The sequence below is a fragment of the Macaca fascicularis genome, chromosome X, assembly GCF_037993035.2.
Source record: "Macaca fascicularis isolate 582-1 chromosome X, T2T-MFA8v1.1".
NCBI lineage: Eukaryota > Metazoa > Chordata > Mammalia > Primates > Cercopithecidae > Macaca > Macaca fascicularis.
The window spans coordinates 83,005,443-83,077,531 of record NC_088395.1 but is presented as its reverse complement, the minus strand read 5'-3'; the positions used below and the strand labels follow the sequence as shown (position 1 = coordinate 83,077,531).

Sequence of the window (72,089 nt, the reverse complement as noted above, 5' to 3'; positions counted from 1 at the left end):
GACACAGAACTCACCTGGTTCACTGATGGCAGCAGCTACGTCCACCAAGGCCAGCGGTATGCAGGAGCGGCTGTAACGTCAGAGACTGAGGTAATCTGGGCGGAACCCTTGCCTCCAGGGACATCGGCCCAAAGAGCCGAACTGATAGCCCTTACACAGGCCCTCACCCTAGGGGCAGAGAAAAAACTAACAGTATACACGGATAGCCACTATGCTTTCGCTACTGCGCACATACATGGGGCCATCTACAGAGAAAGGGGACTATTAACAGCTGAAGGCAAAGAAATAAAAAACAAGCAAGAGATCCTAGCTCTATTAACTGCTTTGTGGAAACCAAAGAAATTGGCTATCGTACATTGCCCTGGGCATCAGAAACCAACTACGCCAATTGCTCGAGGCAACTTCTTAGCCGACCAAACCGCAAGGAGCATAGCAAAAGCTCCCAGTCAGCTCCTTGCGCTCCAGCTCCCCGATCCTGGCCCGCGAAATTTGCCATGTTTTCCCGACTATACCGAACAGGATCGCGAATGGATGAACACGCTTCCCCTAAAACAGGTTAAAAATGGGTGGTGGACTGATATAAATGACCAAACCATCCTACCAGAAAAATTAGGACGGCAGGTATTGGAACATATCCACCGGACAACCCACCTGGGTGCCCGGCGAATGATGGACTTAATCAGGCACGCCAAGTTTAGAATCAGGCGCATAGCTGAACTGGCCAGCAATGTCACAACAAATTGCAAAGCCTGCCAACTAAACAACGCTTGCCCCCAAACCCAGACCACCGCAGGAATTAGGTGTAGAGGAACTAGGCCTGGTATCTATTGGGAAATAGACTTTACTGAGATAAAGCCTGGAAAATATGGGTATCAGTACTTACTTGTCTTTGTAGATACTTTTTCAGGATGGACAGAAGCGTTCCCAACTAAGAGAGAAACTGCTCAGGTTGTAGCAAAGAAAATTTTGGAAGAAATCCTCCCCAGGTATGGCTTTCCCGTCCAAATAGGGTCAGACAATGGACCAGCCTTCGTTGCTAAGGTAAGTCAGGATTTGGCTTCCATTCTGGGGGCAAATTGGAAATTACATTGTGCTTATAGGCCCCAAAGCTCAGGACAGGTAGAAAGGATGAATCGGACTCTGAAGGAGACCTTAACTAAATTGACCATGGAGACTGGCGCTAATTGGGTAGTACTTCTCCCCTATGCTCTGTTCCGGGCCTGAAATACCCCTTACAGACTAGGCCTCACACCATATGAAATCATGTATGGCAGACCCCCACCCCTGGTCCCCAGTCTAAAAGATGACTTACTCAAACCTGAAACTGAAAATGTCTCTGAGCTCCTGTTCTCCTTACAAGCCTTACAGAAAATTCACCAGGAAATTTGGCCCAGACTACGAGAACTGTACGAGGCAGGACCTCCGCCGACGCCTCATCCGTTCCAGCCGGGAGACTGGGTCCTAGTCAAGGGCCACCGGCAAGAAACTCTTCAACCCAGGTGGAAAGGACCACTGCAAGTACTCCTGACTACTCCCACCGCTCTCAAAGTAGAAGGCATCGCTTCGTGGATCCACTACACACACGTCAAACCAGTGGACCCAACATCCGACCTTCTCGAGCCGTCTGGAGCACCGGTTACATGGACTATAGACAAAGCTAAGAACAATCCCTTAAAGCTAACCCTGCGCCGTCCTCCCCATAGCCGTAACCATGTCTAGCTTACCTATGCTTTTATGCCTTATGCATCTGACTCTCCTCACTGCTGCGCCGTCTAATCCCTATGTCTGGAGGTTCTGGCTCTATGAGAACAAAACTCACCCCGGGGAAACCCCCCAAGCGGGTAAACTGCTAGCTAGCGCAGACTGCCCCCCCTCAGGGTGTAATACTATAGTTTACCTCAATTTCACTAGGTTCCAGATTGCCCAACCAGCAATACCCATGATCTGTTTTGAATATGATCAAACTGAATATAATTGTAAAAATTATTGGTGGCACCAGAGTGCAGGTTGCCCATATAGCTACTGTAAGACGCACTCTGTCCGATACTGGAGAGAACGACAAGGGTGGTATTTTTACAAAACTGAGTCTCCCGTCACTTACACTTGGATAATTAGAGACCCATGGGACTCTCGGTGGACAACCCCACAACATGGGGGAGTATATTACTCATCAACTAGTACCTGGCCCAGTAGCCATTTATATCTGTGGAGAAGTCTAGTCCAGATTCAACCCTTAATCCACACACAAATCCACAGGCAAGAAACCAAGCTATCACAAGACTTGCAGCCCTTCTCCTGGCTAACTCTATTACGGGAAGGGCTAGCATTCGCCAACCTCACTGGTTTAGGCGACCTGTCCTCTTGCTTTATGTGTGCAACCCTAGGAAGACCACCATTAATGGCTGTTCCTCTATCCTCCCCTCCCACAAACTATACAGGTTTTAACTCATCGATAGTCACGATACCCGATGTGGCCCTGTACCGTGACCCATACCAAGAGAAATACCCCTATTGTTATTCGGCATTTAGCAACAGCCTCTGTAACCAATCGGCTACATACCCTAATAGTCCCATATATGCTCCCCCTGGTGTGTTCTTCTGGTGTAATATGACTCTGTTAAAAACTCTGTCCAAAAGCATCTCTGACGGACAGTTGTGTATCCCTGTTACCCTAGTTCCCCGACTGACACTGCTAACCCCGGCAGAGTTCATAGGCTGGGCAGGGACCACCCCAACTAAAACTGCGCGACATAGACGAGCAGTTTTTCTACCACTAATTGCCGGAATATCCTTAACCACCTCTGTCGTCGCAGCGGGGTTAGCAGGAGGGGCCCTACAACACTCCATGATAGAAAACGACAAGCTGTTACAACAATTCTCTGTTGCTATGGAAGACTCCGCCTATTCCCTAGCCTCCCTTCAGCGGCAGCTCACCTCCCTAGCACAGGTCACCCTTCAAAACCGCAGAGCCTTAGACTTACTCACGGCTGAGAAAGGAGGTACCTGTATGTTCCTCAAAGAAGAATGCTGTTTCTATATAAATGAGTCAGGGTTAGTTGAGGAAAGAGTCCAACGCCTACACGAACTAAGCTTAGAAATGAAAAAGCAACAATTCACTACAGCCGCTAACAATTGGTGGAGCTCTTCAATGTTTTCCCTTCTGGCACCCCTTTTAGGCCCCCTAATGTCTTTACTACTTCTATTCACTATAGGCCCCTGTGTGGTAAATAAAATTTTACAATTTGTCAGAGAAAGGTTTGATACCATCCAACTAATGGTCCTCCGTAGCCATCACCAGCCTCTCCTGCAGCCAGAAAGTGAGGCTATATTATAAGACTCTGGAAATCCAAGATTGGACATCCAGTTACTTATGAGAAGGGGGGAATGAAAGGACACAAAGATAGATGTATACCCGCCCCCCACCCGCTACACCCTTGTTCTGCTCTCTAATCTTTGCACATACCAGAGATTTCGTAAGTTCTGTGAGTACCTGGTTTTCTGCACGTACCAGAGATTTTGTTTTGCACATACCAGAGATTTTGTAAGTTCTGAGGCAAGGTCACAAGACGTGTTTAAGTAAGATAAACTCTTGCTGCCATAAACCTGCTCTCCCGCCTCAAAGTTTGAACCAAAATATCAGAAATGGCAGGAACCAATCATAGTTAGCCAAATCGCCTTGTTCAAACACTAGCCAATCATATATCTGATTTGTATAATAACTCTATGCCCACTTTTCTTAGACTATATAACATTGTTCGGAGCTGAGTGGGGGAGCTCTCCTGCCCGTCTCGTTTCACGAGCGAGGGAGAGTTCCAGGTTCGAACCTGTAATAAAGATCCTTGCTGCTTAGCTTTGACTCTGGACTCTGGTGGTCTTCTTCGGGGAATAAACGGTCTGGGCATAACAATGACAACATAAAAAAACTCAAGTATAGAGCCCCAAAACTTGCCAAACAAGCAAGTAATTATGCTGAACCCCCTTGGGCATTCTCTAATTGGATGTCCTGGGTCCTCCCAATTCTTAGTCCTTTAATACCTATTTTTATCCTTCTTTTATTCAGACCTTGCACCTTCTGTTTAGTTTCTCAATTCATCCAAAACCATAACCAGGCCATCACCAATCATTCTATATGACAAATGTTTCTTCTAACAACCCCACAATATCACCCCTTACCACAAAATCTTCCTTCAGCTTAATCTCTCCAACTCTAGGTTTCCATTCGACCCCTAATCCTGCTCAAAGCAGCCCTGAGAAACATCGCCCATTATCTCTCCACACCACCTCCCCGCAAAAAAAATTTCACTGCCCCAACACTTCAATACTATTTTATGTTATTTTTCTTATTAACATAAGAAGGCAGGAATGTCAGGCCTCTGAGCCCAAGCCAAGCCATGGCATCCCCTGTGACTTGCACTTATATACACCCAGATGGCCTGAAGTAACTGAAGAATCACAAAAGAAGTGAAAATGCCCTGTCCCTGCCTTAACTGATGACATTCCACCACAAAAGAAGTGAAAATGGCCGATCCTTGCCTTAAGTGATGACATTATCTTGTGAAATTCCTTTTCCTGGCTCATCCTGGCTCAAAAAAGCTCCCCCACTGAGCACCTTGTGACCCCCACTCCTGCCGGCCAGAGAACAACCCCCCTTTGACTGTAATTTTCCTTTACCTATCCACATCCTATAAAACGGCCCCACCCTTATCTCCCTTTGCTGACTCTCTTTTTGGACTCAGCCCACCTGCACCCAGGTGATTAAAAAGCTTTATTGCTCACACAAAGCCTGTTTGGTGGTCTCTTCACACGAATGCACATGACAGTACAGAAATAAAAAAAAAAAAAAAGCATAAGAAACCATTATGAGTAATCACATACTGCCAAAGTGGATAATCTAGAAGAAATGAATAAATTCATACAATAATATAACCTATGATAACTGAATCATGAAGAAATAAAGAATCTTATACCAATAATAAAAAAGATCTAATTAGTATTCAAAGCCCCCCAAAAGGAAAACCCCAGAATCAGATGGCTTTTTGACTATATTTTATCAAATATTTAAGAAAGAGCTAATAGAAATCCTGCTAAAGTTCTTTTCTATAAATTAAAAATGAGGGAATACTTTTTTTTTTTTTTTTTTGAGACGGAGTCTCGCTTTGTCGCCCAGGCTGGAGTGCAGTGGCCGGATCTCAGCTCACTGCAAGCTCCGCCTCCCGGGTTTACGCCATTCTCCTGCCTCAGCCTCCCAAGTAGCTGGGACTACAGGCGCCCACCACCTCGCCCGGCTAGTTTTTTGTATTTTTAGTAGAGACGGGGTTTCACCATATTAGCCAGGATGGTCTCCATCTCCTGACCTCGTGATCCACCCGTCTCGGCCTCCCAAAGTGCTGGGATTACAGGCTTGAGCCACTGCGTCCGGCCGAGGGAATACTTTTAAAAACATGTACTAGGCAAGCAATGCCCTAACCCCAGAGCCAGACACAAATAGTCTGAGAAAAATAATTACAGACCAATATCTCTGATGAACATAAATACAAAAAAACTTCAAAAAAATACTAACACAACAAATTTAATACCAAATAAAAAGGACCATTCATAATGACTAAGTAGGATTTTCCCTAAGATGCATAATTCAATATACACTAATCAGTATATGTGAAGCAACACTTTAACAGAATGAAGAATAAAAATTATATGATTATTTAAATAGATGCACAAAGAGCATAAAAATTTTTCAACATTCTTTCATGATAAAAACTGTTGGCCAATTAGATATAAAAGCAATGTACCTCAACAGAAAAAAGGCCATGTATCACATGCCCACAGCTAACATCAAACTTAAGAGTGAAAAAGTAACACCTTTTTCTCTATGGTAAGAAACAACACAAAGATATTTAGTCTTATTACTTCTACTCAACATATTACTAGAAGTTATTAGGCAGAGCAATTAGACAAGAAAAACAAATAAAAGGCATTCAAATTGGAAAGTAAGAAGTTAAATGGTCTCTGTTCTCAGATGACATTATTTGAAATATGAAAAACCATGAAGAGTCCACCAAAAAACTGTTAGAACAAATAAATTCATTAAAGCTGCAGGATACAAAATCAATGTATAAAAGTTAGTTGCATGTGTACATGTTAAAAACAAACTATATGAAAAATATCAAGAAAGCAATCCTATTTAAAATCGTTACAAAAATACTTTGGAATACGTTTAACCAAAAAGTTAAAGAATCTGTACACTGATAACTATAAAACATTGATAAAGAAAATTAAAGAATATGCAAATAAACAGAAAGGTTATTCTATGTTCATAGATTGAAAGAAATAATATTGTTAAAGTTTCATACTACTAAAGCCAATCTGGATTCAGTGTAATCTTTATCAAAATTCCAACAACCTTTTTCACAGAAATGAATAAAACAATCCTAAAACTCATATGGAGCCACAAAATACCATAAATAACCAAAGCAATCTTGAGCAGAAAGAAAAAAGCTGAAAGAATCACACTACATGGTCACAAAATCGACTACAAAGCCGATTTGATAATAATCAAAACAGCATGGTATGGCACAAAAACAGACATATAGATCAACAGAACTGAAAGAAGAGCCTAGAAATAAATCTACTCATCTCTGATTAATCAGTCTTTGACAAAGATGCCAAGTACCTACAATGGGGAGAGGACAGTCTTCAGTAAATAGTGCTGAAAATACTAGATATCCACAGGTAGAATGAAACTGAACACTTGTCTCATTCCATATACAAAAATCAATTCAAAATAGACAAAAGACTTAAACGTAAGACCAAAAACTATAAAACTATTAGAAAAAAAGACAGGAGAAAACCTTCATGAAATTGATCTTGACAAAGATTTATTGGATTTTACCCCAAAAGCATAGGCAACAAAAGCAAAAACAGACAAATGAGATTACCTCAAACTAAAAAGCTTCTGCAGAGTAAAGGAAAGAATTTGTAGAGCAAAGAGAGAGCTTTTGGGATGAGAGAAAATGTTTACAAATCATACAACTGATAAGGGGTTAATTTCCAAGATATATATATATACACAACTTAAACAACTCAATAGTAAGCAACAACAACAACAAATAAACCAATTTAAAAATGGCCGTAGAGTCTCAACACATATTACTCAAAAGAGAACATAAATGGACAGGATACGAAAAAATGTTCAACATCAGGGAGGGGAACAACACTCACTGGGGTCTGTCAAGGGGTTGGGGGGAAGGAGAGCATCAGGATAAATAGCTAATGCTTGCTGGGCTTAACACCTAGGTGATGGGTTGATTGGTGCAGCAAACCACCATGGCACACATTTACCTATGTAATAAACCTGCATGTCTGCACATATATCCCAGAAAGTAAAACAAAATAGAATTAAATTTGCAAAAAAAAAAAAAAAAAAAAAAAAAAAGCAAAAGTTCTATAACAAGCCCACAGGTAACATCATACTCAATGGTAAAAAGTTAAAAGCTTTCCTCTAAGATCAATATATGCCAGACACAGAAAGACAAACTTCACATGTTCTCACTCATTTGTGGAAGCTAAAAAATAAAACAACTGAACTAATGGACATAAAGAATAGACTAATGGTTACAAGAGGCTGAGAATTGTAGTGTATGTGGGGGGAGTGGGGGTGGTTAATGGGTTCAAAAATACAGTTAGATATAATTAATAACATCTAGTATTTGATAGTACAAGAGAATGACTGCAGTCAATGATAATTGTACATTTTTAAACAACTAAAAAAGTATGATTGGAATGTTTGTAATATAAAGGAGTTATAAATTCTTGAGGTGAGGGGTACTCCATTTACCCTGATATGATTATTACACATTGTATTCTTGTATCAAAATATCTTGTACACCTGATAATTATACACACCTACTATATACTCATAAAAATTTTTTTTAAAAATTAAAAAACACGATGAGGATGCCACCTCTTGCCACTTCTAGTCAACACAACATTGGAAGTCATAGCCAGAGGAATTAGGCAAGGAGACCAAATTTAAGAAATCCAAATAAGAAAAACAAGTGTCTATTTTTGCAGATGACATGATCTTATATACAGTCAACCCTAAGGACTCAACCAAGTAACTGTTAGAATTAATAAACAAATTCTGTAGATTTGTCAGTTACAAAATCAATACACAAAAAACTGTTGGGTTGTAAACAATAATAATAAACTATCTGAAAAGAAATCAAGAGAATTCCATTTTTAATAGCTACAAAAATATTCAGAAATAATTTTTATGATTTCCTGAAGGATCTGTACACTGAAAACTATATAACATTAATCAAATAAAGGCAAAATAAATGAAAATGCAGCCCACATTTAAGAATTTAAAAATGTTATTTTCCATGCTATCCAAAGCTGCCTAAATATTTAATGCAATTTTATCAAAATTTTAATGTAATTTATCACAGAATTTTTTTTAAAACTCCTAGAAATTATGGAACCACAAAGACCCAGACTAGCCAAAGAAATCTTTTGTAAATGCAAAAAAGGCAGAAAGCATCACATACTCTGATTTCAAAATATACCATAAGGTGATTGTAATCAAAATAGCATAGTACTAATATAAAGACAGACACATCAATAAATAAAATAGGATAGAGAGCCAAGAAATAAACCCATGTTTTTATATTCAATTGATTTTTGACACAGATGCCTAAACACACAATGAAGAATGGACAGTCTCTTGAATAAATGGTGCTGGGAAAACTAGATATCCATATAAAGAGAATGAAATTAGATGTTCATCTCACTCCACATACAAAAATCAACTTAAATTAGATTAAGGGATTAATATGGAATCTGAAATTGTATAATTAATAGCCGAAAACATAAGTGAAAAACTCTTTCACATTGGTCTAGGCAACGATTTCCTGGACATGAACCCAAAAACACAGGCAAAAGAAAAACAAAAAACAAAGTGGAATTGCATCAAACTGAAAAACTTCTGTAGAGAAGAGAAACCAATCAATGTGGTGAAGAGGCAACCCACAGACTGGAAGAATATATGTACAAACCATACATTTGATATGGAACTAGTATTCAAAATACATAAGGAACCAAACTCAATAGCAAAAAAAACCAGTAACCCAATTTAAAAATGGGCAAAGGACCTGAATAATCATTTCTCAAAAGTAGACATACAAATGGTCATTAAATATATAAATAAATGCTCAACATCACTTAATACTAGGAAAATGCAAATTAAAACTACAATAAGATATGACTTCACATCTGTTAGAATAACTATTATTTTAAAAAGATAAATTTTGGCAAGAATGTAGAGAAAAATAGCCCTTGTGCACTATTGGTGGGAATATAAATTAATATACCCCCTTTGGAAAGTAGTATAGATGTTCTTTGGAAAACTAGAACTAGAACGATCATATTATCTAGCAATCCCACTTCTGGTCATGTGTCCTAAGATTTGAAATCAGTATGTTAAGGAGATATCTGCACTCTAATGTTTATTGTAGCATTATTGCCAATAGCTAAGAAATGGAAGCAACTTAAGTTTCCATCAACAGAGGAATGATTTTAAAAATGTAATCTATAGACATGTATGTGTATATAAATATGTGCGAGTATATATATATATATATATATATATATATGCACATACATATAATGGAATACTATTAAGCCTTAAAAAAGAAGGAAATTCCACCATTTGCTACAATATAGGTAAACCTGGAGGATATTATGCCGAGTGAAATAAACCAGGCACAGAAATAAAAATACTGCATAATTTCATGTATATGTGGAATCTAAAACAGCAGAACTCATAGAAGTAGAGAGCAGAATAGTGGTTATCAGAGGCTTGAGAGGGTGAAAATGGAGAAAAGGGGAGAAGTTGATCAAAGAGTATAAAATTTCAGGTAGACAGGAAAAATAAGCTTTAGTAATGTAGTGTACAAATTGATGACTATAATTGATAATAAAGCATTGTATATTTAAAAGTTGCTTAAAGATTTTATTTCAGATGTTCTCACCACAAAGAAGTAGATGAGTATGTGAGGTGATGCATGTGTTAAAAAGATTGATTTCATCATTTCATAATGTAAACACATATTAAAACCACATCATACCACATAAATATAATCATTACTTTTCAATAAAAATACAATAAAATTTCAACTTTCTCCTCCAAAAAAGTATTTTCAAACACCCCATTACATACGTTACAGTTGAATAATCACTTATATTCCCTAAATTAACTCCATTAATACCACAAATTATAAGTAACTTTAAGACATCTATGAAGCATATGTCTACAAATGCATCACTACATATATTACATCCATTCACTAAAATATTCTTATGACTCAGTACATTTTCTCTTTCTATAACTGAAAGCTTGAAATTTAATCCATAAAGAAAATAAATTTATTTCTTACATTTCTGGAGGCTGGAAAGTCCAAGGTGGAGGAGCCATGTCTGGTGAGAGTTTCCTTGCTGATGGGAACTCTGCACGTTTCTGAGGTGGTGCAGGACATCACATGGTGAGAGGACACACTGAGAACCAAACTGGCTTTTATGACAGATCCAATCTTGTGATAAGTTACTCACTCCTGTTATATCCTATTAACCCATCAATTCAGAGCAAAGGCCTCATAACCCATTCACCTCTTAAAGGCCCCACCTGAAATGAATTAAAGACTTAAACGTAAGATCAGAAACTGTAAAACCAATGAAAATACCTAGGGAAAAAGCTCATGACATTAGTCTGTGCACAATTTTTTAGATATGACACTAAAAGCACAGGCAAAAAAGAAGAAAACAAATAAGTTGAATTTCATTAAGCTAAAAGGTTTCTGCAGAGCATAGAAACCAATAAACAGAGTAATGACACAACCTACACAATGAGAGAAAACGTTTGCAATCCATACATCTGATGAGGTGTTAATATCAAAATACCTGGAAAACTCAAATAACTCATTAGAAAAAAGAAAAAAGAAAGAAATAACCTAATTCTAAAATGGGCAAAGACCTTGACTTAGTCCATCTTGTTCTACTATAAGAGCATATCACAGACTGGTAATTCATAAAGAATTGAAATGTACTTCTCACATTTCTGGAAGCTGGGAGTCTAAGGCTAAGACACCACGATTTGGGGTTTGGTGAGGCCTTCATTCTTCAGAGGAAAAAAAACTGTGTCCTCATGTGGAGAAAGATGGAAGAGCAAGCAAGAAAAAATCCCTCGTATTTATAAGGGCACCTATATCCATTCACAAAAGAAAAGTCCTCTTGGTCTAATAAACACCTAAGGCTTCTACTTAATACTATCATACTGGCAACAGCTAAATTTTGTGGGGAATATATTCGAACTATAATAAATCTGAACAGAAATTTCTTAAAAACAGACATGCATTTGGCCAACAGGTATATTAATAAATACGTAATATCAAATATCAATAATAATATTTAAAGTAAATGGACTAAGCTTTCCAATCAGAAAACATAGAGTGGTTCAATGCATAAAAAAAGACTCAATAATCTGTTGCCTATAAGAAACATGCTTCACCTATAAAGACACACATAGAATGAAAAGTAAAGGATGGAAAAAGATACTCCATGCTAATGGAAAATTTTTTTAAAAAGCAGGAGTAGCTATACTTCTATCAGAAAAAATGGATAATCAAGGCAAAAACTATAAAAAGACAAAAAGAAAGGTGACTATATAAAGATAAAGGGCTCAATTCAGCAAGAAGATATAATGAATTTAAATACATATGCACCCAACAGTAGAGCACCCTGACATATAAAGCTAATTTTTTTTTTTTTTTTTGAGGCAGAGTCTCGCTCTGTCCCCCTGGCTGGAGTGCAGTGGTGTGATCTCGGCTCACTGCAAGCTCCACCTCCCAGGTTCCCGCCATTCTCCTGCCTCAGCCTCCCGAGTAGCTGGGACTACAGGCACCCACCACCACGCCTGGCTAATTTTTTGTATTTTTAGTAAAGACAGGGTTTCACCGTGGTCTCGATCTCCTGACCTTGTGATCCACCCACCTCGGCCTCCCAAAGTGCTGGGATTACAGGTGTGAGCCACCGCGCCCGGCAAAGCTAATATTATTAAAGAAAAAAGTACAGATAGGCCCCGATACAAAAATAGCTGGAGACTTCAACTTCCCACTTTCAGCATTAGACAGATGGTAAATCAATAAAGAAACATCAGACTTAATCTTCACTATAGAACAAATGAATCTACTAAATATTTAAATAAATTTGCATCTAACAGCTGCAGAATAAACATATTTTCCTCAGCATATGGAACATTATCAAGGATAGACAATATGTTAAATCACAAGTCTTTAAACATTCAAAAATACTGAAATAATATCAACCATCTTTTCTAATTACAATGTAATAAAACTAGAAATCACTAATGAGGAACTTTGAAAACTATGCAGGAGGGGGCGGAGTAAGATGGCAGAATAGGAACAGCTCCAGTCTCCAACTCCCAGCGCCAGCGACACAGAAGACCGGGGATTTCTGCATTTTCAACTGAGGTACTGGGTTCATCTCACCAGGGAGTGTCGGACAATCGGTGCGGGTCAGCTGCTGCCGCCTGACCGGCGAGAGCTGAAGCAGAGCGAGGCATCGCCTCACCTGGGAAGTGAAAGGGGGAAGGGAATCCCTTTTCCTAGCCAGGGGAACTGAGACACACAACACCTGGAAAATCCGGTAACTCCCACACCAATACTGCGCTTTAAGCAAACGGGCACACAAGGAGATTGTATCCCACATCTGGCCGGGAGGGTCCCACACCCACGGAGCCTCCATCATTGCTAGCACAGCAGTCTGTGATCTACCGGCAAGGCAGCAGCGAGGCTGGGGGAGGGGCGCCCGCCATTGCTGAGGCTTAAGTAGGTAAACAAAGCCGCTGGGAAGCTCGAACTGGGCGGAGCTCACAGCAGCTCAAGGAAACCTGCCTGTCTCTGTAGACTCCACCTCAGGGGACAGGGCAATAACAAACACAGCCGAAACCTCTGCAGACGCAAATGACTCTGTCTGACAGCTTTGAAGAGAGCAGTGGATCTCCCAGCACGGAGGTTGAGATCTGAGAAGGGACAGACTCCCTGCTCAAGTGGGTCCCTGAACCCTGAGTAGCCTAACTGGGAGACATCCCCCACTAGGGGCAGTCTGACACCCCACACCTCACAGGGTGGAGTACACCTCTGAGAGGAAGCTTCCAAAGCAAGAATCAGACAGGTACACTCGCTGTTCAGCAATATTCTATCTTCTGCAGCCTCTGCTGCTGATACCCAGGCAAACAGGGTCTGGAGTGGACCTCAAGCAATCTCCAACAGACCTACAGCTGAGGGTCCGGACTGTTAGCAGGAAAACTATCAAACAGGAAGGACACCTACACCAAAACCCCATCAGTACGTCACCATCATCAAAGACCAGAGGCAGATAAAACCACAAAGACAGAGAAAAAGCAGGGCAGAAACGCTAGAAATTCAAAAAATAAGAGCACATCTCCCCCGGCAAAGGAGTGCAGCTCATTGCCAGCAACGGATCAAAGCTGGACGGAGAATGACTTTGATGACATGAGAGAAGACGGCTTCAGTCCATCAAACTTCTCAGAGCTAAAGGAGGAATTACGTACCAAGCGTAAAGAAACTAAAAATCTTGAAAAAAAAAGTTGAAGAATTGAGAGCTGGAGTAATTAATGCAGAGAAGGTCATAAAGGAAATGAATGAGATGAAAACCATGACACGAGAAATACGTGACAAATGCACAAGCTTCAGTAACCGACTCGATCAACTGGAAGAAAGAGTATCAGTGATTGAGGATCAAATGAATGAAATGAAGCGAGAAGAGAAACCAAAAGAACAAAGAAGAAAAAGAAATGAACAAAGCCTGCAAGAAGTATGGGATTATGTAAAAAGACCAAATCTACGTCTGATTGGGGTGCCTGAAAGTGAGGGGGAAAATGGAACCAAGTTGGAAAACACTCTTCAGGATATCATCCAGGAGAACTTCCCCAACCTAGTAGGGCAGGCCAACATTCAAATCCAGGAAATACAGAGAACGCCACAAAGATACTCCTCGAGAAGAGCAACTCCAAGACACATAATTGCCAGATTCACCAAAGTTGAAATGAAGGAAAAAATCTTAAGGGCAGCCAGAGAGAAAGGTCGGGTTACCCACAAAGGGAAGCCCATCAGACTAACAGCAGATCTCTCGGCAGAAACTCTGCAAGCCAGAAGAGAGTGGGGGCCAATATTCAACATTCTTCAAGAAAAGAATTTTAAACCCAGAATTTCATATCCAGCCAAACTAAGTTTCATAAGTGAAGGAGAAATAAAATCCTTTACAGATAAGCAAATGCTTAGAGATTTTGTCACCACCAGGCCTGCCTTACAAGAGACCCTGAAGGAAGCACTAAACATGGAAAGGAACAACCGGTACCAGCCATTGCAAAAACATGCCAAGATGTAAAGACCATCGAGGCTAGGAAGAAACTGCATCAACTAACGAGCAAAATAACCAGTTAATATCATAATGGCAGGATCAAGTTCACACATAACAATCTTAACCTTAAATGTAAATGGCCTAAATGCTCCAATTAAAAGACACAGACTGGCAAACTGGATAAAGAGTCAAGACCCATCAGTCTGCTGTATTCAGGCGACCCATCTCACACGCAGAGACATACATAGGCTCAAAATAAAGGGATGGAGGAAGATTTACCAAGCAAATGGAGAACAAAAAAAAAGCAGGGGTTGCAATACTAGTCTCTGATAAAATAGACTTTAAACCATCAAAGATCAAAAGAGACAAAGAAGGCCATTACATAACGGTAAAGGGATCAATTCAGCAGGAAGAGATAACTATCCTAAATATATATGCACCCAATACAGGAGCACCCAGATTCATAAACTAAATCCTTAGAGACTTACAAAGAGATTTAGACTCCCATACAATAATAATGGGAGACTTCAACACTCCACTGTCAACATTAGACAGATCAACGAGACAGAAAGTTAACAAGGATATCCAGGAATTGAACTCATCTCTGCAGCAAGCAGACCTAATAGACATCTATAGGACTCTCCACCCCAAATCAACAGAATATACATTCTTCTCAGCACCACATTGCACTTACTCCAAAATTGACCACATAATTGGAAGTAAAGCACTCTTCAGCAAATGGAAAAGAACAGAAATTATAACAAACTGTCTCTCAGACCACAGTGCAATCAAACTAGAACTCAGGACTAAGAAACTCAATCAAAACCACTCAACTACATGGAAACTGAACAACCTGCTCCTGAATGACTACTGGGTACATAACGAAATGAAGGCAGAAATAAAGATGTTCTTTGAAACCAATGAGAACAAAGATACAACATACCAGAATCTCTGGGACACATCTAAAGCAGTGTGTAGAGGGAAATTTATAGTACTAAATGCCCACAAGAGAAAGCAGGAAAGATCTAAAATTGACACTCTAACATCAAAATTAAAAGAACTGGAGAAGCAAGACCAAACACATTCAGAAGCTAGCAGGAGGCAAGAAATAACTAAGATCCGAGCAGAACTGAAGGAGATAGAGACACAAAAATCCCTCCAAAAAATCAATGAATCCAGGAGTTGGTTTTTTGAAAAGATCAAAAACATTGACAGACCGCTAGCAAGACTAATAAAGAAGAAAAGAGAGAAGAATCAAATAGACGCAATAAAAAATAATAAAGATGATATCACCACCGACCCCATAGAAATACAAACTACCATCAGAGAATACTATAAACACCTCTACACAAATAAACTAGAAAATCTAGAAGAAATGGATAATATCCTGGACACTTACACTCTTCCAAGACTAAACCAGGAAGAAGTTGAATCCCTGAATAGACCAATAGCAGGCTCTGAAATTGAGGCAATAATTAATAGCCTACCAATCAAAATAAGTCCAGGTCCAGATGGATTCACAGCTGAATTCTACCAGAAGTACAAGGAGGAGCTGGTACCATTCCTTCTGAAACTATTCCAATCAATAGAAAAAGAGGGAATCCTCCCTAACTCATTTTATGAGGCCAACATCATCCTGATACCAAAGCCTGGGGAAGACACAACAAAAAAAGAGAATTTTAGACCAATATCCCTGATGAACATCGATGCAAAAATCCTCAATAAAATACTGGAAAACCGGATTCAGCAGCACATCAAAAAGCTTATCCACCATGATCAAGTGGGCTTCATCCCTGGGATGCAAGGCTGGTTCAACATTCGCAAATCAATAAACGTAATCTAGCATATAAACAGAACCTAAGACAAGAACCACATGATTATCTCAATAGATGCAGAAAAGACTTTTGACAAAATTCAACAGCCCTTCATGCTAAGACGCTCCATATATTCGGTATTGATGGAACGTATCTCAAAATAATAAGAGCTATTTATGACAAACCCACAGCCAATATCATACTGAATGGGCTAAAACTGGAAAAATTCCCTTTGAAAACTGGCACAGCACAGGGATGCCCTCTCTCACCACTCCTATTCAACTTACTGTTGGAAGTTCTGGCAAGGGCAATCAGGCGAGAGAAAGAAATCAAGGGTATTCAGTTAGGAAAAGAAGTCAAAATGTCCCTGTTTGCAGATGACATGATTGTATATTTAGAAAACCCCATTGTCTCAGCCCAAAATCTCCTTAAGCTGATTAGCAACTTCAGCAAAGTCTCAGGATACAAAATTAATGTGCAAAAATCACAAGCATTCTTATACACCAGTAACAGACAAACAGAGAGCCAAATCATGAATGAACTTCCATTCACAATTGCTTCAAAGACAATCAAATATCTAGGAATCCAACTTACAAGGGATGTAAAGGACCTCTTCAAGGAGAACTACAAACCACTGATCAGTGAAATCAAAGAGGACACAAACAAATGGAAGAACATACCATGCTCATAGATAGGAAGAATCAATATCGTGAAAATGGCCATACTGTCCAAGGTAATTTATAGATTCAATGCCATCCCCATCAAGCTACCAATGAGTTTCTTCACAGAATTGGAAAAAACTGCTTTAAAGTTCACATGGAACCAAAAAAGAGCCTGCATCTCCAAGACAATCCTAAGTCAAAAGAACAAAGCTGGAGGCATCACGCTACCTGACTTCAAACTATACTACAAGGCTACAGTAACCAAAACAGCATGGTACTGGTACCAAAACAGAGATATAGACCAATGGAACAGAACAGAGTCCTCAGAAATAATACCACACATCTACAGCCATCTGATCTTTGACAAACCTGAGAGAAACAAGAAATGGGGAAAGGATTCCCTATTTAATAAATGGTGCTGGGAAAATTGGCTAGCCATAAGTAGAAAGCTGAAACTGGATCCTTTCCTTACTCCTTATACAAAAATTAATTCAAGATGGATTAGAGACTTAAATGTTAGACCTAATACCATAAAAATCCTAGAAGAAAACCTCGGTAGTACCATTCAGGACATAGGCATGGGCAAAGACTTCACGTCTAAAACACCAAAAGCAACGGCAGCAAAAGCCAAAATTGACAAATGGGATCTCATTAAACTAAAGAGCTTCTGCACAGCAAAAGAAACTACCATCAGAGTGAACAGGCAACCTACAGAATGGGAGAACATTTTTGCAATCTACTCATCTGACAAAGGGCTAATATCCAGAACCTACAAAGAACTCAAACAAATTTACAAGAAAAAAAAAACAACCCCATCAAAAAGTGGGCAAAGGATATGAACAGACATTTCTCAAAAGAAGACATTCATACAGCCAACAGACACATGAAAAAATGCTCATCATCACTGGCCATCAGAGAAATGCAAATCAAAACCACAATGAGATACCATCTCACACCAGTTAGAATGGTGATCATTCAAAAGTCAGGAAACAACAGGTGCTGGAGAGGATGTGGAGAAATAGGAACACTTTTACACTGTTGGTGGGATTGTAAACTAGTTCAACCATTATGGAAAACAGTATAGCGATTCCTCAAGGAACTAGAACTAGATGTACCATATGACCCAGCCATCCCGTTACTGGGTATATACCCAAAGGATTATAAATCATGCTGCTATAAAGACACATGCACACGTATGTTTATTGCGGCACTATTCACAATAGCAAAGACTTGGAATCAACCCAAATGTCCATCAGTGACAGACTGGATTAAGAAAATGTGGCACATATACACCATGGAATACTATGCAGCCATAAAAAAAGGATGAGTTTGTGTCCTTTGTAGGGACATGGATGCAGCTGAAACCATCATTCTTAGCAAACTGTCAGAAGAACAGAAAACCAAACACCGCATGTTCTCACTCATAGGTGGGAACTGAACAATGAGATCACTTGAACTCGGGAAGGGGTACATCACACACTGGGGCCTATCATGGGGAGGGGGTGGGGGGAGGGATTGCACTGGGAGTTATACCTGATGTAAATGACGAGTTGATGGGTGCTGACGAGTTGATGGGTGCAGCACAGCAACATGGCACAAGTATACATATGTAACAAACCTGCACGTTATGCACATGTACCCTAGAACTTAAAGTATAATAATAATAATAAAGAAATAAATAAAAAGAAAAAAGAGAACTATGCAAATACATGGAAATTAAACAATATATTCTAAGTGACTAGTGGATCAATAAAGAAACCAAGAAAAAAATTGAAAAAAAAATTTGAAACAAATAATAATGGAAACACAACATATCAAAGACTGTGGGATACAGCCAAAGCAGTCCTAAGAGGGAAATTTATAGCTGTAAGTGCCTACATATAAAAAAAGAAACAACTTCAAATAAACTAACAATTCATCTTTAAAAACTAGAAAAGCTAGAGCCAACCAAACTCAAAATTAGCAGAAGAAAATAAATAATAAAGATCAAAGCAGAAATAACTGAAATTGAAATGAAAATGAAACAATACAAAACTCCAATGGAAAAAAAAAATGGTTTTAAAGGTGAAACACAAAGGGCAAGTCTTTATCGAATCTCATAAAAAGAAGAGAGAAGATCCAAGTAAATGAAATAGAGATGAAAAAAGAGTCATTGCAACTGATACTGCAGAAATTTGAGGGATCATTAGGGGCTACTATGAGCAACTATATGCCAATAAATTGGAAAATCTGGAGGTAATGAATAAATTCCTAGACATATACAACATACCAGGATTAAACCAGGAAGAAACGGGAAATCTTAAAAGAGCAATAACAGGTAATGAGATTGAAACCACAGTATAAAGTCTGGCAGGAAAAAAAAAAAAAAAAAAAAAAAAAGCCTGGGGCACAAAGGTGCCACTGCTGAATTCTGTCAAGCATTTAAGGAAGAACTAATACCAATTCTACTCAAACTATTCTGAAAAATAGAGGAGGAGGGACCACTTTCCAACTCAATCCATAAGTCCAGGATTATTTCGGTACCAAAACCAGACAAAGACACATTAAGAAAAAACATAGACCAATATATCTGATAAATATTGATGCAAAAATCCTCAACAACATACTAGCAAACCAAATTCAACAATACATTAGAAAGATTATTCATCATGACCATAGAGGATTTACCCTGGGATGCAAGGATGGTTCCATATAGGAAAAACAATCAAGGTGACACATCGTATCAGCAGAATAAAGGACAAAATTATGCAATCGTTTCAATTGGCGCTAAAAGGAATTTGATAAATTTTAGCATCCCTTCATAATAAAATCCTCAAAAAACTGGGTATAGAAGAAACACCTCAACATAATAAAAGTCATATATGACAGGATCACTGTTAATATACTGAATTGGGGAAAAACTTAAAACTTCTCCTCCTAAACCTGTAATATGACAAGGATGCCCACTTTGACCACTGTTATTAAACATAGAACTGGAAGTCCTAGCTAGAGCAATCAGACAAGTGAAAGAAATAAAATGCATCCAAATTGGAAAGAAATAAGTCAATATGTTTTGTTTACAGATGATATAATCTTATATTTAGAATACTCCAAAGACTCTACCAAAAAAAAATTAGAACTTATAAACAAATTCAGTAAAGTCAGAACATACAAAATTAACATACAAAAATCAGTAGCATTTCTGTATGCCAAAAGTAAAAAATATTTAAAAAATTAAAAAGTAATCCCATTTACAACAGCTACAAATAAAATAAAAGGCCTAGGAATTAAGCAAACAATTCAAAAATTGCTTTAATGAAAACTATGAAACATTGATGAAAGAAGTCAAAAAGGACACCAAAAATAGATGAATATTGATGTTCATTGATTGGAAGAATTAATATTGTGGAAATATCCATACTACCCAAAGCAATCTACAGATACAATGCAATCCCTATCAAAATACCAATGACATTCTTCACAGAAATGGAAAACACAATTTTAAAATAATAGCCAAAGCTATTCTAAGCAAAATGAACAAAATTTCAAGAATCACATTACCTGACTTAAAATTATACTACCAGCTATAATAAACCAAACAACATGGTAGCAACATAAAAACAGAAACATAGACCAGTGGAGCAGAAGAGAAAACCAACAAGCAAATTCATACATCTACAATGAACTCATTTTTGACAAAGACTTCAAGAACATATACTGGAGAAAAGACAGTATCTTCAATAAATGGTGCTAGGAAAACTGGATATCCACATGCAGAAGAAGGAAACTAGACCCTTATTTCTCATCATATACAAAAATCAAACCAAAATGTATTAACAACTTAAATCTAAAACCTCAAACTATAAAACTACTACAAAAACACATTGGAGAAAATCTCCATGATATTGGTCTGGGCAAACATTTCTTGAATAATATCCCCAAGCACAGGCAACCAAAGCAAAAATGGACAAATGGGATCACATCAAGTTAAAAAGCTTCTGCACAGTAGAAATTTCTTGGGAAGAAATATTTGCAAACTACCCAACTGACAAGAGATTAATAACCTAAATATATAAGGAAATCAAACAACTCTACAGGAAAAAACCCTAATAATCTGATTAAGAAATGGTCAAAGATTTGAATAGACATTTCTCAAAAGAAAACATACAAATGGCAAATAAATATATGTAAAAGTGCTCAAACTCGTGGATCATCAGAGAAATGCAAATCACAACTACAATGTATCATCTCACCCCAGTTAAAATAGCTTACATTTAAAAGTCACACAATAACAAATGCTGGCGAGGATGTGCAGAAATGAGAACTCTTGTACACTGTTGGTGGCAATGTAAATTAGTATATTCCCTTCAATAACTCAGCTGGTAGATCAGAGGACCACCAGGGTATGCAACTTCTGTAAATTAGTACAACCACTTTGAAAAGAAGTTTGAAGTTTCCTCAAAAAATTAAAAATAAGGCTACAATATGATCCAACTACCCCACTGCTGGGTATATACTCACAAGAAAGAAAATCAGTATACCCAAAAAAATCTGGACTCCTCCCATCTTTGTTGCAGCACTGTTCAAAATATCTAAGATTTGGAAGTAACCTAAGTATCCATTGAAAGATGAATGGATAAACAAAATATGATATTTATACACAATGGAGTATTATCCAGTCACATAAAAAGAATGGGATCCTGTCATTTGCAACAACATGGAGGGAACTGGAGGTCATTATGTTAAGTGGATTAGCCAGGTACAGAAAGAAAGACATCACATGTTCTCACTTATTTGTGGGATCTAAAAATCAAAACAACTGAACTCATGGAGACAGACAATAGAAGGATGGTTACCAGACACTGAGAAAGGTAGCAGGGGGCTGAAGGAGGTTAGAGATGGTTAATGAGTACAAAAATATTAGTTGAAAAGAGTGAATAATATTCAGTATTTGATAGCATGATAGGGTAACTATAGTAAATAATAATTTAATTATACCTTTTTAAATAGCTGAAAGAGTATAATTGGATTGTTTGTAACACAAAGAATACATGCTTGAGGTGATGGATATTTTTTCCATGGTCTGATTATTATGCATTGCATGCCTGTATCAAAACATCTCATGGATCCCATAAATATATATACCTACTATTTACCCTATACCTAATACACAGATATCAACAAAAGGACACCAGGACATGAAAAGTGTAGAAATACGATACATCCAACAGAATACAATAATTGTCCAACAACAGATTTTAGCACAAAATAAATTTATTAATTGCCTGAAGAGAATTCAAAATTATGATACTAAATAAACTCACTGAGATACAAGAGAAAACAGATAAACAACACCAAAAAAATCAGAAAAGCAATTCAGGATATAAACAAGAAATTCACTAGAGAGATAGCTATCATTAGAAAATAACTGTTTGGTTCTACTGAGCCATAAACAATGCACTAAACATAAATCTCAGAACTGAAGAATTCAATGAATGAAATAAAAAATACAACTGAGAACTTCAAAGATAGCCAAAATCAAGCAGAATTTCAGAATTTGAAGATGGGTCTTTCAAAATAATCTTGTCTGACCAAAAAAAGAATAAAAGAAATACAAAAAGCCTGCAAGATATATGGGACACCAGAAAGTGACCAAATATCTGAATTTGGGGTGTCCCAGAAGGTGTAGAGAAGTTTAAAGAATGAAAACCTATTAAATAACATAATAGCTGAAACTGTTCAAGTCTAGCAAGAAATTTAGACATCCAGGTACAGGAAGTTCAGAGATCCCCAAGTAGATACCATTCAAAAAGATTTTCTCCCCCAGCACATTAGAGTGAAACTGTCCACAGTCAAAGAAAATGAAAGAATTCTTTAAACAGCAAGAGAAAACCATCTAGTCATATGTTACGGAACCTCCATCAGAATAATAGTGAATTTTACAGCAGAAATCTTACAGGCCAGAAGAGAATGAGATGATATATTCAAAGTGCTTAAAGGAAGACAGCTCTCTACTAACAATAGTATAACTAGCAAAGTTATTCTTTATAAATAAAAAACACATACTTTCCCAGACAAACAAAAATTGAGGGAATTCATCAGCACAATACCAGCCCTATAAGAACTACTAAAGAAGTCCCACACCTAGAATCAAAAGGATGCTATCTACCCTCATGAAAACAGAAGAAAGGATAAAACTAACTGGTAGAGCAGACACACCAATGAGGAACAGAAAGAACTAAAATGTGACCACTGTAGAAAACCTCCAAATCATAAAGAAACAAAAAGAGAGAAAGAAAGAAAAAAAAAAGGATATACAAAACAATCAGAAAACAATCAACAAAAGGAAAGGAAGAAATCATCACATATGAATAGTAACCTTGAATGTAAACAGATTATATTTTCCACTTAAAAGATATAGACTGGCTGAATGGATAAGAAAATATCACTCAAATATATTATGCCTACAAGCAACTTACTTCACCTTTAAGAATACACATACAATAAAATAAATAAAATTTTCATACAAATGGGAAACAAAAACAAGCAGAAGTAGCTATAATTATGTTAGATGAAATAGACTCTAAGTCAGTAACAGTAAAAAAAGACAAAGAAAGTCTCTATATAATGATAAAAACATCAATTCAATAGGAAGATGTAACAATCGCAAATATATATGCACCCAACCCCAGAGCACTCAGATATATAAAGCAAATATTATTAGATCTAAAGGAAGAGACAGACTCCAATACAGTTATAGCTGAGGACATCAACACGCCATTCTTAGCATTAGAGAGATCATCTAGACATAAGAGCAACAAAGAAACATTGGGTTTATATTGTACAATAGACCAAATATGCCTAACAGACATTTACAGAACATTTTGTCCAACAGTTGCAGAAAACACATTCCTCTCATAAGCACATGGAACATTCTCCAGGATAGACCATATGTTACACTACAAAACAAGTCAACAAATTTTTAAAAATAGTAATCATATCAAGTATTTTCTCAGATCACAATGAAATGAAACTAGAAGTCAATAGCAAGAAAAACTTCAGAAATTGTATAAATACATGGAAATTAAGCATGGTCCTGAATAACCATTGGATCAATGAAGAAATTAAGAAGGAAATGATAAAAATTTTTGAAACAAATGAAAGTGAAAACACAACATACAAAAACCTATGAGATACAGTAAAATCAGTACTAAGAGGGGAATTTTATAGCAATAAATGCCTACATCAAAAAGAAGAAAGATTTTTAAATAAACAATCTAACAATTCACCTCAAGAACTATAAATTAAGAACAAACAAAGGCTGGGCGCGGTGGCTCAAGCCTGTAATCCCAGCACTTTGGGAGGCCGAGACGGGCGGATCACGAGGTCAGGAGATCGAGACCATCCTGGCTAACACGGTGAAACCCCGTCTCTACTAAAAATACAAAAAAAATTAGCCAGGCGAGGTGGCGGGCACCTGTAATCCCAGCTACTCGGGAGGCTGAGGCAGGAGAATGGCGTGAACCTGGGAGGCAGAGCTTGCAGTGAGCTGAGATCCGGCCACTGCACTCCAGCCTGGGCAATAGAGCGAGACTCCGTCTCAAAAAAAAAAAACAAAAACAAAAACAAAAAAGAAAACAAACTAAATGCCACATTAGTAGAAATAAATGCATAAGAAAAATCAGAGCAGAGCTAAATGAAATGGACTAAAAAAAAAGAAAGAACAAAAAAAGTACATATTTTTAAAAGATACAATCAATAAACCACCAGATAGACTAACCAAGAAAAAAAGATGCAATAACATCCGAATAAAAAATAAGTCATTACAACTGATACCACAGAAATACAAAAGATTGTCAGATATTACTATGAACAACTGTACACTAAGAAACTAGAAAGCCTTGAGGAAATGAATAAATTTCTGGAACCATACAATCTTTCAAGATTGAATCAGGAAGAAGTAAAAACACTAAGCAGACAATAGTCAGTAATGAGACTGAATCAGTAATAAAAAGTCTCCCAATAAGGAAAAAGTCTCCCAATAAGGAAAAAGTCTAGGACCTTTTGACTTGGCTGCCAAATTCTACCAAACCTCTAAAGAAGAACTAAAACCAATTCTCCTCAAACCACTCCAAAAATTAGAAAAGGGAGGAAATTCTTTCTAATTTGTTCTTTAAAGCCAGCGTTATCCTAATACCAAAACCAAACAAGAGCACAACAAAAAAAGAAAATACAGGCCACTATCCCTGATTAACATAGATGCAAAACTTCTCAACAAAATACTAGCAAACTGAATCCAACAGCACATTCAAAACATAATACACCACAAACAAGTGGGATTTATCCCAGGGATGCAAGGATGTTTCTACATATAGAACTCAATAAACATGATGTATTAAATCAACAGAATGAAGGATTAAAAATTATGATTATCTCAATAGATGCAGATAAGTTCTTTGATGAAATTTAATGTCCCTTCATGATAATAAGTGCTAAACAAATGAGACATAGAAAGAACATGCCTTAACATAATAAAGGCCATATATGACAAACCCACAGCTAACAATACTGAACAGAGAAAAGCTGAATACCTTTCCTCTAAGAACTGAAACTAGACAAAGATGCCCACCCCACTGTCACTAGTCTTATTCAACATAATACTAGAAGTCTTAGTGAGAGCAATCAGGCTATGGAGAGACATAAAAGGCATCCAAATTGAAAAAGAGGAAGTCAAATAATCTCTCTTTGCAGATGACATGATCTCATATTTAGCAAAACCTAAAGGCTCCATCAAAAAAAAAAAATCTCTTAGATCTGATCTGATAAGTTCAATAAAGTTGGAGAATACAAAATCAACATATAAAATCAGTAGCTATTCTACACACCAGTAGTGAACTAGCTGAAAAATAAATTGGAAAGCATCCAATTTACAAAATCTATAAAAATATAAAATTCCTAGGAATAAATTTAACTAAGAAGGTGAAAGATCTTTGCAGGGAAAACTACAAAACACTGAAGAAAGAAATTGACAAAGACACAAGCAAATAGAAAGACATCTTGTTTAATTTGTTTGTGTTTCCATAAAGAAACACCTGAGTCTGTGTAACTTAAAAAGAGAAAAGATTTATTTGGCTCATGGTTCTATAGGCTATACAAGAACCATGCCACTAATATCTGTATCAGCTGAGGGCCTTGAGATGCTTCCATTCATGGAGAAAGGGGAAAGAGAAGGAGAGCTGGCTTGTGTAGATATCACATGGCATGAAAGGAAGCATGAGAGAGGGGGAAGGTACCATGTTTTTTTTTTAACAACCAGCTCTCCCAGGAACTAATAGGGTGAAAACTCACACTCCCTCTCCTGGGAGACCATTAATCTATTCATAAGAGATCCACCTTCATGATCAAAACACTTTGCATTAGGCCCATCTCCAACATTGAGGAATAAATTTCAACATGAGATTTGGAGGAGACAAACATCCAAAATATAGAACACCCCATGCTCATAAATCAGAAGAATTGATATTGTTAAGATTACCATACTACCTAAAGGAATGTACAGATTTAATGCAATCCCTATCAAAATACCAATGACATTGACATTTCTTACAAATATAGAAAAAAAAAAATCTTAAAATTTGTATGGAACCAAGAAAGAACCTGAATAACCAAAGCAACCCTCAACAAAACAAAACTGAAGGCATCACACTACCAGACTTCAAAATATATTATAAGTCTATAGTAACCAAATCAGCATGGTATTAGGATTAAAGCAGACACATAGACCAATGAAAGAGAATACATAACCCAGAAATAATTCTATATGTCTATAGCCAACTGATTTTTGACAAAGGCACCAAGAACATACTTTAAGAGTAGTACCCAATACTTTCCCCTTGGGAAGACGGAAGTATACCCTCTTCAATAAGCAGTTCTGGAAAAATAGGATATTCATATGCAGAAGGACCCTGATCTCTTACCTTATAAAAAATTAACTCAATATGAATTGAAAACTTAAATGTAAGATTCAAAACTATAAAACTACTGTAAGAAAATATAGGAGAAACCCACTAGGATATTGTTCTATGCAAAGAGTTTATGGCTAAGACCCCCAAAGCACAGATAACCAAATAAAAAATTGACAACTGGAAAAATATTAAACTAAAAATCTTCTGAACAGCAAAGGAAACAATCAGCAAAGTGAAGAAATAACCTGTTGAATAGGAGAAAATATTTCCAAAATATTCATCTGATGAGGGACTAATGTCCAGAATATACAAGGAATTCGAACAACTCAAAATCAAAAACGATCTATCCTATTGGAAAGTGGGCAAAGGATCTAAATAGACATTATTTTAAAATACATGCAAATAGCCAAACAGTATGTAAAAAATGCTCAATGTCACTAATCATGAAGGAGTGCATATGAAAACCACAGTGAGATATCACCTTCCCCCAGTTGGAATTGGTATTATCAAAAAGACAAAAAATAACAGATGCTGGGGAAGATGCAGAGAAAATGGAACTCTTATACACTGCGGGAATGTAAATTAGTATAGCCATTATAAAAAACAGTATGGAGATTTCTCAAAAAAAAAAAAAACTCACACAACTAAAAATAGAACTGCCATAGGATCTACCCATTTCACAACTGGGTGTTTATCCAAAGGAAAGGAAATAAGCATATCAAACGGACTCATGTTTATTGCACTTCCGTATTTATTTCAGCAGCATTCACAACAGCCATGGTATGGAATAAAACTAAGTGCCCTTCAATGGATGAATGTATGAAGAAAATGTATATTTGCACAATGGAATGCTATTTGGCCATAAAAAGTTAAAAATATCATTTGTAGCAATTGAATGAAAATAAAGGTCATTATGTTAAGTGAAATAAGCCAGACACAGAAATAGAGATATCTCATGTACTCATATGTGGGAGTTTAAAAAGGTGATCTCATGGAGGTAGAGAGTAGAATGATATTTAACAGAGGTTGGGAAAGATGGGGGGGGTGTGAGGAAGTGAACAGATGTCGGTTAATGGATACAAACATACAGTTGAATAGAAGGATGAAGTTCTAATGTTCAATAGTAAAGTAGGGTGACTATAGTTGACAACAATATATTCAAATGTAGTTAGATGTGAGGACTTGAAATGGTCTTAACACATAGAAATAATAAATGATTGTTGTAATGGATATCCTAAATATCCTGACTTGATCATTATAAATCCTATGCATGTAACAAAATATCATATGTATCCCATAAGTATGTACAAATATTATGTATCAATGAAAAAGAACAGATGCCTTTGCAATTCAGTATAAGGAGTATATTTTCCCATTGAAATACTTGTACATGTATATATATCATATAGAAGTAATATATAGATAATTTTATGTTTTATTCATACATAAGTTTATATTTGTAGTATATATTCATGAGAATAAATGTTAAGATGGATAAGTAAAGAGACAAAATATTTTATGGGATGGCACAAAAAGCAGTGGGAGAAAGAAATTTCTATCTCTAAATACACACATTGTAAACAAAGATAGGTTGAAAATCTGTCATCCAAGCTTTAATCTACAGAAGGTAGAAAAAATCAAGGTGAAACCATATAAAGTGAAAAGACGGAAATAATACATAGCAGAAGTTAATGAAGTAGCTTGCAAAATATCAACAAAGGCAAGAACTGATTCTTTAAAATAGATTATTGATAATGATATGTGCTAGAAAAAGTAAAGCAAGGAGGAATGTTATAAAGTTAATTTTGGATAGAGTGTACTTACTAAGTAGTGTATTTTTAGCAAAAGCATAAAAGACATAAAAAAGCATAAAAAACATAAAAAAGCATAAAAACATAAAAAAGCATAAAAGACATAAAAGACATAAAAAGCATAAAAGACATGAATAAGTCATGCATTTACTTGAGGAGAGCATAAGAGATAAAATCTGAAAAGAAATTGCAGGCTAGATCATATTGCTCAGGTGTATACTATAAGCAAAATAAGTCATGCCTACAAGTTAAATAGATTCTTACAGAATTCCTCTGGCTACTGTGCTAAGAATAAATATACTAGGTCAGAAGTAGGAGGACAAATCCTAACCGCACTGCAATAATATAGGTGAGATACAATCATAGTAGTAATGCTGGAGTTGACATAATATTAGTTTCTGAACTTATTTTGTGAGCAGAGCCATCAGAATTTGTTGACATATTAAATTTTTTCTAATATCCTGAAAATGAAAGAAAAAACAGTCAAGTACATGCCCAAGCTTTTATGCTGACCAGTTGTAAGAATGAACATTGATTAAGGTGAGAAAATCTGTAGAAGGAACAAGTTTGTAAATAAATACCAGGAGCTCAGATTTGGGCATGTTAGAATTTAGTGCATACTGGACATCCAAGTGGAAAACCTGAGAAGAGAATTGAATGTGAGAGGAATTCAGAATAGAGGTACATACCCTGAGGCTTGAGTTACAAATTCTGGGCTCTCCAGCATATAAAATATTTTTTAAATATCGGAAATAAATGGGTGAGATTAAGGAGAGCATATAAACAGAAAAAAAGGTGAGTAAGTTCAAGGACTCATCCTGGAGCATTCTTAGAATTCTGAGAGGAGAGAAACCTGTAAAGGAGGTGAGGAAGCAGTAGGAAGAAAGGCAGGAGGAAAACCAAAAGAGTATTTCACATGTGCAAAATGTTTAAAAGAGGAAAAAATAAATGAACTATGTCAAAATCCACTGATGAAGACAATGTCTGAGAAAAGATGAGTGGCTTTATCAATTTTTATATAGGTCACTGTACACATTGAGAGAAGCAGCAGCAGTTGATTGTTGTAAGAAAAACCTAATTGTGTTGTGTTCAGAAATAAACAGTAGAAGAGAAATAGGAGATATCAAGAATAAACATTCTTTCAAGGAGTTTGGCTTCTGCTGGAAAGGATATTCTTCTGATTTCTGCTAGCAAAAGTAATCTTTTAAATCTGAGCACACTTAGAAGATAATTTCAGTTAAATATTGAATGTTAATAATAACATTTCTAAGAAAGAAAGCAGTAGAAACAATAACTGTTTTCAATTTTTGCAAATGCACTGAAAAAATGCTTGGTATTTTCTAATTTTCTAATTTCCTTCCTTTCATACTTTAGCTACTGTGTTTTTCTTCTTGTTAGCCTTCTAAAGTAGTTTTTACATTTTATATGATTATCTGAGAACTGGGTATTTTATTGCTTCACATATTTTCATCAAAATATGATGACTTCCATTTACCTACCTGATTTCTATCACTGTTACTACTTGAAATGTTCTAATCCAGGAAGACAGAGCAAAGTTATCTTGCTCATCAAAAAACACAACAAAACAATCAAACCCCACATTCATCTCAAAATGACTGTTTTTCTGCTATCCACTCTATCAACAGAAGATCAGAGTTCTGAAATTCCATAATCATCCTTTCTGTTCCATCTACCAATTTTTAAGGCTGTATCTCAAATTCAAGTTTAGGGAAATAATCGTTTTCAATCAATTTTGATGAGTCATCATCTGAGATATATGGATCACCTAGAGAAATTTAGAAGGTACTTAGATTGGATTAAGTGGCTACATAGCTTCTTAGGCACAAAGAGAAATCTCACAGAACAATTCATTGGGAAGATTGAATAACAATATGAAGACAATCAACAGAGTCCCACCCATGATTTCTCTACCTAAAGAGACTTCCACTGTGAAGTTTAGAAGCTTTTGCATTCCACCACAGATGAGTACTGCAGTTAGACACATTGACTGTTGCTCTTTGCAAGGGTTTGACACAGGTCAATGATTATTACTCTAATGCAGAATGGCAAGACACTTTTTAACAAAGTAGTACACATTCATGTGATCTTGAGAGCACGACCCTCCACCGAACGCATGGAACCTTGAAACAAAAGCTTGCATCCTAACCTAACAGGTGCATTTGAACAAAGACATTTAATCAGACATTTTCTGAGACCAAAATGGTTACTTTTGAGAGAAATGCAAGATAAACGTATTTTCTTCCTTGGTTGGCTTTAGTGGGATATTCTGAATGTTTGTGCATATTGGTCAAGTTTATCTCAGAGAAAAACAGTTCTCAACATTTAAATGACAAACAATCAACAAAGAAACTTGCTTAGGTAACATCTTGTGGGAACAATTGGATAACATACAAGTCTACAAAGAAACGTGAAAAAAGAGGGGGGTGCCCAAGAGGGCCGAATAGGAACATCTCCAGCCTCTAACTCCCAGTGTGAGTGACACAGAAGACGGGAGATTTCTGCATTTTCAACTGAGCCTCCAAAGCTGATACCCAGGCACACAGGGTCTGGAGTGGACCTCAAGAAAACTCCAACAGACCAGCAGCTGAGGGTCCTGACTGTTAGAAGGAAAACTAACAAACAGAAAGGACACCCACAACAAAACCCCATCAGTAGGTCACCATCATCAAAGACTAAAGGCAGATAAAACCACAAAGATGGGGAAAAAGCAATGCAGAAAAGCTGGAAATTCAAAAAATCAGAGTGCATCTCCCCCTCCAAAGGAACGCAGCTCATCGCCAGCAATGGAACAAAGCTAGACAGAGAATGACTTAGACGAGTTGAGAGAAGAAGGCTTCAGTCAATCAAACTTCTCAGAGCTAAAGAAGGAACTACATAACTAGCACAAAGAAACTAAAAACCTTGAAAAAAGAATGGATGAATGGATAACTAGAATAATCAAGGCAGAGAAGACCTTAAAAGAACTGATAGAGATAAAAAACCATAACACGAGAACTATGTGACAAACACACAAGCTTCAGTAACCGACTCGATCAACTGGAAGAAAGAGTATCAGTGATTGAAGATCAAATGAATGAAATGAAGCGAGAAGTTTAGAGCAAAAAGAGTAAAAAGAAATGAACAAAGCCTCCAAGAAATATAGGATTATGTGAAAAGACAAAATCTACGTCTGATTGGTGTGCCTGAAAGTGACGGGGAGAATGGAACCAACTTGGAAAACACTCTGCGGGACATCATCCAGGAGAACTTCCCCAACCTAGCAAGGTAGGCCAACATTCAAATTCAGGAAATACAGAGAATGCCACAAAGATACTCCTCGAGAAGAGCAACTCCAAGACACATAATTGTCAGATTAACTGAAGTTGAAATGAAGGAAAAAATGTTAAGGGCAGCTAGAGAGACAGGTCGGGATACACACAGAGGGAAGCCCATCAGACTAACAGCAGATCTCTCGGCAGAAATTCTACAAGCCAAAACAGAGTGGGGGCCAATATTCCACATTCTTAAAGAAAAGAATTTTCAACCCGGAATTTCATATCCAGCCAAACTAAGCTTCATAAGTGAAGGAGAAATAAAATCCTTTATAGACAAGCAAATGCTGAGAGATTTTGTCACCACCAGGCCTGCCCTACAAGATATCCTGAAGGAAGTACTAAACATGGAAAGGAACAACAGGTAACAGCCATTGCAAAAACATGCCAAAATGTAAAGTCCCTCAATGCTAGGAAGAAAATGCATCAACTAGCGAGCAAAATAATCAGCTAATACCATAATGACAGGATCAAGTTCACACATAACAATATTAATCTTAAATGAAAATGAACTAAATGGTCCAATTAAAAGACACAGACTGGCAAATTGGATAAAGAGTCAAGATCATCAGTTTGCTGTATTCAGGAGACCCATCTCACATGCAAAGACATACATAGACTCAAAATAAAGGGATGGAGGAAGATCTACCAAGCAAATGGAAAATAAAAAAAAAGCGGGGGTTGCAATACTAGTCTCTGATAAAACAGATTTTAAACCATCAAGGATCAAAAGAGACAAAGAAGGCCATTACATAATGGTAAAGGGATCAATTCAGCAGGAAGAGATAACTATCCTAAATATATGTGCACCCAATACAGGAGCGCCCAGATTCATAAAGCAAGTCCTCAGAGACTTACAAAGGGACTTAGATTCCCATAAAATAATAATGGGAGACGTTAACACCCCACTGTCAACATTTGACAGATCAACAAGAGAGCAGTTAACAAGGATATCCAGAAATTGAACTCAACTCGGTACCAAGCGGACCTAATAGACATCTACAGAACTCTCCACCCCAAATCAACAGAATATACATTCTTCTCAGCACCACATCGCACTTTTTCCAAAACTGACCACATAGTTGGAAGTAAAGCACTTCTCAGCAAATGGAAAAGAACAGAAATTATAACAAACTGTCTCTCAGACCACAGTGCAATCAAACTAGAACTCAGGACGAAGAAACTCAATCAAAACCGCTCAACTACATGGAAGCTGAACAACCTGTTCCTGAATGACTACTGGGTATATAACGAAATGAAGGCAGAAATAAAGATGTTCTTTGAAGCCAATGAGAACAAAGATACAACATACCAGAATCTCTGGGACACATTTAAAGCAGTGTGTAGAGGGAAATTTATAGCACTAAATGCCCACAAGAGAAAGCAGGAAAGATCTAAAATTGACACTCTAACATCACAATTAAAAGAACTGGAGAAGCAAGACCAAACACATTCAGAAGCTAGCAGAAGGCAAGAAATAACTAAGATCAGAGCAGAACTGAAGGAGATAGAGACACAAAAAACCCTCCAAAAAATCAATGAATCCAGGAGTTGGTTTTTTGAAAATATCAACAAAACTGATAGACCACTAGCAAGACTAATAAAGGAGAAAAGAGAGAAGAATCAAATAGACACAATAAAAAATGATAAAGGGGATATCGCCACCGACCCCACAGAAATACAAACTACCATCAGTGAATACTATAAACACATCTATGCAAATAAACTAGAAAATCTAGAAGAAATGGAAAATTTCCTGGACACTTACACTCTCCCAAGACTAAACCAGGAAGAAATTGAATCCCTGAATAGACCAATAGCAGGCTCTGAAATTGAGGTAATAATTAAAAGCCTACCAACCAAAAAAAAGCCAGGACCAGAGGGATTCACAGCTGAATTCTACCAGAGGTAAAAGGAGGAGCTGGTACCATTCCTTCTGAAACTATTCCAATCAATGGAAAAAGAGGGAATCCTCTCAAACTCATTTTATGAGGCCAACATCATCCTGATACCAAAGTCTGGCAGAGATACAACAAAAAAAGAGAATTTTAGACCAATATCCCTGATGAACATCAATGCAAAACTCCTCAATAAAATACTGGAAAACCGGATCCAGCAGCACATCAAAAAGCTTATCCACCATGATCAAGTGGGCTTCATCCCTGGGATGCAAGGCTGGTTCAACATATGCAAATCAATAAACATAATCCAGCATATAAACAAACCAAAGACAAAAACCACATGATTATCTCAATAGATGCAGAAAAGGCCTTTGACAAAATTCAACAGCCCTTCATGCTAAAAACGCTCAATAAATTCGGTATTGATGGAACGTATCTCAAAATCATAAGAGCTATTTATGACAAACCCACAGCCAATATCATACTGAATGGGCAAAAACTGGAAAAATTCCCTTTGAAAACTGGCACAAGACAGGGATGCCCTCTCTCACCACTCCTATTCAACATAGTGTTGGAAGTTCTGGCTAGGGCAACCAGGCAAGAGAAAGAAATCAAGAGTATTCAGTTAGGAAAAGAAGAAGTCAAACTGTCCCTATTTGCAGATGACATGATTGTATATTTAGAAAACACCATCATCTCAGCCTAAAATCTCCTTAAGCTGATAAGCAAAGTCTCAGGAGACAATATCGATGTGCAAAAATCACAAGCATTCTTATACACCAGTAACAGACAAACAGAGAGCCAAATCATGAATGAACTCCCATTCACAATAGCTTCAAAGAGAATAAAATACCTAGGAATCCAACTTACAAGGGATATGAAGGACCTGTTCAAGGAGAACTACCAACCACTGCTCAGTGAAATACAAGAGGACACAAATAAATGGAACAACATACCATGCTCATGGATAGGAAGAATCAATACCGTGAAAATGGCCATACAGCCCAAGGTAGTTCATAGATTCAATGCCACCCCCATCAAGCTACCAATGAGTTTCTTCACAGAATTGGAAAAAACTGCTTTAAAGTTCATATTGGACCAAAGAAATCCCTGCATTGCCAAGACAATCCTAAGTCAAAAGAACAAAGCTGGAGGCATCACGCTACCTGACTTCAAACTATACTACATGGCTACAGTAACCAAAATAGCATGGTACTGGTACCAAAACAGAGATATAGACCAATGGAACAGAACAGAACCCTCAGAAATAATGCCACACATCTACAGCCATCTGATCTTTGGCAAACCTCAGAAAAACAAAAAATGGGGAATGGATTCCCTATTTAATAAACGGTGCTGGAAAAATTGGCTAGCCATAAGTAGAAAACTGAAACTGGATCCTTTCCTTACTCCTTATATGTAAATTAATTCAAGATGGATTAGAGACTTAAATGTTAGACCTAAAAGCATAAAAACCCTAGAAGAAAACCTAGGTAATACCATTCAGGACATAGGCATGGGCAAGGACTTCATGTCTAAAACACCAAAAGCATTGGCAACAAAAGCCAAAATTGACAAATGGGATTTAATTAAACTAAAGAGCTTCTGCACAGCAAAAGAAATTACCATCAGAGTGAACAGGCAACCTACAGAATGGGAGAACATTTTTGCAATCTTCTCATCTGACAAAGGGCTCATATCCAGAACCTACAAAGAACACAAACATATTTACAAGAAAAAAACAAACAACTCCATCAAAAAGTTGGTAAAGGGTATCAACAGACACGTCTCAAAAGAAGACATTCATACCGCCAACAGACACATGAGAAAATGCTCATCATCACTTGCCATGAGAGAAATGCAAATCAAAACCACAATGAGATACCATCTCACTCCAGTTAGAATGGCAATCATTAAAAAAATCAGGAAACAACAGGTGCTGGAGAGGATGTGGAGAAATAGGAACACTTTTACACTGTTGGTGGGACTGTAAATGAGTTCAACCATTGTGCAAAACAGTGTGGCGATTCCTCAAGGATGTAGAACTAGAAATACCATTTGACCCAGCCATCCCATTACTGGGGATATACCCAAAGGATTATAAAGCATGCTGCTATAAAGACACATGCACACATATGTTTATTGTGGCACTATTCACAATAACAAAGACTTGGAATCAACCCAAATGTCCATCAGTGACAGACTGGATTAAGAAAATGTGGCACATGTACACCATGGAATACTATGCAGCCATAAAAAAGGATGAGTTTGATTTCTTTGTGGGGACATGGATGCAGCTGGAAACCGTCATTCTCAGCAAACTATCACAAGAACAGAAAACCGAATACCGCATGTTCTCACTCATAGGTGGGAATTGAACAATGAGATCACTTGGACACAGGAAGAGGAACATCACACACCAGGGCCTATTGTGGGGAGGGAGGAGGGGAGAGAGATATACCTAATGTAAATGACGAATTAATGGGTGCAGCACACCAACATGGCACATATATACATATGTAACAAACCTGCACGTTGTGCACATGTACCCTAGAACTTAAAGTATAATAATAATAATAGTAGTAATAATAATAATAATACTAAAAGAAACCTGAAAAGAATAGAAAACTGATACGGAACTTAAGAGGTAAATGAAGCTCTATTATCAGAACCTCTGTCTCAGGAAGCTTGTGCCAAGAGTAAAACGATTCAGTGATGTGGGTGTTATATCCCAGGAAGAACAATAAGAATATATGTAATCTTTACAGATTTTTAAAAAGCAATAGTAGTAATAATATGATAAGAAGATATGCAATTATTTTAGATTATAACCATAGTAATAGTGATAATAACAAAGAGGCAAAGGTGGGAAGAGGAAAGGGGAAAGAGATGAGGATGATAAAGAAGAAGAAGAAGAAGAGGAAGAATTATTATTAAAGAGTAGGAGGGGAGGGGAAGGAAACCAATAAAAACAGCAACAACTGTAGTGGAGATTGTGATGTATCACCCAGATGCCCCTATTCTTCAGGATCACAGTACTCACTCCTCCAGCGCTTGAGGGTGATGACAGCTGTTGTGTTTACAGTTGAGTATCTTTCTCAGGGATTACTCTCAGCTGAAAAGAATTGACTCTCAAAAAGTCATAGCTCCTTATCAGGAGACAGTTGGCATCCAATGACTGGTCAGTATGGTGGGATAAAACTTTTGCCTCTTTTTCCTAATTTGGGACAACTTTGCAGGACCACACCAACTCCAGAGCTCCCTGTGGAATCAGTTAATTTATTTCCTGTGACTGAATCACTGCTCTACTTCTCCCTCTACACAATTCTGCTTCTCTTGCTCCCCACAGCTTTTGAACCAAAAACAACTCCCCAATAAAATTTCTGCAAGGAAATCACTTCACAGTCCCATTCCTGGAAAAAATCAACATACAACAATGTCACTAATATATTGCTAACTACATGTCAAGTGTTCTTGTGTTTTACATGTTAACACATTTAATCCCCAACATTATGGCATAGGTGAAATTATTATGCCCATTTTTACAGATGAAAAATGGAGGCACAAAGGGGTTAAGTAACTTGCCTGAGTAACTAGAGATGAGTAACTCTCATCTCTAGTATCAGAGAGAGCTAGGGTTTGTACCCAGGCACTTTGACTCTAGACTATAAGCTCTTACTACTATGTTCTAATGCCTTTTTAACCTTGATACCATGGTGTTTGATTTCCAAGGTGTTGTTTAAAAGATAACAGGCTTTCTGACTTCAATTTATTTAAATTTGATTTTGTTCAGAAAATGATACCTCTTTTCACAGGTACATTAAGAAGAAACTACTATGCTAAAATTAGAGTTTCTGCCCTCCCCACCCCCTTTAGTTTTTCAATACGAGAGCCAAAAGAATCCTGTTAAAACTAAGTGGTTTCCTGCCATTCCTCAGATCAAAAGCCTTAAAAAGTTTTCCATATCACTAATAACTAAAGCCAAATTCTTATATGGTAGACTAATTTTTTTATTCAAAAATATATGTCCTTCCTCTCTACTGGGCCCGTTCCTACATGTTCTTCCCTGTAGAAAGAGTACACTTCCCATCTCATTGACATCAAACTTGCCCATGTGACTTGCTTTTGCCAATGAATTATGACTATAATATGCCATATCTGAGCATAGGCTTTGAAAACTACCACATGGTTCCACTATGGCTCTTTTACCTCTGCCACAAGAACAGGTGTCCCATATATGTTTTACTCCTTTAGCCTGGTTACCTGAATGAAGACAATATAAACAGAATCTCAGACAGCCCATGAAGGGGATGTAAAATGAGCCCAAAATTTTGTTGTTGTAAGCCTCTGAGATTTGGGTACTTTTTAAAAAACCACAGCATAACTTAGAGAAAGCTGGCTCGTGCATCTTATTGAAACCATTGATGACACAATACCTCCGGCCCTCTGGCCTTACATCTTTGACTTTTTTCCTAACAGCATACATGAAGACTGAAATCCAGCCTTGAATCAGTTTAATTCATGATTGTATTAAGGACCCCACATTGGCCGGGCATGGTGGCTCACGCCTGTAATCCCAACACTTTGGGAGGCCGAGGTGGGCAGATCACAAGGTCAGGAGTCTGAGACCAGCCTGGCCAAAATAGTGAAACCCCATCTTTACTAAAAATACAAAAATTAGCTGGGTGTGATGGCACGTGGTCCCAGCTACTCTGGAGGCTGAGGCAGGAGAATTACATGAACCCAGGAGGCAGAGGTTGCAGTGAGCTGAGATCATGCCACTGCACTCCAGCCTGGGCAACAGAGCGAGACTCCATCTCAAAAACAAAAAAAAAGGGACCCCATCTTGTCCCCACCCCACATACCTACCATCTTCCTTAAGGACCACCCTGAACACTCCAGGAATTGGTCAGGTGTGCCTCTTTTTAATTACCATAGCACTCTGTATTATTCTACTGTAGCACATAGTACACCATAATAAATTGGTGGTTTAAATTACCTCCCCCTGTACCCTATCCAGTCTCTGAATTCTTGGGCAGGAACTATATCTTGTAAACTTTTATACTTCTATAACTATGACCCACCACTGTGCTCATTGTATGAAAGCAGTTGAATAAGTCAGTGTATTAGCCTTATGTTTCATTTATTAATCTTTTATTGTTCATTACACTTTAGTACAGCAAAGCAAATACAGGTAAACATCAGTATTCTTTATATAATAGCACACAGAAAGGGAAGCCAGCCACAATTTAGAGTGCTTTTTCAGTTGTCAATATATTTGTTTGTTTATCACTTTAAGCTAGATTATTTTACTGGCGAATTTTTTTAAGCTTTTAAGGAAAAGCCTATATCTATAGCTATATGCTATATATTCTCTTCTAGATAATGCAACAAGATGGAAAGATTTTCAAAACATTTTATAGAGCTATCAAAACTCATACCAAAATACAACAGAGACAGCAAGTGGTCAATCACATTTACCCAATCGGACAATATATTAAAACAGTTGAAACACTTCCAGACACCACACAAGAACTAAATATGAAAAGACGTAAATATAACTGGAACACAAATACCAAATACAGTATGTACCCGCCCCCATCCCCCAATACATGAGACCTGAGGCTCTAAGGCCCCTTCTTGCAAGGCCCCTCTGACTGCCATGCATTCCTCTACCTGAAGTTGTGAACAAAGAATTGCCTGTGCCCAACATCAGCTCTATTGGCCTCATCTTCCATTGCCTCCCTGTACTGCTGTGGCCAGTCCTGTGGTTCCTTTCTGTGGATTCTGGCCACATATCGCAAGGCTTTCATCTTGGAGGTTTCCAGACGGGCTCTAGGACCCCATACAAACTCATATTGCACTGGATCACTGTCAGGAACCCGTAAACTGTCTATATAGCGCTGACTCAAGTATCGGCAGGTAATCACGTGCTTTCTCCCAGATTGAACCCCTAAGCCCCGCAGAAAGGCCCAGACTGCAGACTCCCTGGCATGGTTGCCCATGATAAAGATGAAGCTTAGGACCTGCATCAAAAAGTTGTTGCCAGGCCTGTTTGGACTGTCTACGATCTCCTCAGTTTCTTCCATCTCTCTTCGGTTGTACAGGGTATAGGAGTGATTCCTGGGATCAAGTACCACTAGTTCTGTCCCATAGACATGGTTCAGGGTGCGGGCAGCACGATTCAGGAGGTCAGGGAACACTTTGCTGCACTCTCGGCCAATGTAGTACAGAATTCCTTTCTTTGGTATAGGCAGCTTAGTTGAATCCATAAGCAGAAATAACTGCACCAACTTCCTTGCCTTGCTCTCCAATCTTGACTCAGGCCATGAATGTGGGGCATATTTTGAGGAATAGCTGGAAACCTCTGAATCAGGGGATGCTACCTCTGCAGCAGCTTCCTCAAAAAAGGGCCTCCTAAAGTGAGGGAGAGCCTGCCAACCCTCAGCAAAGGCTCTGGCAGCATCTTCTTCCAGAGCTTCATTGTATTGCTCTGGCCAATCCATAGGATCTTTGTTATATATTTTAGCCATGAACTTCAGAATTTTCATCTTGGTGGTTTCTAGGTGGGATCTTGGGCCCCAGAAAAACTCATACTCCACTGGTTTACAGTCAGTTACTGGTCTGTAGTCTAAGTAACGCTGCCATACAAACTCCACAGACAGAAGTCTCTTTGGGTTCCCAAAAATGGAAAGCCTCCTTTCCCGCTGCACCCCCATCCTCCAGAGCATTTCCCAAATCTCAGCCTCTTTGGCTTGGTTGCCATTCAGGAATATTTGGCCTAGAATCATCATCAGGAGGCCCATCTTTGGCCCATTTGGGCTCTCTTCTAACCCTTCAAAGGGCACAGGTCCCAGTTTGTTTAACAGAATGTAGGTACGTGCCTCAGGGTCAAGTTCTCTCAATTCAAACCGAAAAATGCACTCCAGGTGGGCTGCTGCTCGCCTGAGTATCTCAGGAAACTGGTTGCGATATTCTTTAACAATATATTCCCGCATTTCAGACTCCCGGATAGGGTACTTGCTCTGATCCTTCACCAGCAGGAACTGCAACAGCTCAGCTACATTCTGTTCCATAGGGTCCTGGGGCTTCAAGGTAATTGCAACCCGGGAAGTACTGAGGCCCATAATAGTAATGGAGTTGGGGCTCTCACAGTCTCTCAGGACCTCGAATTCTATAGGGCCTTCTGCACCCTTAGGACCCTCAGAGTCCGAGTCCACGGAGGCCTTGGTTACCCTAGGGCTTGGCAAAACAATGGAACACTTGGAGGGGTTCCGGTCCACAGAAGCACTAGAGCTAAACAAGGTGCTCGGGCCCTCATCAGGGTTGGGCAGCACGGAGCTTCCCGGTCTGTCAGAGGCAGTGGGCTGCACTAAGGTGCTTGGGCCCTCACCAGGAGTGGGCGGCACGGAGGTGTCCGATCCATCAGAGGCAGTGGGCGGCACAGAGGTGCTCCGTCCCTCACCGGGGGTTGGCAGTACGGAAGTGCTTGGTCCCTCACCGGGAGTGGGCGGCACGGAGGTGCTCAAGCCCTCAGTGGCGGTGGGAGGCACAGAGGTGCTCAGTCCCTCGCCAGGGGTGGGCGGCACGGAGGTGCTCAGTCCCCCACAAGGGGTGGGCGGCACGGAGGTACTCGGTCCCTCACCAGCAGTGGGCTGCACGGAGGTGCTCAGGCCCTCGGTGGCGGTGGGTGGCCCGGAGGTGCTTGATCCCTTACCGGGGGTGGGCACCAAGGAGATGCTTTGTACGTCAGAGGCGGCGGGCAGCATGGAGGTGCTCTGTCCCTCACCAGGAGTGGCCGGCATGGAGGTGCTCGGTCCCTCATCAGGGGTGGGCGGCACGGGGGTGCTCAGACCCTCAGTGGCGGTGGGCGGCACGGAGGTGCTCAGTCCCTCATCAGGAGTGTCCGGCACGGAGGTGCTCAGGCCCTCAGTGGCGGTGAGCGGCACGGAGGTGCTCGGTCCCTCACCAGCGGTGGACTGCACGGAGGTGCTCGGTCCCTCATCAGGGGTGGGCACCACGGAGGTGCTTGGTCCCTCAGAGGCTGTGGGCGGCACGGAGGTGCTCGTTCCCTCACTAGGGGTGGCCGGCACGGAGGTGCTCGGTTCCTCAGAGGAAGTGGGCGGCCTGGAGGTGTTCCGGCCCTCAGAGGCGGCAAGCGTCACAGAGGTGCACAGCCCCTTAGAGATGGTGGGAGGCCCGGAGGTGCTTAGGCCCTCACTGGGGGTGGCCAGCAGGGAGGTGCCAGGTCCCTCAGAGACGGTGGGCTGCCCGGAGGCGCTTGAGGCCTCAGAGATGGTGGGCGGCACAAAGGTGCTTGGGCCCTCAGCGGAGGTGGGCAGAACGGAGGTGCTTGGGCCCTCAGAGGCACAGAGGCCCTGAAGGATCTGGGAATCGCTGGGACCCTGGGGGACGTCTGAGCCTGGCATATCAGCGGGGAAACCGGGGGCATTAGGGGCCTGCATTTCGTCCCAGCTGCTGTTGTGCGCAGTGGCCTTCGCAACGCGGCGGCGGCGGCGGCGCGAATTCTGGCTTACCAGAGACATGGTCCTGCCGACCGGCGTGTAGGAGCAGACACAGACAGGCCCGCGATCTGGCACAGACGACTGGAGGTGTGTAGGTGCCTCGGCACAAAACTGCCGCTAGCGGTAATGATGTTGCTGCTGCTGCCAGAACCAAAGTTCCAAGCAACTTGCTGAAGCTGAAATTAGAGGTGGTGGAAAACGCAGGCACTGGCCAGCAGTGAATGCTAGTCTCAGTGTACTCTGCTTCTCACACCCCGCCCTCTGCCGCAGTCCGCGCAGGCGCAGACTGGCTCTGCGGCAAGGCGAAATCGCCCCGCCCCGCCCCTCCCCTGGGCCTGAGAAAGTGGATGCGGTGGTTCTGCACCAAAGGAGAGCACTAGCAGAAGGGAAATTTTGGTAGGGTGAAACAAGGAGCTTAGAGTAGATGCATAGGGAACAAAAATGGAAATAATAATAAATACTTCTCAGATTTAGGGCACGATTGGAGGGCTTCTACACAGAGTGCCAGGCACTTAATAGATTCTCAAAATTGGTAATTATCATTGAGATTTGCAGTTTTCCCGAAGCTGTTTCAAACAAAATGTGCGTTGTCTCTGGAAGGGTAGAACCTCCATCCCTGACCATGTCTTTTCTATCACTTTCTCCATTTATATGTCTAACTCCTCCCCTAATGCTGTGAGCTAGAAAGAACTCTTACCTAGAGGGTCTGAATGCCTGATATTTAGTACCCATTAGGGAGCTTCGAACAAGCTTGAAAAACCCAACATTCCTAGCCCAAACTTTCCCAGTCCCCCAGGCTTTAGTGGGAAAGCCACTAACACTCTTGAAAATTTGTTTAATTCTTTCACTCCACAATCATCTGCTCATTTAATAGAGCTTTTGTGAAAGTCAGTTGAGATACCGAGTGTTAAGGGATGTTACCTTAACATACCTTAACATGTTTTGCCCTATTACTTTAGCACTTTTGAGCAGATCCAACCCTGATCCCTTTTATTCATTCATTCCACAAACACTGGTCATCTATCCAGAAGTTACAGAGTTCATTTCTTTGTCATCAAGGAGCACCCAGTGTAAAAATGGGAGTCAAAGAAAAAGTGAAACCAAATTTTCTAGAAGTTTGTAAAGAATGCAGGGGAGGCAGGGTCAGTTCTACCTGTAGGTGCAGACAAGGCTTCATAAAAGAGGAGATGTTTAAAAAGATGAGTGGGTACGTATTTACCAAAAGGACAAGGATGAGAAAATCATTCCAACTGAGAGTAGCATGGCAGCAGTTAGTAAGAAAGAAAAAACTGAAGAGCACAGGCAGGCTGTTTTTAGAAGCAGGGGAGAGGGAGGAAGAGAGATAGAAGGAAAACACTAACTTTCTGACACTCACGCAACCAATACAGTTTAGCTTACCACTATTGACCCTCTATTGATATGATTGTATCTTGCTGCAAACATTTATTATATGTTGTCTTTCTTAATATCTCCTCAAAAATCTGGGAGTATACTTTTTTTTTATACTTTAAGTTTTGGGGTACATGTGCAGAATGTGCAGATTTGTTACGTAGGTATACACGTGCCATGGTTGTTTGCTGCACCCATCAACCCATCATCTCCATTAGGTATTCTCCTAATGCTCTCCCTCCCCTATCTCCCCGCCCCCTGACAGGCCCTGGTGTGTGATGTTCCCCTCCCTGTGTCCATGTGTCCATGTCCCTCCCCATTGTCCATTCAATTCCCACTTATGAGTGAGAACATGTGGTGTTTGGTTTCCTGTTCTTGTGTTAGTTTTCTAAGAATGATGGTTTCCAGCTTCATCCATGTCCCTGCAAAGGACGTGAACTCATCCTTTTTTATGGTTGCATAGTATTCCATGGTGCATATGTGCCACATTTTCTTTATCCAGTCTGTCATTGATGGACATTTGGGTTGGTTCCAATACTTTTTTTTATACCTCTTTAGGAAAGGGAAAATAATGGCTACAGTCACAATGTGTCGCCATCTCCATCTCCAATTGGAGAAGCAATCCCTTATATGCATAACCAGTTCTGGTTCTGTGAAGTCCAATGCAGTTATTGTGCCTGGGGCCTATTCAGAATGGGAGGCACAAAAAAACCTAAGATATTTCTAAACTTCAGCAACAGATATTCCTAACCTAGGGCACAGTGATTTTTAAAGACCCTGAAGTTGTTCAAACCTATAAACTAAAAATTTTTACCTCTAGAAATATATTCTAAAGAAATAATAAGAAATATGTGCAAATATTTAGCTAAAATGACTTTTATTATATAATTTGTTCTAGTATAACAGAACTGAAAACTAAATGAACGTTAAATAACTAAAGAGTATTTAAAGAAATTATGGTAATAAAAATGGAATACCAGTAAGTCATTATAATAATATCAAAGAATTCCATTTCTAATAATGTGTAGTTGATTGTAGCAGCCCTGTGGGGGAAAAAAAAAAAAACCTAGAAATTTAGGTAAAGAAACCCTTTAATGGCAACAAAGCCTACCAATACAGCATCAGAAACCTATAAAGGCAATGAGGACTTCAAGAGTAATGATTTCAGAAAAAAGGGAAGTGCAAAGAGGTGAGTCATACATTGTATACAACCTTGTCACTTAAGGAATTTAATGATTTGCAAACTGATAATTTGGAATTCTGAACTTACTGAAATAGTACATCAAAAATGAAGGCAAAATAAATACATGTTCAGAAATCAGTGCTGAGTAAATTGATCACCAGTAAGCCCAGACTGAGGAAATACTGAAAGATTCTCATCTGAAACTGAAGAGATGCAAGAAGCAAACAGTAATAGAAATGATAAATATGTGGGTAAACAGACATATTGACAATGTGAAACAATAATAATAATATGTTTTTGTGTAATTTATATGTAGAATTAAAATATAGGAAACAAGTGAGTGCAAGAGATTTGGGGACTGATCAAGAAAAAATATATTACCACAAGTTTTCAGTAAAACAAAATGAGTTTTTGTTGTTTGTCTGTTTTAGAATTTCAACTTTTATTTTAGATTCTGGGGATACATACGCACGTTTGTTACATGGGTATATTGCATGATGCTGAGGTTTGGAAAACAAATGATCTCATCACCCAGGTAGTGAGCATAATACTCAACAGTGAGTTTTTCTATTTTTTTTAAATGAATAAACAGTTTATTAAGTGAAATTTAATCTCAGATTAAAAAATAAGATCCAATTCTATATAAACATGATACAGTCTCCAGGAAAGAACTCGCCCATACCAGACCTCTGACCTAAAGAACTGTAAGATAATAAATGTTGTTTTGAAACACAGAGGTTGTGGTAATTTGGTATAGCCTACAATAGAAAACCAGTAGACCAGAGGCACAAGATGGGGCTGAAAATCTTAAAGAAGCAATTATATCTACAAACACTGTTCCCCATCCTTTATGGCCAGGACACTGCCCCTTCCCGCACTGGCAAAAAGGGGGAGGTTGATTCTCTGTAGGAGCTAAGCCAGAGTTGTTCTAGGTCATCAGGCAAAGCTGAAGATAAGGGTAAGCTACCTTAAAATCCATAAAGTGAATAATAAAAGTCTCCCAGCCTCTTTTTTAGCTCAACTCTCATACTGCTGGCAGCCAAACACAAATACTTCACAGAAGAGCTTAGAGAACCCGCCCTGGGGAAATTGATGAGCCTAAGAAATTATGCACAGATACTGACATGTGTTTCTGGCAATGAAATGGTTGCATCCTCACTTGATTACCCTACAGTAAAGACCTCTGCTTGGCAGGTTGCATCCAAGCAAGAGCTTTCAATAGCATTTTTTTTTATATACTTTAAGTTCTAGTGTACATGTGCATAACGTGCAGGTTTGTTACGTATGTATACTTGTGCCATGTTGGCATACGGAACCCATCAACTCGTCAGTACCCATCAACTCGTCATTTACATCAGGTATAACTCCCAATGCAATTCCTCACCCTTCCCCTCTCCCCATGATAAGCCCTGGTGTATGATGTTCCCCTTCCCGAGTCCAAGTGATCTCATTGTTCAGTTCCCACCTATGAGTGACAACATGTGGTGTTTGGTTTTCTATTCTTGTGATAGTTTGCTGAGAATGATGGTTTCCAGCTGCATCCATGTCCCTACAAAGGACACAAACTCATCCTTTTTTATGGCTGCATAATATTCCATTGTGTATATGTGCCACATTTTCTTAATCCAGTCTGTCACTGATGGACATTTGGGTTGATTCCAAGTCTTTGCTATTGTGATTAGTGCTGCAATAAACATACATGTGCATGTGTCTTTATAGCAGCATGATTTATAATCCTTTGGGTATATACCCAGTAATGGGATGGCTGGGTCATATGGTACTTCTAGTTCTAGATCCTTGAGGAATCACTACACTGTTTTCCATAATGGTTGAACTAGTTTACAATCCCACCAACAGTGTAAAAGTGTTCCTATTTCTCCACATCCTCTCCAGCACCTGTTGTTTCCTGACTTTTTAATGATCGCCATTCTAAATGCTGTGAGATGGTATCTCATTGTGGTTTTGATTTGCATTTCTCTGATGGCCAGTGATGATGAGCGTTTTTTCATGTGTCTGTTGCCTGTATGAATGTCTTCTTTTGAGAACTTTCTGTTCATATCCTTTTCCCACTTTTTGATGGGGTTGTTTGTTTTTTTCTTGTAAATTTGTTTGAGTTCTTTGTAGGTTCTGGATATTAGCCCTTTGTCAGATGAGTAGATTGCAAAAATGTTCTCCCATTCTGTAGGTTGCCTGTTCACTCTGATGGTAGTTTCTTTTGCTGTGCAGAAGTTCTTTAGTTTAATTAGATCCCATTTGTCAATTTTGGCTTTTGTTGCCATTGCTTTTGGTGTTTTAGACATGAAGTCCTTGCCCATGCCTATGTCCTGTAAGGTATTACCTATGTTTTCTTCTAGGGTTTTTATGGTATTAGGTCTAACATTTAAGTCTCTAATCCATCTTGAATTAATTTTTGTATAAGGAGTAAGGAAAGGATCCAGTTTCAGCCTTCTACTTATGGCTAGCCAATTTTCCCAGCAGCATTTATTAAATAGGGAATCCTTTCCCCATTTCTTGTTTCTCTGAGGTTTGTCAAAGATCAAATGGCTGTAGATGTGTGGCATTATTTCTGAGGACTCTGTTCTGTTCCATTGGTCTATATCTCTCTTTTGGTACCAGTACCATGCTGTTTTGGTTACTGTAGCCTTGTAGTATAGTTTGAAGTCAGGTAGCATGATGCCTCCAGCTTTGTTCTTTTGACTTAGGATTGTCTTGGCAATGCGGGCTCTTTTTTGGTTCCATATGAACTTTAAAGCAGTTTTTTCCAATTCTGTGAAGAAATTCATTGGTAGCTTGATGGGGATGGCATTGAATCTATAAATTACCTTGGGCAGTATGGCCATTTTCACGATATTGATTCTTCCTATCCATGAGCATGGTATGTTCTTCCATTTGTTTGTGTCCTCTTTTATTTCACTCAGCAGTGGTTTGTAGTTCTCCTTGAAGAGGTCCTTTACATCCCTTGTAACTTGGATTCCTAGGTATTTCATTCTCTTTGAAGCAATTGTGAATGGAAGTTCATTCATGATTTGACTCTGTTTGTCTGTTACTGGTGTATAAGAATGCTTGTGATTTTTGCACATTAATTTTGTATACTGAGATTTTGCTGAAGTTTCTTATCAGCTTAAGGAGATTTTGGGCTGAGACAATGGGATTTTCTAAATATACAATCATGTCATCTGCAAACAGGGACAATATGACTTCTTCTTTTCCTAACTGAATACACTTGATTTCTTTGTCTTGCCTGATTGCCCTAGCCAGAACTTCCAACAGTAAGTTGAATAGGAGTGGTGAGAGAGGGCATCCCTGTCTTGTGTCAGTTTTCAAAGGGAATTTTTCCAGTTTTTGCCCATTCAGTATGATATTGGCTGTGGGTTTGTCATAAATAGCTCTTATTATTTTGAGATACATTCCATCGATACCGAATTTATTGAGTGTTTTTAGCATGAAGGGCTGTTGAATTTTTTCAAAGGCTTTTTCTGCATCTATTGAGATAATGATGTGGTTTTTCTCTTTGGTTCTGTTTATATGCTGGATTACGTTTATTGATTTGCATATGTTGAATCAGCCTTGCATCCCAGGGATGAAGCCCACTTGATCATGGTGGATAAGCTTTTTGATGTGCTGCTGGATCCGGTTTTCCAGTATTTTATTGAGGATTTTTGCATTGATGTTCATCAGGGATATTGGTCTAAAATTCTCTTTTTTGGTTCTGTCTCTGCCAGAGTTTGGTATCAGGATGATCTTGGCCTCATAAAATGAGTTAGGGAGGATTCCCTCTTTTTCTATTGATTGGAATAGTTTCAGAAGGAATGGTACCAGCTCCTCCTGTACCTCTGGTAGAATTCAGCTGTGAATCCATCTGGCCCTCGACTTTTTTTTGTTGGTAGGCTCCTTTGCAGGGGGAGATGCGCTCTTATTTTTGGAATTTCCAGCTTTTCTGCCCTGCTTTTTCCCCATCTTTGTGGTTTTATCTGCCTCTGGTCTTTGATGATGGTGACGTACTGATGGAGTTTTGGTGTGGGTGTTCTTCCTGTTTGTTAGTTTTCCTTCTAACAGTCAGGACCCTCAGCTGTAGGTCTGTTGGAGATTGCTTGAGGTCTACTCCAGACCCTGTTTGCCTGGATATCAGCAGCAGAGGCTGCAGAAGATAGAATATTGCTGAACAGCGAGTGTTCCTATCTGATTCTTGCTTTGGAAGCTTCCTCTCAGGGGTGTACTCCACTATGTGAGGTGTGGGGTGTCGGTCTGCCCCTAGTGGGGGATGTCTCCCAGTTAGGCTACTCAGGGGTCAGGGACCCACTTGAGCAGGCAGTCTGTCCGTTCTCAGATCTCAACCTCCGTGTTGGGAGATCCACTGCTCTCTTCAAAGCTGTCAGACAGAGTCGTTTGCATCTGCAGAGGTTTCAGCTGCTTTTTGTTGTTGTTGTTGTTGTTTAACTGTGCCCTGTCTCCAGAGGTGGAATCTACAGAGACAGGCAGGACTCCTTGAGCTGCTGTGAGCTCCACCCAGTTCGAGCTTCCCAGCGGCTTTGTTTATCTACTTAAGCCTGAGCCATGGTGGGCATCCCTCCCCCAGCCTCGCTGCTGCCTTCCCGCCAGATCGCAGACTGCTGTGCTAGCAATGAGGAAGTCTCCGTGGGCGTGGGACCCTCCCTTCCAGGTGTAGGATATAATCTCCTGGTGGGCCTGTTTGCTAAGATCCTTGGTAGAGCACAGTATTGATGTGGGAGTTACCGGATTTTCCAGGTGTTGTGTGTCTCAGTTCCCCTGGCTAGGAAAAGGGATTTCCTTCCCCCTTGTTCTTCCCAGGTGAGGCGATGCCACTCCCTGCTTCAGCTCTTGCTGGTCGGGCTGCAGCAGCTGACTAGCACCGATTGTCCAACAGTCCCTAGTGTGATGAACCCAGTACCTCAGTTGAAAATGCAGAAATCACCTGTCTTCTGTGTTGCTCGTGCTGGGAGTTGGAGACTGGAGCTGTTCCTATTCGGCCATCTTGCTCCACCCCAACAGTTAGTTTTTCAACCCACGCCCACCTCTCTTCTTCCTCCTTCTAATATTCTACTAGTGTCTGTTTTTGCCATCTTTATGTCCATGAGTACCCAATGTTTAGCTGCAACTTATATATAAGAACATGTGGTATTTGGTTTTCTGTTTCTGTGTAAATTTGCTTAAGATAATGGCCTCCAGCTGCATCCATGTTGCTGCAAAGGACATTATTTCATTAGTTTGTATGGCTGTGTTGTATTCCATGGTATATATGTACCACATTTTCTTTAGCCAATATCAATAATAGACACCTAAGTTGACTCCATGTCATTGCTATTGTTAATAAGGCTGCAAACAACATATGAGTGTTCTGGATATATGACCGATAATGTGATTACTGAATTGAATTGTAGTTGTGTTTTATGTTCTTTGAGAAATCTCCAAACTGTTTTCTATAGTGGTTGAACTATATATAGTGTTTATTATTACTAATTTACATTACCACCAACAGTGTATAAGCATACAATGAGCTTTATTTGGTCAACCCTTTGACAGGTTTGCAAGGGCATGGGGTTCATCAAAGTCTGAGATCTTCCAGAGGCTGGTGGGAGGTCACAACCTAGAAAATGAGAGGACAAGCTAACTGGAGAGAGGGAGGGGAATCAAAGAGATGGCTTATGTATATATGTGATGTCTCTCAGCAGCAAGACAAGGAGTTGCTGGGTCAGAGATCTGTGAAGGGCAGCAGTAAGTTAGGGTTTTTATCTTCTGGAGTTTATTCTATCTATAGCTAGCAGATGATTATAGTTTCACAGGGATATGCAAAGAAGGCAGCCTCTAAATAGCTAACAATCTACTTATCCGTCTATATTTAAAACAATTGGATGTGTAAAAAATTGAGTTTGGTACTGGCAGGGTCAATATATAGAGGCCATCTTTGACTCATGCATATAACTAACAGTCCATCCCCTGGCCCAATGTTATCTTATAATTAAAATTGTATGTTATTTTGCAGTGCCTGAGTTTCTTGCTGGAAATAAAGGAGACAGAATCCTATAAGGGCACAAACAAGGATTTCAAAGCCCTTTCATAGCCAAAAAAATTGTATGTTATTTTACAGTGCCTGAGTTTCTTGCTAGAAATAAAGGAGACAGAATCCTATAAGGGCACAAACAAGGATTTCAAAGCCCTTTCATAGCCAATCTTCCCACTTAATGGAGGAAAGCCAGGGGAATAGATTAGAAAAAGAAGCAGATTTTAAATTGTTCAATTGTTCAGTCAATAGAGTGACATTATAACCCCTTTGCTACATGTCCCTGGCTGTCCATAATGCTAGAATCAGATTGGCAGAAGCAAGTCCAGCATGCAGTTCAATTTGTCATTATATGTGTTGCTGTGACTTAAGAGAGCTGCAGGTTTAGGCAAATGAATGGTCCTTCTTATTTGGATTGGTGTGCCTTGCTTGAGTTTCCGGGTGATTGCCAGTAGTACATAGCATCAGAATGTTTGCATGGATCTAGAGTAAACTTCACAGTATCCCTTGGCAGTTTTAAAAAAGTTATTAATTTATACATGCACCAAATTTGATTCTGAACTGTGGAGTATTCACATATGTGATCCTCACAGGTAGGTCAAGTTATTTCAAAAATAACCATCAATCATATTATAAATTTGGCCTATGTATTTCCCTGTTTATGATGATGTTGTTCTAATTTTAGTGGGAGGCCACCTGTTCCATTTTATTCCAGGGAAACTATTCTAAGGAGTCCATTTGTGTAGCTTGAATAGACTTAAGGATGACCTCTTTAGAGGTGGTAATGTGATGTCACCAATAAGTTTCTTCACAGGTTAGCTTTGATACCAGGCTTCTCTTTATTGTGTCTATCTCCTGTATGGTGGGACGTATTGAATGTACAAATGGACAATGGTTGGACCATATATAAAAAGTAGAACAGTGACCCGCAACCTTCAACAACTTGCCTAGGAAACCAACCCACTTAACTACAAAAAGCAGCCCAGAGCATTATCCTGCTGTAAGTCAGACTTGTAGAATGTCAAATTTTTATCTTTACTAATAATCCAAGAAAATAAACAATAATTTCTAAAACAATCAGCCCAAAATGGCCAGGACTTGATTAATAACTGACTACCTTCTTAATTCTTGTCTCTGCATCCAACTTAGATCCAACCAGAGAAAGCCAAGTATGCACCTCTAACTAATCACATAGGATGATCCACTTCTAGTTAGCCTGCCTACATCTTCCCCATGCCAATGATCTCTATTCAGTGTATAGCTGTAGCCTTTCTTTTTCCCCCTACAAAGCTTTCTCACTGTTCTGCTCGCCATTGAGTCTCTGCCAAAACGCAAATGACAATAGTTGACTCCCTTACTATAGCAAGCTCTGAATAGCCTTTGCTTTTCACATTTGGGTGGTCTTTGTTATTCCCACAGTATATTATTTGGGATACTCCAGAAAAGTAATATTGGTCATAAATTTTCCTAAAATATTTCCCAAGACTTTATTAATGGCAGTTTTGGTAGACCCTGCAAAATTTCTAATAAATACAAGCAAGTAGTTGTCAATTTGGGTAGAGAAACTAACATGTAGAGAGCAGTTAGAGTTCTCCATGGGATCAAATATGTTTTCAGTAGGAATTGTCTTTGCTGTAACCCTCAAGAGTTATGATTATTTACCATGGACAGCCAGTCTTGCAATTGTTGTAGAGCCAGCTTCCATCGAGTGTTATGTAAAACTTGCAGTTGATATTGTAAGAAGGTTACTATGGAAGAATTCTTAAGCTGATTGTAGTCTCTGATTTATCAGATGTGCCCTCACCCAGGTAATATTACGTAGTAAACATTGCTTTACCTGTTTAAATTAATGGGCCACCAGAGAGGAAGTCCATAGTAAGATGCCCCTGGCCACTTAGTTAGTACAAAATTTTCATAGCTCTTGAGGGTTACAGCAAAGACAATTCCTACTAAAAACATATTTGATCCCATGAAGAACTCTAACTGCTCTCTGTATTGGAGTTTCTCTATCCAAATTGACAACTACTTGCTTACATTTATTAGAAATTTTGCAAATATTTAAAAAATACCAAAATTGCCATGAATAAAGGCTTGAGAACTATTTGGGGAAAATTTCTGACCAATGTTATTTTTCTGGGGTATCCCAAATAATATACTGTTGGAATAACAAAGACCATCCAAATGTGGAAAGCAAAGGCTGTTTATTAATAAGTTCTACACAGAGTCTTAATAAATGGGGTTTGTACTAGAGGGGAGCAAGAACATCATAATAAGAAAAGACACCAATAATTGTAAGGATTTATATTGTTTACATTTGTCATCATCCCGTGGATCATTATAAATTATAATTTTGTTTTGGCAATCCTTTTGTGTTTGTGGTTATTGTCTATGAAATACAGCATTTTTAATTTGATCACATAAATCACAAGCATCTTGTTTATAATACTGGGTACACACTGTCTCTGGGGATTCCTTAAATGGAACTCAAAAGGCCATGTCCCATTGCTCTATTTACCCAATGGCAGTAGTTAATAATAGTGGGTTTTCCATTGTCTCAGCCCAAAATCTCCTTAAACTGATAAGCAACTTCAGCAAAGTCTGAGGAGACAATATCAATGTGCAAAAATCACAAGCATTCTTATACACCAGTAACAGACAAACTGAGAGCCAAATCATGAATGAACTCCCATTCACAATAGCTTTAAAGAGAATAAAATACCTAGGAATCCAACTTACAAGGGATGTAAAGGACCTCTTCAAGGAGAACTACAAACCACTGCTCAGCGAAATACAAGAGGACACAAACAAATGGAAGAACATACCATGCTCATGGATAGGAAGAATCAATATCATGAAAATGGCCATACTGCCCAAGGTGATTTATAGATTCAATGCCATCCCCATCAAGCTACCAATGAGTTTCTTCACAGAATTGGAAAAAAACTACTTTAAAGTTCATATGGAACCAAAAAAGAGCCCGCATTGCCAAGACAATCCTAAGTCAAAAGAACAAAGCTGGAAGCATCATGCTAACTGACTTCAAACTATACTATAAGGCTACAGTAACCAAAACAGCATGGTACTGGTACCAAAAGAGAGATATAGACCAATGGAACAGAACAGAACACTCAGAAATAATACCACACATCTACAGCCATCTGATCTTTGACAAACCTGAGAGAAACAAGAAATGGGGAAAGGATTCTCTATTTAATAAATGGTGCTGGGAAAATTGGCTAGCCATAAGTAGAAAGCTGAAACTGGATCCTTTCCTTACTCCTTATACGGAATTTAATTCAAGATGGATTAGAGACTTAAATGTTAGACCTAAAACCATAAAAACCCTAGAAGAAAACCTAGGTAATACCATTCAGGTCATAGGCATGGGCAAGGACTTCATGTCTAAAACACCAAAAGCAATGGCAACAAAAGCCAAAATTGACAAATGGGATCTAATTAAACTAAAGAACTTCTGCACAGCAAAAGAAACTACCATCAGAGTGAACAGGCAACCTACAGAATGGGAGAACATTTTTGCAATCTACTCATCTGACAAAGGGCTAATATCCAGAACCTATAAAGAACTCAAACAAATTTACAAGAAAAAAACAAACAACCCCATCAAAAAGTGGGTAAAGGATATGAACAGACATTTCTCAAAAGAAGACACTCATACAGCCAACAGACACACGAAAAAATGCTCATCATCACTGGCCATGAGAGAAATGCAAATCAAAACCACAATGAGATACCATCTCACACCATTTAGAATGGCAATCATTCAAAAGTCAGGAAACAACAGGTGCTGGAGAGGATGTGGAGAAATAGGAACACTTTTACACTGTTGGTGGGATTGTAAACTAGTTCAACCATTATGGAAAACAGTGTAGTGATTCCTCAAGGATCTAGATCTAGAAATACCATTTGACCCAGCCATCCCTTTACTGGGTATATACCCAAAGGATTATAAGTCATGCTGCTATAAAGATACATGAACATGTATGTTTATTGCGGCACTATTCACAATAGCAAAGACTTGGAATCAATCCAAATGTCCATCAGTGACAGACTGGATTAAGAAAATGTGGCACATATACACCATGGAATACTATGCAGCCATAAAAAAGGATGAGTTTGTGTCCTTTGTAGGGACATGGATGCAGCTGGAAACCATCATTCTCAGCAAACTATCACAAGAACAGAAAACCAAATACTGCATGTTCTCACTCATAGGTAGGAATTGAACAATGAGATCATTTGGACACAGGAAGGGGAACATCACACATCGAGGTCTATTGTGGGGAGTGGGAGGTGGTAGGGATAGCATTAGGAGATATACCTAATGTAAATGATGAGTTAATGGGTGCAGCACACCAACATGGCACATGTATACATATGGAACAAACCTGCACGTTGTGCACGTGTATCCTAGAACTTAAGGTATAATATAATATATATATATATATATATATATATATATATATATATAAAATTTACTGTAGCCACCTTTGTCAATTATCTTAGCTAAATCTTCTAAATCATTTGCTGCAACTTTTACATCAATATTTGCTGGTTCACATATCCTTCTATGTTGTGGAGATGGCTTCTTTCCTTCAACCTTATGAACCAGTCTCTGCTAGATTCAAAGTTTTCTTCTTCAGTTTCTTCCCCTATCTCAGCCTTCATAGAATTTAAGTGAGTCAGGGCATTGTTAGGATTAGATTTTAGCTTGAAAGAGTGTAGGAACTGATTTGATTTTCTATCCAGACCACTAAAACTTTGTCCACATCAGCAATAAAGCTGTTTTACTTTCTTTTCATTCATGTGTTCACTGGAGTAGCATTTTAAATTTGCTTCAGGAACTGTTCCTTTGCATTCACAGAATGGCTGCTTGGTGCTAGAGGCCTAGCTTTGGACCTATCTTGGGTTTTGACATTTATTACTAACAAAACTTAGTCTCTTCTACCTTTTGATTTAAATTAAGAGATGTGTAACTCTTCCTTTGACTTGCACTCTTAGAGGTCATTGTAGGCTTAATAATTAATCTAATTTTAATATTGTTGTGTCTCAGGAAATGAGGAGGCCTGAGGAGAGGGAGAGAGATAGGGGAAAAGCCAGTAAGTAGATCAGTCAAAATACACTTGTGTATTTATTAAGGTCACTGTCTTATATGGGCATAATTAGCCTCTCAAAACAATTTCAATAGTAAGATCACTAATCACAGATCATCATGACAAATATAATAAAATGAAAAGACTTAAAATATTGTGAGAATTACCAAAATATGACACAAACATTGTGTGAACACATGCGGTTGGAAAAATGGCACCGATAAACTTGGTTGATGCAGGATTGCTACAAACCTTCAATTTGAAAAAAAAAAAAAAAAAGGCAATAACTGTGAAGTGGAATTAAATAAAACATGCCTATATACACCACATTGTCTTTCTTCATTCATCTTCATATCTTTCTTCATTCCCACCAACAGTGTATAAGCATCCCTGTTTCTCCACATCCATGCCAACATTCATGTTGATAGACACTAAGGTTGATTCTATAACTTGGCTGTTACGAACAGTGCTGCAATGAACATGAAAATGCAGACTTCTTTTTAACATACAGATTTCATACCTTTGGAGTAAATACAAGGGGGTGGGATTGCTGGATCATATGGTAATTCTATTTTTATCTTTCTGAGGAAGCTCCATACAATTTTTAAAATGGTTTTACTAGTTTATATTTTTACCAATTAGGTACAAGTGTACCCTGTTTTCCACATCCTTGACAACACTTGTTATCATTCATCATTTTTGGTGGAGGGGAGCACACTAGAAATAAAATATTTATCCTATTTTCTCATATTTTTCACTCATGTTATACACAACCAAAATAGAATATGCATTTTAACTTTATTTTCAAGGGGTACATGTGTAGGTTTCTTACATGAATATAGTGCATAATGGTAAGGTTTGAGCTTCTGGTGTACCCATCATTCAAATAGTGAACATTGTACCCAAGAGATATTTTTACAACACTCACAATCATCTCCCCCTCTCCTTGTTTGGAGCCCCTAGTGTTCATAACATTCATCTTTGTGCCTATCCGTACCCATTGTTTAACTCCAACTAATAAGTGAGAACCTGCAGTGTTTGATTTTCTGTTTCTGAGTTATTTCACTTAGGACAATGGCCTACAGCCCCATCCATATTCTGGCAAAGAACAAGATTTTATTCTTTTTATGGCTGCATAGTATTCCATTGTGTATGTGTACCATATTATATTTATTCAATCAACCAGTGAGGACAATGAGGTTAATCTCATGACTTTGCTACTATGAATAAACATATGAGTGCAGATTTCTTTTTTATACAATAGTTTATTTTCCTTTGGGTAGATTAGTAGTTAGATTGCTGGATAGAATGGTAGTTCTATTTTCAGTTCTTTGAAATATTTTCATACTGTTTTACACGAGGCTTGTGCTAACTTACATTCCCAGCAACAGTGCATAAACATCTGTGTTTCTCCACATCCATGCCAACATCTACTGTTTTTGATTTTTTAATAATAATAATTCTGACTAGTATAAACTAGTTTCTCATTGTGGTTTTAATTTGCATTTATCTGATTATTACTGATGTGCATTATTTCATGTTTCTTAGCTGCTTGTATGTCTTCCTTTAAAAAATGCTCATTCTTGTTCTTTGTCCACTTTTTAATGAAGTTGTTTTTTCTTGTTGAGTTGTTTGAGTTCCTTTAAGATTATTTTTGTCAAAAGATTAATTTACAAATATTTTCTCCCATTTTGTAGGTTGTCTGTTTACTCTGTTGAATATTTCTATTGCTCTGCAGAAGCTTCTTAGTTTAATTTGGTCCCTTTTGTCTATTTGGGTTTTTTTTTTTTTTTTTTTTTGTATTCACTTTTGAGGTCTTATTTATAAATTATTTTCCTAAATCCATGTCCAGAAGAGTTTCTCCTTGATTTTCTTCTGGAATTTTTATAGTTTCAGGCTTTACATTTAGGTCTTTAATCCATTTTTAGTTAATTTTTGTATATCATGATAGGTGAAGGTCCAGATTTATTCTTCTCCATACGGCTGGCCAATTCATTCAACACCAATTAGTGAAAAAGGAGTTCTTTCTTCATTGCTTATTTATGCTGGTTTTGTTGAAGGTCAGTTGGTCATAGATGCATGGCTTTATTTCAGGATTTTCTAATCTGTTCCAGTGACCTGTGTGTCTATTTTTGTACTAGTACAATGTTGTTTTAGTTTTGATTTTAATTTTTGTGAGTACATAGTAGGTGTATATACTTGTGAAGTAAATTAGATGTTTTGGTACAGGCACACAATGCATAATAATCACATCATAGAAAATGGAGTATCCATTCCCTGAAGTATATATCTTTTGTGTTACAAACAATCCAATTATAACTCTTTTTAGGTACTCTAAACTGTGCAACTGAATTATTGTGTTAGACTGTTCTCACACGGTTATAAAGAAATACCTAAGACTGGGTAATTTATAAAGAAAGAAAGTTTTGACGCAGCTGACATTGTCTCCTCCACATGACTGTTACAGCGGCCTCCAGAGCCTTTTCTCTCCTGTACAAAATGGCAACTCTTAAGGAAAAACTCATTGCACCAGTTGCGGAAGAAGAGGCAACAGTCCAAAACAATAAGATCACTGCAGTGAGTTTTGGACTAGTTGGTATGGCATGTGCTATCTGTGTTCTGGGAAAGTCTCTGGCTGATGAACTTGCTCTTGTGGATGTTTTGGAAGGTAAGCTTAAGGGAGAAACGATCAATCCGCAGCATGGGAGTTTATTTCTCCAGACACTTAAAATTGTAGCACATAAAGATTGTTCTGTGACCGCCAGTTCTAAGATTGTAGTGGTAACTGTAGGAGTCTGTCAGCAAGAGGGGGAGAGGCGTCTCAATTTGGTGCAGAAAAATGTTAATGTCTTCAAATTCATTATTCCTCAGATGGTCAAGTTCACTCCTGAATGCCTCATAATTGTGGTTTCCAACCTAGTAGACATTCTTATATATGTTACCTGGAAAATAAGTGGATTACCCAAATTGTGATTGGAAGTGGATGTAATCCGGATTCTGCTAGATTTCACTGCCTTATGGCTGAAAACCTTGACATTCATCCCAGCAGCTGCCATGTATGGATTTTGGGGGAACATAGCAACTCAAATGTGGCTGTGTGGATTGGCGTGAATGTGGCAGGTTTTTCTCTCCAGGAATTGAATCCAGAAATAGGAACTGATGATGACAGTGAAAATTGGAAGGAAGTGCATAAGATGGTGGTTGAAAGTGCCCATGAAGTCATCAAGCTAAAAGGATATACCAACTGGGCTATTGGATTAAGTGTGACTGGTCTTATTCAATCCGTGATGAATAATCTACCCAGGATTCATCCTATGTCAACAATGGTAAAGGGGATGTATGACATCGAGAACGAAGTCTTCCTGAGCCTTCTGTGTATCCTCAATGCCCAGGGATTAACCAGCATTATCAACCAGAAGCTAAAGGATAATGAGGTTGCTCAGTTCAAGAAAAGTACAGATACCCTGTGGGACATCCAGAAGGACCTAAAAGACCTGTGACTACTGAGCTCTAGGATGTGGAAGTTTAAAAACTACAATATGAGCAGGGGCAGAGCAACATGGCCGAATAGGAACAGCTCCAGTCTCCAACTCCCAGCGCGAGGGACACAGAAGACCGGTGAGGTGATTTCTGCATTTTCAACTGAGGTACTGGGTTCATCTCACTAGGGAGTGCCGGACAATCGGTGCTGGTCAGCTGCTGCAGCCTGACCAGTGAGAGCTGAAGCAGGGCGAGGCATCGTCTCACCTGGGAAGCGCAAGGGGAAAGGGAATCCCTTTTCCTAGCCAGGGGAACTGAGACACACAACACCTGGAAAATCCGGTAAATCCCACACCAATACTGCGCTTTAAGCAAACAGGCACACAAGGAGATTATATCCCACACCTGGCCGGGAGGGTCCCACGCCCACGGACCCCTCCTCATTGCTAGCACAGCAGTCTGCGAACTCCTGGCAAGGCAGCAGCGAGGCTGGGGGAGGGGCGCCGGCCACTGCTGAGGCTTAAGTAGGTAAGCAAAGCCGCTGGGAAGCTCGAACTGGGTGGAGCTCACAGCAGCTCAAGGAAACCTGCCTGTCTCTGTAGACTCCACCTCTGGGGACAGGGCACAGTAAACAACCACAAAAGCAGCAGAAACCTCTGCAGACACAAACGACTCTGTCTGACAGCTTTGAAGAGAGCAGTGGATCTCCCAACACGGAGGTTGAGATCTGAGAAGGGACAGACTGCCTGCTCTAGTGGGTCCCTGAACCCTGAGTAGCCTAACTGGGAGACATCCCCCACTAGGGGCAGTCTGACACCCCACACCTCACAGGGTGGAGTACACCCCTGAGAGGAAGCCTCCAAAGCAAGAATCAGACAGGTACACTCGCTGTTCAGAAATATTCTATCTTCTGCAGCCTCTGCTGCTGACACCCAGGCAAACAGGGTCTGGAGTGGACCTCAAGCAATCTCCAACAGACCTGCAGCTGAGGGTCCTGACTGTTAGAAGGAAAACTATCAAACAGGAAGGACACCTACACCAAAACCCCATCAGTACGTCACCATCTTCATCAAAGACCAGAGGCAGATAAAACCACAAAGATGGGGAAAAAGCAGGGCAGAAAAGCTGGAAATTCAAAAAATAAGAGACCATCTCCCCCGGCAAAGGAGCGCAGCTCATCGCCAGCAATGGATCAAAGATTGACGGAGAATGACTTTGACGAGATGAGAGAAGAAGGCTTCAGTCCATCAAACTTCTCAGAGCTAAAGGAGGAATTACGTACCCAGCGCAAAGAAACTAAAAATCCTGAAAAAAAAGTGGAAGAATTGATGGCTAGAGTAATTAATGCAGAGAAGGTCATAAACGAAATGAAAGAGATGAAAACCATGACACGAGAAATACGTGACAAATGCACAAGCTTCAGTAACCGACTCGATCAACTGGAAGAAAGAGTATCAGCGATTGAGGATCAAATGAATGAAATGAAGCGAGAAGAGAAACCAAAAGAAAAAAGAAGAAAAAGAAATGAACAAAGCCTGCAAGAAGTATGGGATTATGTAAAAAGACCAAATCTACGTCTGATTGGGGTGCCTGAAAGTGAGGGGGAAAATGGAACCAAGTTGGAAAACACTCTTCAGGATATCATCCAGGAGAACTTCCCCAACCTAGTAGGGCAGGCCAACATTCAAATCCAGGAAATACAGAGAACGCCACAAAGATACTCCTCGAGAAGAGCAACTCCAAGACACATAATTGCCAGATTCACCAAAGTTGAAAAGAAGGAAAAAATCTTAAGGGCAGCCAGGGAGAAACGTCGGGTTACCCACAAATGGAAGCCGATCAGACTAACAGCAGATCTCTCAGCAGAAACTCTACAAGCCAGAAGAGAGTGGGGGCCAATATTCAACATTCTTAAAGAAAAGAATTTTAAACCCAGAATTTCATATCCAGCCAAACTAAGTTTCATAAGTGAAGGAGAAATAAAATCCTTTACAGATAAGCAAATGCTTAGAGATTTTGTCACCACTAGGCCTGCCTTACAAGAGACCCTGAAGGAAGCACTAAACATGGAAAGCAACAACCGGTACCAGCCATTGCAAAAACATGCCAAAATGTAAAGACCATTTAGGCTAGGAAGAAACTGCATTAACTAACGAGCAAAATAACCAGTTAATATCATAATGGCAGGATCAAGTTCACACATAACAATGTTAACCTTAAATGTAAATGGACTAAATGCTCCAATTAAAAGACACAGAGGGGCAAACTGGATAAAGAGTCAACACCCATCAGTCTGCTGTATTCAGGAGACCCATCTCACACGCAGAGACATACATAGGCTCAAAATAAAGGGATGGAGGAAGATTTACCAAGCAAATGGAGAACAAAAAAAAGCGGGGGTTGCAATACTAGTCTCTGAAAAAACAGACTTTAAACCATCAAAGATCAAAAGAGACAAAGAAGGCCATTACATAATGGTAAAAGGATCAATTCAACAGGAAGAGCTAACTATCCTAAATATATATGCACCCAATACAGGAGCACCCAGATTCATCAAGCAAGTCCTTAGAGACTTACAAAGAGACTTAGACTCCCATACAATAATAATGGGAGACTTCAACACTCCACTGTCAACATTAGACAGATCAACGAGACAGAAAGTTAACAAGGATATCCAGGAATTGAACTCATCTCTGCAGCAAGCAGACCTAATAGACATCTGTAGAACTCTCCACCCCAAATCAACAGAATATACATTCTTCTCAGCACCACATCGTACTTACTCCAAAATTGACCACGTAATTGGAAGTAAAGTACTCCTCAGCAAATGTACAAGAACAGAAATTATAACAAACTGTCTCTCAGACCACAGTGCAATCAAACTAGAACTCAGGACTAAGAAACTCAATCAAAACCGCTCAACTACATGGAAACTGAACAATCTGCTCCTGAATGACTACTGGGTACATAACGAAATGAAGGCAGAAATAAAGATGTTCTTTGAAACCAATGAGAACAAAGATACAACATACCAGAATCTCTGGGACACATTTAAAGCAGTGTGTAGAGGGAAATTTATAGCACTAAATGCCCACAAGAGAAAGCAGGAAAGATCTAAAATTGACACTCTAACATCGCAATTAAAAGAACTAGAGAAGCAAGAACAAACACATTCGAAAGCTAGCAGAAGGCAAGAAATAACTAAGATCAGAGCAGAACTGAAGGAGATAGAGACACAAAAAACGCTCCAAAAAATCAATGAATCCAGGAGTTGGTTTTTTGAAAAGATCAACAAAATTGACAGACTGCTAGCAAGACTAATAAAGAAGAAAAGAGAGAAGAATGAAATCGACGCAATTAAAAATGATAAAGAGGATATCAACACCGACCCCACAGAAATACAAACTACCATCAGAGAATACTATAAACACCTCTACGCAAATAAACTGGAAAATCTAGAAGAAATGGATAATTTCCTGGACACTTACACTCTTCCAAGACTAAACCAGGAAGAAGTTGAATCCCTGAATAGACCAATAGCAGGCTCTGAAATTGAGGCAATAATTAACAGCCTACCAACAAAAAAAAGTCCAGGACCAGATGGATTCACAGCTGAATTCTACCAGAGGTACAAGGAGGAGTTGGTACCATTCCTTCTGAAACTATTCCAATCAATAGAAAAAGAGGGAATCCTCCCTAACTCATTTTATGAGGCCAACATCATCCTGATACCAAAGCCTGGCAGAAACACAACAAAAAAAGAGAATTTTAGACCAATATCCCTGATGAACATCGATGTAAAAATCCTCAAGAAAATACTGGCAAACCGGATTCAGCAGCACATCAAAAAGCTTATCCACCCTGATCAAGTGGGCTTCATCCCTGGGATGCAAGGCTGATTCAACATTCGCAAATCAATGAACATAATCCAGCATATCAACAGAACCAAAGATAAGAACCACATGATTATCTCAATAGATGCAGAAAAGGCTTTTGACAAAATTCAACAGCCCTTCATGCTAAAAACGCTCAATAAATTCGGTATTGATGGAACGTACCTCAAAATAATAACAGCTATTTATGACAAACCCACAGGCAATATCATACTGAATGGGCTAAAACTGGAAAAATTCCCTTTGAAAACTGGCACAAGACAGGGATGCCCTCTCTCACCACTCCTATTCAACATAGTGTTGGAAGTTCTGGCTAGGGCAATCAGGCAAGAGAAAGAAATCAAGGGTATTCAGTTAGGAAAAGAAGAAGTCAAATTGTCCCTGTTTGCAGATGACATGATTGTATATTTAGAAAACCCCATTGTCTCAGCCCAAAATCTCCTTAAGCTGATGAGCAACTTCAGCAAAGTCTCAGGATACAAAATTAATGTGCAAAAATCACAAGCATTCGTATACACCAGTAACAGACAAACAGAGAGCCAAATCATGAATGAACTTCCATTCACAATTGCTTCAAAGAGAATGAAATACCTAGGAATCCAAGTTACAAGGGATGTAAAGGACCTCTTCAAGGAGAACTACAAACCACTGATCAGTGAAATAAAAGAGGACACAAACAAATGGAAGAACATACCATGCTCATGGATAGGAAGAATCAATATCATGAAAATGGCCATACTGCCCAAGGTAATTTATAGATTCAATGCCACCCCAATAAAGCTACCAATGAGTTTCTTCACAGAATTGGGAGAAACTGCTTTAAAGTTCATATGGAACCAAAAAAGAGCCCGCATTGCCAAGACAATCCTAAGTCAAAAGAACAAAGCTGGAGGCATCACGCTACCTGACTTCAAACTATACTACAAGGCTACAGTAACCAAAACAGCATGGTACTGGTACCAAAACAGGGATATAGACCAATGGAACAGAACAGAGTCCTCAGAAATAATACCACACATCTACAGCCATCTGATCTTTGACTAACCTGACCAAAGCAAGAAATGGGGAAAGGATTCCCTATTTAATAAATGGTGCTGGGAAAATTGGCTAGACATAAGTAGAAAGCTGAAACTGGATCCTTTCCTTACTCCTTATACGAAAATTAATTCAAGATGGATTAGAGACTTAAATGTTAGACCTAATACCATAAAACCCCTAGAGGAAATCCTAGGTAGTACCATTCAGGATATAGGCATGGGCAGACTTCATGTCTAAAACACCAAAAGCAACGGCAGCAAAAGCCAAAATTGACAAATGGGATCTAATTAAACTAAAGAGCTTCTGCACAGCAAAAGAAACTACCATCAGAGTGAACAGGCAACCTACAGAATGGGAGAACATTTTTGCAATCTACTCATCTGACAAAGGGCTAATATCCAGAACCTACAAAGAACTCAAACAAATTTACAAGAAAAAAACAAACAACCCCATCAAAAAGTGGGCAAAGGATATGAACAGACATTTCTCAAAAGAAGACATGCATACAGCCAGCAGACACATGAAAAAATGCTCATCATCACTGGCCATCAGAGAAATGCAAATCAAAACCACAATGAGATACTATCTCACACCAGTTAGAATGGCAATCATTCAAAAGTCAGGAAACAACAGGTGCTGGAGAGGATGTGGAGAAAGAGGAACACTTTTACACTGTTGGTGGGATTGTAAACTAGTTCAACCATTCTGGAAAACAGTATGGCGATTCCTCAAGGATCTAGAACTAGAAGTACCATATGACCCAGCCATCCCATTACCGGGTATATACCCAAAGGATTATAAATCATGCTGCTATAAAGACTCATGCACACGTATGTTTATTGCGGCACTATTCACAATAGCAAAGACTTGGAATCAACCCAAATGTCCATCAGTGACAGACTGGATTAAGAAATTGTGGCACATATACACCATGGAATACTATGCAGCCATAAAAACGGATGAGTTTGTGTCCTTTGTAGGGACATGGATGTAGCTGGAAAGCATCATTCTTAGCAAACTATCACAGGAACAGAAAACCAAACACCGCATGTTCTCAGTCATAGGTGGGAACTGAACAATGAGATCACTTGGACTCGGGAAGGAGAACATCACACATCGGGGCCTATCATGGGGAGGGGGGAGGGGGGAGGGATTGCATTGGGAGTTATACCTAATGTAAATGACGAGTTGATGGGTGCTGACGAGTTGATGGGTGCAGCACAGTAACATGGCACAAGTATACATATGTAACAAACCTGCACGTTATGCACATATACCCTAGAACTTAAAGTATAATAATAATAATAAATTAATTTAAAAAAATAAAAACAGAACTATATAATGACAAAGTAAAAAAGAATAAAAAAAAATAAATTACTGAACGAGACGTATTTTAATCTCCAAATATAATTGTGTGTTAGTCACAATTTCTCTTTACTTCTGTTAGTTTTTTCCTCATGAACATTGAGGCTCTCTTTTTAGGTGCAGGAAAAGTTAGAATTAACATATGTTATCGGTCAATTACCTCTTGTATCATTATGAATTTTTACTCTTTATGTTTTATAGTACTGTTTGTATTGATATTAATTTTGACACATTAGCTTTCTTATGCTTACTCTTTGCATGGTGTATTTTTATTTTTTCCTTTACTTTAACTTACTTGTGTCTTTATGTTTAAAGTGTATCTATTGTCAAAAAACATATGGTTAAATCACCCTGTTTATTAAGTCTAAAAAAAAAAAAAAAGAAGAAACTCACTCAACACTGCAAAAATACATGGAAACTGAACATCCTGCTCCTTCATGACTACTGGGTAAATAAGGAAATGAAGGCAGAAATGAAGATGTTCTTTGAAACCAATGAGAATGAAGACACAATGTACCAGAATCTCTGGGACACATTTAAAGCAGTGTGTAAAGAGAAACTTATAGCACTAAATGCCCACAAGAGAAAGCAAGAAAGATCTAAAATTGACACCCTAACATCAAAATTAAAAGAACTAGAGAAGCAACAGCAAACAAATTCAAAAGATAGCAGAAGACATGAAATAACCAGGACCAGACTGATTCACAGCTGAATTCCTCCAGAGGTACAAAGAGGAGCTGGTACCTTTCCCTCTGAAACTATTGCAAAAAATAAAAAATAGGGACTCCTCCCTAACTCATTTTATGAGGCCAGCATCATCCTGATACCAAAACCTGCCAGAGACACATTTTAAAAAAAAGAAAATTTCAGGCCAATATCCCTGATGCTTATCGATGTGAAAATCCTCAATGAAATACTGGCAAAACGAATCCAGCAGAACATCAAAAAGCTTATCCACCACAATCAAGTCGGCTTTATGGCTGGGATGCAAGGCTAGTTCAACATATGCAAATCAATAAACGTAATCCATCAAATAAAAAGAACCAATGACAAAAACCGCATGATTATCTCAATAGATGCAGAAAAGGCCTTCGATAAAATTCAACAACCCTTCATGCTAAAAACTCTCAATAAACTAGGTATGGACAGAAAATATCTCAAAATAATAAGAGCTATTTATGACAAACCCACAGCCAATATCATACTGAATGGGCAAAAACTGGAGGCATTCCCTTTGAAAACTGGCACAAGACAACGAAGCCCTCTCTCACCACTCCTATTCAACATACTATTGGAAGTTTTGGCCAGGGCAATCAGGCAAGAGGAAGGAATAAAGGGTATTCAAATAGGAAGAGAAGAAGTCAAATTGTCCCTGTTTATGGATTACATGATTGTATATTTAGAACACCCCATCCTCTCAGCCCAAAATCTCCTTAAGCTGATGAGCAACTTCAGCAAAGTCTCAGGATACAAAATCAATGTGCATAAATCACAAGCATTCCTATCCACCAATAATAGACAGAGAGCCGAATCATGAATGAACTGCCATTCACAACTGCTACTGAGAGAGTAAAATACCTAAAAATACAATTTATGACGTATGTGAAGGACCTATTCTAGGAGAACTACAAATCACTACTCAAGGAAATAAGAGAGGACACAAACAAATGGAAAAACATTCCATACTCATGGATAGGAAGAATCAATATCGAGAAAATGGCCATACACCCAAAAGTCATTTATACTTTCAGTGCTATCCCCATGAAGCTACCAGCGACTTTCCTCACAGAATTGGAAAAAAACTACTTTAAGCTTCACATGGAACCAAAAAAGAGCCTGCATAGCCAAGACAATTCTGGGCAACAAGAACAAAGTTGGAGGCATCACACTACCTGACTTCAAGCTATACTACAAAGCTACATTAACCAAAACAGCAAGGTACTGGTACCAAAACAGATATACAGACCAATGGAACAGATTGTAGGCCTCAAAAATAACACCATACAGCTACAACCATCTGATCTTTGACAAACCTGACACACACAAGCAATGGGGAAAAGATTCCCTATTTAATAAATAGTGTTGGGAAAACTGGATAGCCATATGCAGAACTGAAACTGGACCCCTTCCTTACAACTGTTACAAAAATCAACTCAAGATGGATCAAATACTTAAATGTAAGACCTAGGACCATAAAAATCCTAGAAGAAAACCTGGGCAATACCAACCAGGACATAAGCATGGGAAAGATTTCATGTCCAGAACACAAAAAGCAATGGCAACAAAAGCCAAAATTGAAAAATGGGATCTAATTAAGCCAAAGACCTTCTCACCACAAAACAAACTATCATCAGAGTGAACAGCCAACCTACAGAATGGGAGAAAATTTTTGCAATCTATCCATCTGACAAAGGACTAAGATCCAGAATCTACAAAGAACTTAAACAAATTTACAAGAAAAAAAAAAATCACATTAAAAAATGGGCAAAGGATATCAACAGACACTTCTCAAAAGAAGACATTTATGCAGCCAACAGACACGAAAAATGCTCATCATCACTGGCTATTAGAGAAATGCAAATCAAAACCACAATGAGATACAATCTCATGCCTTTTAGAATAGCAATCATTAAAAAGTCAGGAAACAACAGATGCTGGAGAGGTTGTGGAAAAATAGGAATGCTTTTACACTGTTGATGGAAGTGTAATTTAGTTCCACCATTGTGGAAGACAGTGTGGCGATTCCTCAAGGATCGAGAACTTGAAATACCATTTCACCCAGCAATCCCATTACTGGGTATATACCCAAAGGATTATAAATCATTCTACGATAAAGATACATGCACATGTATGTTCATTGTGGCACTATTCACAATAGCAAAGACTTGGAACTAATCCAAATGTCCATCAATGACAGACTGAACTAAGAAAATGTGGCACATATACACCATGGAATGCTATTCAGCCATAAAAAAAGATGAGTTCATGTTTTTTGCAGGGACATGAATAAAGCTGGAAACCATCATTCTCAGCAAACTAACACAGGAAAAGAAAACTAAACACAGAATGTCCTCACTCATAAGTGGGAATTGAACAATGAGAACACATGGACACAGGGAGGTGAACATCATAGAGGGACTGTCAGGGGGTTGGGGGCTAGGTTTGGGATAGCATTAGGAGAAATACCTAATGTAGATGATGGGTTGATGAGTGCAGCAAACGACCATGGCACGTGTATATCCATGTAACTAACCTGCACGTCTTGCACATGTACCTCAGAACTTGAAGTATAATAATAAAAAAAAGATAAAAAAGAAAGACCAAATGATGAATCAATCAAAAAGAATAACTACAACAGCTTCTTAAGACATAAACAGTACAATAAGATACTAATACATACAACAAAAAGTTAAAAAACAGGGGGATGAAGTAAAGGTGTAGAGATGTTAGATTTTTCGTTTTTCTTATTCGTTTTTTTCAGATGGAGTCCCATTCTGTTGCCCAGACTAGAGTGCAGTGGTGCAATCTCAGCTCACTGCAACCTCCACCTACTGGGTTCAAGTGATTAGCCAGCCTCAACCTCTTAAGTAGCTGAGATTACAGGCATGTGCTGCCATGCCTGGCTGATTTTTGTATTTTTAGTAGAAACAGGGTTTCACCATGTTGCCCAGGCTAGTCTTGAACCCCTGATCCACCCACCTTGGCCTCCCAAGTGCTAAGATTACAGAAGTGAGCCACCATGCCTGGCCATTAGGTTTTTGTTGTTGTTGTTGTTTGTTTGTTTATGCAAACGGTGTTCAGTTGTTATCAGCTTAAAATAATGGGTTATAAGATAGTGTTTGCAAGCCTCAGAGTAACCTCAAAGCAAAAAAAATAAATAAATAAATAACACACATACAAAATTAAAAAGCAAAAAACTAAATTATATCACCAGAGAAAACCAACTTCAGTAAGAGAAAGGCAGGAAGAAAAAAAGAAGAAAGAAAAGACCACGAAACAGCAGAAAGCAAATAACAAAATGGCAGAAGCAAGTCTTTACTTTTATCATTAGTAGCATAGACTGTAAATGAACTAAATCTCCAATCAAAAGTCATAGAGTGGTTTAACGGGGTGAAAGCACAATGCCCTTTGATCTGTTGCTACAGGAAGCACACTTCACCTATAAAAACACATAGAGTAAAAATAACGGGATGGAAAAAAGATATTTTATGCCAATGGCAGCAAGAAAATAGCAGAAATAGCTATACTTATATCAGACATAATAGATTTCAAGACAAAAAAACTATAAAAAGAGACAATTAATTATCTCTATATAACATTAAAATGGTCAATTGAGCAAGAGAACATAAAAAATTTAAATATATATGCACCCAACACTAGAGCACCCAGACATATAAAGCAAATACTATTAAAGTTAAAGAGAGAGATTGACTACAATACAATAATAGTTGGAGGCTGCAACACCTCATTCTCAGCATTGGGCAGATCATCCAGACAAAGAATCAACAAAGAAATATAGTCTGAACTATACACCAAATAAATATAGAAGATATTTACAGAATATTTCATCAAATGTCTGCAGAATACATATTACATTCATCAGCACATGTATTATCCTCAAAGACAGACCATATGTTAGGCCACAAGACAAGTCTTAAAACATTTGTTTGTTTGTTTGTTTGTTTGTTTGTTTGTTTGTTTTTTGAGACAGAGTCTTGCTCTGTCGCCCAGGCTGGAGTGCAGTGGCCGGATCTCAGCTCACTGCAGCTCCACCTCCCGGGTTCACGCCATTCTTCTGCCTCAGCCTCCCGAGTAGCTGGGACTACAGGCACCCGCCACCTCGCCCGGCTAGTTTTTTGTAGTTTTAGTAGAGATGGGGTTTCACTGTGTTCGCCAGGATGGTCTCGATCTCCTGACCTCGTGATCCACCCATCTCGGCCTCCCAAAGTGCTGGGATTACAGGCTTGAGCCACCGCGCCCGGCACAAAACATTTTAAAAATTAAAATGAGGCAGGTCATGGTGGCTCACACCTGTAATCCCAACATTTTGAGAGGCCAAGGTGGGCAGGTCATCTGATGTCAGGAGTTCAAGACCAGCCTGGCCAACATGGTGAAACCCAGTCTCTACTAAAAATACAAAAAATTAGCTGGGCAGGGTGATGTATGCCTATAATCCCAGCTACTCAGGAGGATGAGAGAGAATGACTGGAACCCAGGAGGCAGAGGTTGCAGTGAGCTGAGATTGCATCACTGCACTTCAGTATGGGTGACAGAGCGAGACTACGTCTCAAAAAAAAATAAAATAAAATGATGTCAAGTATCTTCTCTAACCATAATGAAATAGAATTAGAAATCAAAATCAGAAAAAAGAGCAGTTTTGGAACATATACAAATACATGAAGATTACACAATATGCTCCTGAATGTCTTGAAACAAATAATAATGGGGGCACAACATATAAAACCTAAGGTATACAGTGAAAGCAGTACAAAGAGGAAAGTTTATAGCTCTAAGTGTCTACATCAAAAAGAGAAAAACTCAAAATAAACAATCTAACAATGCATATTAAAACCACAGAAGCAAGAGCAAGTCAAAGACTAAGTTAGTAGAAGAAAAAAAATTAAGATGAGAGCAGAAATAAATAAAATTGAAATGAAGAACCAATTCAAAAGATCAATGCAACAAAGTTTGGAAAAGTTAAACGAAATAGACCAATTTTTAGCCTAATCAAGACAAAAAAGAGAGATAATACAAATAATCAAAAACAAAATAATAAAGAAGACATAATGGCAGATACCATGGAATTTCAAAGGATTATAAGTGGCTACTATTGGCAACTATACGACAATAAATTGGGAAATCTAGAAGAAATGGAAAAATTCCCAGACACATTCAACCTACCAAGATAGAACCAGAAAGAAATAAAAATCCTGAGCAGATCACTAACAAGTAATGAGATTAAAGCTGTAATAAAAAGTCTCCCAGTAAAGAAAAGCCTGGAACCCAATGGCTTCACTACTGAATTTTACCAAAAATTTAAAGAACTAATACCAGTTAAACTCAAACTATTCTGTAAAATAGAGGAGGAGGTCATACTTTCAAACTCATTCTACAAAGCCACTATTACCCTAATACCAAAACCAAAGTCACATCAACAAGAAAAAAAAA

The 72,089-nt window shown here is 38.8% G+C and overlaps 2 protein-coding genes and 1 pseudogene across 2 annotated transcripts in view; 2 read left to right on the top strand and 1 right to left on the bottom strand.

Moving 5' to 3' along the window:
- LOC141409455 (endogenous retrovirus group FC1 Env polyprotein-like) overlaps nucleotides 1–3,856 on the top strand; it is a 6,362-nt gene extending 2,506 nt beyond the window's left edge. The window contains exon 2 of the mRNA XM_074029910.1: nucleotides 896–3,856. Within this exon, the coding sequence (XP_073886011.1) occupies nucleotides 1,712–3,334 (1,623 nt within the window). The 5' untranslated portion in view covers nucleotides 896–1,711 and the 3' untranslated portion in view covers nucleotides 3,335–3,856. The remainder of the gene's footprint in view (nucleotides 1–895) is intronic.
- A 35,199-nt stretch (nucleotides 3,857–39,055) lies between these two features.
- On the bottom strand, nucleotides 39,056–42,709 carry MAGEE1 (MAGE family member E1). The gene has a single exon (XM_005593989.5). It carries the CDS (start codon nucleotides 42,462–42,464, stop codon nucleotides 39,591–39,593), a length of 2,874 nt encoding a protein of 957 aa, XP_005594046.3. The 5' UTR covers nucleotides 42,465–42,709; the 3' UTR covers nucleotides 39,056–39,590.
- Nucleotides 42,710–58,644: 15,935 nt separating this feature from the next.
- LOC102120117 (L-lactate dehydrogenase B chain pseudogene) lies at nucleotides 58,645–59,645 on the top strand (annotated as a pseudogene).
- Nucleotides 59,646–72,089: the final 12,444 nt, after the last annotated feature.

Coding starts and splice junctions, on each gene's coding strand:
- MAGEE1 (XM_005593989.5), bottom strand. CDS start 42,464: ATGTCTCTGGTAAGCCAGAATTCGCGCCGCCGCCGCCGCCGCGTTGCG.